At 36.9% G+C, this 71,498-nt stretch overlaps 8 protein-coding genes and 1 long non-coding RNA gene across 9 annotated transcripts; 1 reads left to right on the top strand and 8 right to left on the bottom strand.

The window, feature by feature from the left end:
* Positions 1 to 5,639: 5,639 nt before the first annotated feature.
* On the bottom strand, positions 5,640 to 9,514 carry LOC137737789 (Major facilitator superfamily protein). The gene is made up of 9 exons (XM_068477344.2): positions 9,184 to 9,514; positions 8,804 to 9,030; positions 8,422 to 8,486; positions 8,168 to 8,330; positions 7,381 to 7,529; positions 7,032 to 7,286; positions 6,731 to 6,899; positions 6,548 to 6,640; positions 5,640 to 6,193 (listed from the first exon to the last, which is right to left on the bottom strand). Exons 1-9 carry the CDS (start codon positions 9,455 to 9,457, stop codon positions 5,891 to 5,893), a joined length of 1,698 nt encoding a protein of 565 aa, XP_068333445.2. The 5' UTR covers positions 9,458 to 9,514; the 3' UTR covers positions 5,640 to 5,890.
* Positions 9,515 to 13,908: 4,394 nt separating this feature from the next.
* On the bottom strand, positions 13,909 to 16,970 carry LOC137737254 (FCS-Like Zinc finger 8). The gene is made up of 3 exons (XM_068476684.2): positions 16,235 to 16,970; positions 15,300 to 16,156; positions 13,909 to 14,343 (listed from the first exon to the last, which is right to left on the bottom strand). The coding sequence occupies exons 2-3, from the start codon at positions 16,091 to 16,093 to the stop codon at positions 14,262 to 14,264; spliced, it is 876 nt and encodes a 291-aa protein (XP_068332785.2). The 5' UTR covers positions 16,094 to 16,156; positions 16,235 to 16,970; the 3' UTR covers positions 13,909 to 14,261.
* Positions 16,971 to 34,905: 17,935 nt separating this feature from the next.
* On the bottom strand, positions 34,906 to 35,493 carry LOC137724938 (uncharacterized). The gene has a single exon (XM_068463574.2). The coding sequence runs from the start codon at positions 35,491 to 35,493 to the stop codon at positions 34,906 to 34,908; it is 588 nt and encodes a 195-aa protein (XP_068319675.2).
* Positions 35,494 to 39,694: 4,201 nt separating this feature from the next.
* Positions 39,695 to 40,392, bottom strand: LOC137736144 (uncharacterized). Its single transcript, XM_088683442.1, has 4 exons — positions 40,300 to 40,392; positions 40,150 to 40,245; positions 39,787 to 40,090; positions 39,695 to 39,699 (listed from the first exon to the last, which is right to left on the bottom strand). Exons 1-4 carry the CDS (start codon positions 40,390 to 40,392, stop codon positions 39,695 to 39,697), a joined length of 498 nt encoding a protein of 165 aa, XP_088539568.1.
* An 8,073-nt stretch (positions 40,393 to 48,465) lies between these two features.
* On the bottom strand, positions 48,466 to 49,205 carry LOC137738367 (uncharacterized). The gene has a single exon (XM_068478004.2). It carries the CDS (start codon positions 49,039 to 49,041, stop codon positions 48,526 to 48,528), a length of 516 nt encoding a protein of 171 aa, XP_068334105.2. The 5' UTR covers positions 49,042 to 49,205; the 3' UTR covers positions 48,466 to 48,525.
* Positions 49,206 to 49,354: 149 nt separating this feature from the next.
* LOC137736143 (uncharacterized) lies at positions 49,355 to 50,079 on the bottom strand. Its single transcript, XM_068475469.2, is given in 3 exon segments — positions 49,355 to 49,529; positions 49,531 to 49,672; positions 49,675 to 50,079. Coding segments are annotated over 3 exon segments (513 nt in total). The 5' UTR covers positions 50,015 to 50,079; the 3' UTR covers positions 49,355 to 49,498.
* A 2,184-nt stretch (positions 50,080 to 52,263) lies between these two features.
* LOC137738126 (uncharacterized) lies at positions 52,264 to 53,028 on the top strand. The gene has a single exon (XM_068477752.2). The coding sequence runs from the start codon at positions 52,326 to 52,328 to the stop codon at positions 52,884 to 52,886; it is 561 nt and encodes a 186-aa protein (XP_068333853.1). The 5' UTR covers positions 52,264 to 52,325; the 3' UTR covers positions 52,887 to 53,028.
* On the bottom strand, positions 52,950 to 56,912 carry LOC137738124 (isoflavone reductase homolog). The gene is made up of 4 exons (XM_068477751.2): positions 56,512 to 56,912; positions 54,173 to 54,413; positions 53,866 to 54,069; positions 52,950 to 53,417 (listed from the first exon to the last, which is right to left on the bottom strand). Exons 1-4 carry the CDS (start codon positions 56,839 to 56,841, stop codon positions 53,251 to 53,253), a joined length of 942 nt encoding a protein of 313 aa, XP_068333852.2. The 5' UTR covers positions 56,842 to 56,912; the 3' UTR covers positions 52,950 to 53,250.
* Positions 56,913 to 62,031: 5,119 nt separating this feature from the next.
* On the bottom strand, positions 62,032 to 64,945 carry LOC148691894 (uncharacterized). Its single transcript, XR_015954642.1, has 2 exons — positions 64,414 to 64,945; positions 62,032 to 64,342 (listed from the first exon to the last, which is right to left on the bottom strand). It is a non-coding gene; the product is annotated as an uncharacterized LOC148691894 (long non-coding RNA).
* Between the last annotated feature and the right edge of the window lie 6,553 nt (positions 64,946 to 71,498).

Below are 71,498 nucleotides of genomic sequence, written 5' to 3'. Positions count from 1 at the left end.
GAGTTTGGTTCAAGAAGTTAATTTGCTTCACATGGCATTCACATGCTTTATATCTAGAATTCTTGTCTTCCACTCAGCCAATGCCTAATCAAATCAATCATTTGGCAATTGCAACTATTTTTCTGGTAAGGGCACTTGCAGCTCTGGTTTTAGGCCAAACAACCTACTTCTTATCCTTCCATTTTATGGGAACAATCCAAATGCAGGCCATCCGTACATCTTCATACTTATCCATTATATAGTCATAATTATTTTTGAGTACATCGATATTTTTACACTAAGGAGAGGAGGAGTTCAGTTAAGCCATACAACGGATAACCAAATTTGGATGTATAACCTTGGCCTTGGATGTAGCACTTCACATGTATTTTTCTATAATTTAATAGCATTATATTTCCCTGCATTTTCCTATTTTATAAAACAAGATAATAAACAACGTACAATTCATAAGGATTAAAAGAGGACAAATTATGATCAATGATTGATTCATAAGGGAAAAAAAAATTGAGAAAGAAAACCCAGGAGCAATAACTGTGGGCTGAACATTGGTTATGAACCTGTGCGTCTTTTGCAGCACATTGTTTTATTTGGGCGAAAGAAATTTCATTAAGAATAAACCTGTTTCTTAGAATATTCATAAGACTATACATGTAAAAAAATATTACAATTTTACTGTAAACACGGAAATTTTTATAATCAATGAAATAAGAACACATATATAGAATAATATTTGTATTACATAAATGTTTAAGGTTACAATCTTTGTAGTTTATATTTTACAAGAATATTCCTCTAATCTCCGGTGTTTAGATTTAATCCAAGGGTGGCAAGCACTTAATCTTAAATCGGGAAGAGATTTATTCAAGGTCTGTCGATGCTTGATCTTGAACAAAATAGGACCATGAGCATTTTCACGTGGTGGGTGGTCTTCAATTTTAGTGTGGATGAACCAGCATGTGTATTAGTTGAGCTTGTTCATTCTCCACAAGATTGATGTAGAACACGAGTGTTTGGGCGTTTGGTGTTTGCTTTTGGCCAAAGAGCTTTCTGGTTTTCTCCAAAAGTTTGGACTTGCTTCCCTTTCTTTTGAAGTCAAATTTGATTCAAGGGTGGTGAACACTTGATCTTGAATAAGGCTTGTGATTTCTTCAAGAGTTGTCGAGGCTTGATCTTGAACAAATTGGGACCCCAAGTAGTATCACGTGATAGGTGATCTTCAACTTTGATGGTGGATGAATTGGCACGTGCGTATCCATCGTTTTCGGCTAGGATTACTGGGGTATCTAATCCCATTTGATCCCCTAGCTTTCGTCTCTCAGTGTCAATGTCAGCCCAACACATTCTATCAGGTTGGATGAGCCTGAGAGGGTTGTCAGAGGTGCATTTTCAGGTACGAAGTTAGCAAAATAGTGTTTCTCACACAATATGGTGTGCATGGTGGCACTATCAGCCAGACTTTATGCTTGTTGATTCTCCACTAGCGTGATAAAAATGCAAAGAGGCAAAGAGTTCTATCAAGTCATATGAGTTTGTCATGTGCCTTAGAGTTCACTTTTTTCTCTTGGAGCCTTGTATTTATAGGTCTTTCAATGATTCTTTTCACTGAATCAATTCATTTGTTGGGCCTTGATTTATTGAGTCTGTCTTCGTGAATCGTCTTGATTAAAGCTTGATTTGAATTTGATTTGGCATTATTTGAACTAAATCAATTAACTTGATAATTTGACCAAATAATTTAGTTGATAAAAGAACCAGAGCTTGACTTGGACTTGATTTGATATTTGATTTGAACCAAATCAAATAATTTGGCAAACCAAGTGAAAGAACTTGATTTGGTATTAGCTTGATTCGGACTTGATTGGTGTCCAATTTGATTTAATCAAGGGTTTTATCACAAATGGTCCTTAAAATTGACCCTCACCATCAAGATGGTCCCTGAAATTGAAAATCAATCAATGTAGTCCCTGAAAATAGGTGTCGCAAATCAATGTGGTCATTTTTGTTACAATTCTGTTAAAAATTATATTAAGTGCTGATATAGCACATAAATAGGCCCCCATAAGTCTTCTTTTTTTTTTTTTTTTCCTTTGTCCTTGAAATCGACCCACAGCATCAAAATGGTCCCTGAAATTGAAAATTGATCAATGTAGTACTTCTGTCACAATTTTGTCAAAAATTATGTTATATGCTAATGTGACACATAAATAGGTGACACAAGTCTAATTAAATTTAAAAAAAAATTAAAAATAGGCTTAATAATTTAATAGTTAATAAAAAAATTGTCAACCCAAAAACCCAGTCCTGCAATCACCTCTGATCCCAGTCCACATTTCTCTACCTCCTTCGCTCTCTATTCTCTAAAAAAAAATACCGATACACGCATCTTTACACACTTCAACACCCTTTACCGGATTGAACTTGGATCGAGATCACCTTTGGTGACGGCTTGGCGCATTGGCAAATGGGACATTACCGTTAACATTTAGGAGATCAACATCCTCACAACCTTAATCTTCGAGAGCTTGTTCGACGCCTCCCTGATGGTCTGGTGATGCAAAGAACGGCGAGGTCTGCCTTGGGATAATGAAGTTATAACCGAGGTGCGTCTATTGTTGGTTGAAAAATATTCCCACACCCCCTCTTAGGCTTTGGTTAAGCCTTGTGCCTTTGAGAATTTATGAAAGAGATCTCTCTTCGGAGCAGACCCTACTATAAGAAAAAAAAATTAATTGTGCAAAAAGGTATTTAGATAATTTTTTTATTATTAATTATTAAATCAACATCAGCACATAACAAATTTATTTGCAAAATAGTGGTGGAAAAATTATATTGATAGGCGACACCTATTTTCAAGGACTACATTGATTGATTTTCAATTTCAAGGACCATTTGTGAGAAAAACCTGTAAATCTTGTGAGGCCTATTTATGTGCCACATCATCACTTAACATAATTGTGATAAAAGGACCACATTGATTTACGACACCTATTTTCAGGGACTACATCGATTGATTTTTAATTTCAGGAATCATCTTGATGGTTAGGATCAATTTCAGGGACCATTTGTGATAAAAATCCTTTAATCAAATGACTTGATTAATCCTACGAATGGAAGAATTTGATATGAAGTCCAATTTGATTTAATCAAATAATTTAACCGACTAAATATTGTTAAATTAACCAAATAATTTAATTGACATGATTTATATCAAAGTCAATTTAAAAGATATTTCGCATTTGTTTCGACCATCAACGTAATCTGGTAATTGTTTTATATTACCAAACGTCGACGCATATCACTTTTGATGACTCGCTTGATATTGATGAATCGCATGCTATGTGTAAAAATTGCAACCCATGGACATGGTGCGTGCCACAAAAGCCTAGCAATTCAAAACATTAATTTGTTGACGAGTATTTGTTTCACCAAATTTTACAATGTCTACACCTACAATTACAAACACATAAAAAATAGAATATGATTCTTCAATCATGGAGGACCCTTAGTCCTAAACCCTAGTCACGAGGACTAAAACATTCCATGCTCAAGAGGCTCCATAAGGAAAAGACCTCACCAATCTCTGATGATTTCGCAATTATTGGCAAAGAAGTCATGCTATGAGTCCCTTCCAACAAATATCGAGTTTTTTTCTCATAGTTCTTTACCAAGCCCACAAGCCACAAACACCACGACCTCATATTTGGATAACAATTGCCTCTCTAGAATTCGAGATTGAACAAATCATGATCACGACCACAACTGCAAAATCTCTTCTTGACAAAGCAAGAAGGTGACCATAACCATAAGCTCTCCTTGATAAAGCGAAAGAGTGACTACAACCAAAAAGAAAAAATAGAAAAAAGAAGAGATCAACAAAAATTGCCGCCAACTCCAACTTTAAAAGCAAAGATGGACGGCTAGGTTTTTTTCTCGTGCTTTTATTTAGCTGCCCTGGGGGGGGGGGGGGGGAGGGGGGGGGGGGAATACATTAGTGTATATTCTGGTATTTCTGACTTTTTATGGTTAATGATTTAATCAGCCACAATTATTGAGAAACATAGAACTTAGTAAAAACTTTAAAAAATTAAAATAATTTTTGGCCATTTAATTAAATTTTAAAGGTCCGGATCACTTGATTCGTGAGTTTTGAAGGAAGACATCCATCATCATATATCTTTCCATTTGAAACCTCCAATCCATCATCATTACATTATTATGGTGGACGTGGTGTTTTTTTTTTAGTACATTAGTGTATATCCTGGTATTTCTGACCTTTTATGGTTAATGATTTAATCAGCCACAATCATTGAGAAACATAGAACTTAGTAAAAACTTTTAAAAGTTAAAATAATTTTTGACCGTTTAATCAAATTTTAATGATCCAAATCACTTAATCCGTGAGTTTTGAAGGAAGAGATCCATCATCATATCTCTTTCCATTTGAAACCTCCAATCCATCATCATATCTCTTTCATATGGAAGACTTTTTGGGATGCTGGCCAGGCTGTCTGATGATATGCATGAGCCGTGAAGAATCTCGAAACCAGTCACTTCCAAATATATGTGTATACGTGTTTGTATATATCTATGCTGTAAAATTAAAATAAAACAGCCCACACGTACCTATCTTCATATATGGAGACAACATAAAAAGCTAGTGTTTTCTAAACCAGGTTTGAAAAATGCAGACAGATCTATCATTATCCAATAAAATATTTGTTTTAAGTGTTATAATAAATCTGATAATATTGTGACTGTAGACCATTCAGACTTGAAATCATTGTAACCCATTATGATGGGTACAAATTTACACTAAATGAGTTCATCGTCATTACAGTGTCTAATAAATAATATATCACTATGTACTTTTCCTGCATGACCTTGTATTACTTAGAGGATTTGAACTCCTTGGTTGAATTCAATGAACCCATTCCACCAAGGTATTCTCATCATGATGGTTGTTTTAGAAGATACCAATAATGTACCTTTTAGAATAATGTTATGCTTAAGAGCACTGTTGTTATTTCACAGAACTTACTTCGTAGCAGCAAAAGAGAAACTCTCTTGAAACCAATAAATTGTTTTAATGGCATCACCGATGACATAGATGATTGTCATCTATAAATAGTAAACCATTCTTCCGTTATTGCCACGTGATGTCATCGATTGCAAGAGAAAATCTCCCGTGCAACAGAGCCTACACTATGGTGTTTGAGATTGCGTATTCACAATTGAGACTAACTCTAGTCTAGCCATATGAAATCTTACCCCTCCAGAAAAGAATTTGTCTGCTGTGATGTGTTGGTATGTTGTCCGATTTAATATGCTCAGGACTACCATTTATTAATATTTCCAGACATAAGACATGATATAGTCCAGTTTAATTAGTTCGAACCACTGCAGATCCACATGGCTTAAACTGCAGTATTAGTTGAGGACTAGATTAGCCAGATCTCAGGAACAGCCCAGTTTTCTGTTAGTTTTGCTGTGAATAATAGAAAAATGATTCATGATTAGGATAATATATTAGTTTAAATGGTTTTTGCATGCCATTTTTCTCCATTTTGCACACACCGGGCTTTTCATTCCCTCGATTCTTCTTTGATTTATTCAATCCAACGAGTCAATGACAGAAAAAAAAGGCCAAGGATGCTATCAGTTCATTTCATACACATAGCATATGATATTTACAAAACCCAATTGTTTTCTCTTGTTGATGTGTACGCTACGGTACGAGGCAAAAACTTACAAGTTAGCTTAGGGATCAAGGAGCACGTCAAAGGGGAATGCCCCAAAACTTCGTTGCCTGTGATCAAGGCAATCACAGTACATAACAAAACCACTGACTGGATGAGGTAGGGCCCCCACCGTAGGGCCAAACAACCATAACTCAACTAGATTTCATCTCAATATCTGATTCACTCTCCTCCGGGTTTGCATCAGGATGATCCCGCGGAAGGAGGCCAAGGAGTGGTAAAGGCAACAAGGAGCTGAGATTGCAGATGATGATCAAAAGGGACAAGTTATCATATTGGTCCTTGGTTACACCCAAGAGTTGGGTCAGACCAGCACCCATCAGCCCCCCAAGAACACTCCCAGCATTTGAAATGGACATGAGGGTTGCGAAAAGTGTTGCTTCCACTCCCTCCGGGCATAATCTAGCAGCCAGCACAAGAACAGGCATGAAAGAAGCCTGCAACGAAAAATTAGGATTTAGTTTTGCGGTACAGCCGTTCACAGAATCAGTTCTGTGCACAAGCAATAGATATATTTCCTGTCATGCATGTGGTACAATTAGATTCGAAATATCAAAAACGAAACATTGTTACGACAACAGAACCATGAATAGAAGTTGCGAGCTTAGTTTTTCGAACAGTAATTTCATCAGTTAAATTTATCGGTTTATCTATTTCTAAGAAAGGTTTGAAGCTGCATTTGATTAAATTTTCAAGGCACACTCAGAATGCATGCATCCAAGGAACTACATTCTTTTAACAAATTACAGGGTACAGCAACCAATAGTAATACACCTGTTTTAATAGAGTACCTGACTGAGAACTGTTATGACCAAAGAATCCCCGATTGAAAACCACTCATCGCTTATCCCGAATTTTCGGTTTAATCCAGTAACAAGGAGAACCTGAGACATAAGATCAATAATAATTACACATGAATTTCATTTGACACAGTTAAGTCAGGGAGCCTTAAGAAAATAACTCGTATCACAAACCTGAGTCAACCCAATAGCTGAACCAAAAACAGTCGTTACTACAAAAGTCTTCCGCAATGGAACAGTTTTCAAAAATCCATTATACAGTCCAACCCCAAGCAATGATGCCACAGAGGTAACAAGCTTGACACGTCCTAAGAACTCTGGGGTAAAACCAAGTTTATTTGTGCTGAAAACCAACGAAATAGAAAAGCCCTAGTTAAGATTGGAAACATTTACTGAAACAAATTGAAAGCAGCCATGTACACCTGTAGCTTTTACAAAGTAAAGGATAATGATCATGCTCATAAATTGCACATACGTGAAGTAAAACATTGCAGACTCTGAGTGAGGGGTTGCCTGCCACAGGAAAATAAATAACGTGGGAAAAAATACATTGGGTTGCCTAACAGCATCCCATAACTGAAGAACATTCTTTTTCCAGCTATCAAGCAAGTTATGACCAGCCAGAGGAAAATTTGGCCCCTTCGAGGCACCAATCACAGGCTGCTCATTCACAAGAATAGAAACTGCAGATGTCATCAGTGGCAGCAAAGCCGTGAGACCAAAAACAAACCTGAAACATCAACAATTTGAAAAACAAACAAAAGACCACATCAGATGATTATCAGCAATAGGACCCTACATTCTGAACAGCAAACTTTGTGTACCTTACACCGTAAGCATCCACCAAGGAGCCGCTAAAATAGGAACTCACGATTCCACCAAAAGCAGAAGATCCCCAACACAAAGACTGAAGAGAACCTGACATGCTTTGTGACTCACCACGAGCCCTCTCCACAACCATGGAATCTACAACCTAAAACATACTTAGTTTTGACATGGTTTACAAAGTATGTTACAGAACGAAGAAACTGAACAAAAAAGGAGGCAATTCATCATTTCATACCAGAGGATCTGGATTCTTAAGCTGAACCTTTCTAAATAATGCAAACAAGTAGGCTTAAGTTTTTCCCTAAAATTAAACCAGACACTCGTGAGTCTTGACTCTTTCTTCCTCTGGAATCATTTTAGGGCTTTTCCCCCCCAATTTTTCAATGTTCTCTTATTTGTAATCTCAAAAGGAGAGAACTGAGGATCAGAACTTCCTCATATAAACTCTCTTAGGGATCATTTTGATTTTCTATTTCATAATATCTCTGTATGTATTATGTATTTGATCTGATAAGTTCAAAATTAACTACTTAAGTAAACACATCTCATCGCTTGAATCATATACAATGTTGAGATACACTTTAATTCATAACAAATTTATTTTTTTAAGAGGATTTTCCATGTCGAAAACAATCTAAATAAATGATCTAAATCAAATTCTAGCTGAGAACCAAGTCAACTTCATATTCTGGCTGAAACCTAAGTTCGGTACATAATGTGACACGTAACAAGATATACCTTCCATAACATAACATTCAAACAGAATAACTAATAGATACTTACCACATCTGAAAAGGCAACAGATAGAGATCCAAGAATTATGCAGAAAGCAACACTGAATTTGTTATCAACAACAGTGGCCATCAAACTCCATGACACTGCACCAAGAAGCCCTGACAAAATCAAGTATGACCTTCTTCGGTAACCAAATAGTGGCACAGAATCGCTGCAAGGACCCAAAAAAACTGTTCACAAACAACAATAGCGGAATACAGTAACTGAGAGATACCAAATAGACATGGCAAATAGGCTCACACCTAACAAAACCGTATATAGGTTTGATCAGCCATGGCAACGCAGAAAAGCCGGTAATCACAGCTGTCTAGTCAAACACATATAAATTTGTCAGAAACCAAGACTACAAACACCAAAGACAAGCAATTCACAACTATCAAAGAAAAAACAATATGTGCCCTCACATTAGTAATTCAAAGCTAGAATCCCATTATCCGTAACCCTATTAACACCTTTTTCATACTATTCGGAATCCTCAAAGTAAAATTCTTTACCGATCAGTGCACAACAACATCAATTTAAGCTCACAGTTAATCAAGCATGCCACTTTTAACAACTACAGCTACGAAAATGTAAAGCAAACCAGTCCGGAAAAACAACGGAAAAATGTGAATGTAAATGTACCTCAGCCGGGTCGAGATGCAAATCGTCTTTTAAATAAAAACTGACAGCAAGCCTTGCAAGGCCTAGAACACCTTGTACAAAATACACCATGGCAACAGCCACATTGTCAGGGCACAATTCGACCCCAAAAAATTTCACAGTGCTCGTTCTATGTTTGGTCTTGCTTGGAGAAGGCATGCTTTCCTCTTTTTCCCTATCAGTTATCAACACATCCCTTTCTCCTGCACCTTATCGCATTGAACCAAAACTAAGTAAAGCTTCAATCTTTATCACATTTTGCTAAAACCCAATTGTAAAAACTTGCTTAGATATTCATAGTTACACTTTCACTGCTGAATAATTATTGTAACGTTGCAATAAACGGAAATAGAGAGACATACTAATCCTGGAATCGAGGAACGACTCGTGGTCCAAGTCGAGCCGGCGAGGGGACGATGGCATCGGGACGGCGACTGACATGTCGTTCTCGGGAGGAAGCTTCCGGCGGGCTCTGCGTCGGAGGCGAGTTCTTCTGTGGGCGCCGGATACGAGAGTGCACGGCTTCCGGCAGATCCGAGGGACGAAGAGTGGTGGAGGTGGAGCAAAGGAGGCCGAGGACAAAATTCGATTTCCCGAGGGCAAGATTGAGATTGCACAAAAAGTTGATGACCCCATTTGAAAATTATTTAATACCACAAGTGTACTTGCACGCTTTTTCTTCGGTGTGATGATTCTAAACATTTCTGTATCGGGACAAGGGAATGACGTAAGTACCCCTATCGTTTTTGGTGTTTCTGGCCAACAAATGGACACGTTCGGCTTTTGCTTTGCGCCATGAGTGCTTCAGTAGATCAGCCCATGGCCCAAACAAAGTGCCTTTGGGCCAACAATGATTAAAAGCACTGGATCCAGGCCCAATTTAATTTAGACAATTTTTACTTCAATCCCTGGACATAGGTAAAAACAGTGTTCTAAAAATTGGCCTAGGCGGCCCTTAGGCTCTAGGCAGTGAAGACCCACCGCTATTTAGTGCAAATCATTTCGAAAAATCGGTCTTGAGCTAGGCAAGCCTAGGCGGGCTAGGCGGTCCTAGGAGGTTTTTTTTTTTATTATTATTAATTGTGTGTTTTTTTTTTTTTGTTTGGTTTCATGGTAGTATACTTATGGAAATGGTGTGCCTAATTTGCAAATGATGGATTTACAAGTTCATCCAATAGTGAAACGAATTGGAGCACTTTTGAAGGGACAGATACAAAGAAAAGAAATAAACTAGATACAACAAGGTTAAATAATTTAGTCTATGTCCAATCCAATGCAAAGATTATGAATAAGAAGAATTTAGTCTATCATCCAAGAATCCTCCTCATTATGATTATATGCTTACTGTTTTTTAAATATTGAATTTTATGGATGTATATACTTTGTGTATTCTTCTACTTCTATTTTTGTATTTTATCAATCCTTTATTATCTATACAAGTATGGTTTTTTTAGGTGTAAATATGAACTTAGTTACAAGATATATAAAATTACGTAAATTTGCCTAGGCATTAGGCAACTACCTGTTGCTCAACTAGCGCCTAGTATTTTTTAGAACCTTGGGTAAAAACAATGTTCTGCCTCGTTTACATTTTTTAATGATTCATTTCTTTTATCATTTATTTTATTAATCTAAAATAAAAAATTCATTTTATTAATCTAAAATAAAAAATTCATTTTATCGATTAATAAAAAAAATAGAAATTCTCTTATCGCGTAGAAAAATTCTATTGTGTCACCGAATCTATATCCATTTATGTCTATAAGGAGATGTTGATGTCAATTGACTGGCTTATTAGGTCTTAAGGTTGCGAATCACAGCTAGCTCTGACATGTAGTTGATTCTAATTAGTTTTTCTTCATTTTAAATCTCATTTTCGGACAAAGATGATCATAGTAGAGTGTAAAATCACTATATGTTTGATTTTAGGTTCAACTGGAGCATGGCAGAGCCATGATTTTTTTCTTGGGTGGGTTAGCTGAAATTAGTACCATAAAACTATATGTTTATTTTTTTTAATCAATATAAAAGAACAACAAAAGAATATAAATAATTCTTGAAATCATAACCCTAATTGACAACTTCAAGGACCATATAAATAATTAACCTGCTAAATAAACCAAGAATAAATAAATAAAGTGATTAAGAACGTATCAAAGGTTGCATTCATTGGAAAATTGCAACGAAAAGTAAGAAATTGCGGAGATAGGAATTTAATTGTGAACTAAAAGAAAATTATTTTTCTTTTCTTGACTAAGAAGTACCGAGGCTAAATCTCATAGGGTAAATGATGTTTTTCTTTAACGAATAGGATAGAAGAGGGAGGGAAGATAGAACTAATTTATTACTTGTAGCATAAAAAGTATTATTTATTATCTATCATCTACTAAATATACATGAAATAATAACCTGTATTGGAATGAGTGGGCTATATAGGCTACATGCATTAACATAAATCGTTAAAGCATGAGTTTGAAAAAGGATGGTCAATTCACACACCGTTATTAATTTTTTTATCATTGATCATCATCAATTCATTCAATCCGAAGGTTGAAAACTGAGAGAGATGTGTGAGAAATAAAAATAAATGTGTAGATAGCACTACACTTATAAAAAACTTCCCTGGGCTACAATCCGCCTTAGCCTTGTGGGTGGCTGCCCATGATTGGAGGGTTTAAAGCCTTAGACGTAAGCGAGAAACTTGTGTTGGTCGAATCTGTCCTTGAGAGCTGGGCACCAAATGGATACTTTCATGTCATCAAAAAGAACGAATATGATAACAAACAGAATTAGTTATTATCAACAAGTCTAGGGTAGGTTAAAAAGTGAGCGAGATTAAGTTAATGCTTTTAGCATTATGATAGGCTTTAGGTTCAATTTCCTTTAAGGCTATAACGCAAAAATGAATATACCGACCTTCCTCACATAGTAAAAAATGTTGCAGGAAGGAAAGTATAGCACCCTTTACATGCAAGTTTCTATTTCTTATAAAGATAGGATGTGTAAGTTTCTATCTCTTCTTTTTTGAGAGTCGTTTGCTCTTAAGTCCATTGTCAATAACATGTTAATAAATTTTATTTTTGTGTGAAATGTCACTCTCGTTTTATCTGACTTATTATATAATGTATAAAGTATTGGTTCGAGTTGGAGATGTGATGACTGATGATGCAGGCAAAATTGGCTCCACTCTCGTTTTCAATATATAGCCAACATAGTCTTGGCTTCGCTTCTAGTTTTTCAAACAAGCAAAACATAAGAAATAATGAATTATCTTTATTTATTGTAAACTTGTTTTGGTAGAGAATCTCGAGATTAAAATATGGAATATAATACGCCCACATCCATATCCTACCTACTTCTATAAGAGAGACCACTTTAATAAGTTTGTAAAGAAATAAGATCATCTTTATTTCTTATTTCCCCCTTTATTTATTTTTAAATTCTTTTTCCTCATAGTAAACATGTCCAAGAGGACATATTTGTCCTCGTTGGATTTGAGGATTAAGCATTACGAGTTTATTTTTTGAGAATTTAAAGGATTGTTCAAAACAAAATTCTTAAACAACATAGTTTAAAATATAAACACGACCAAAGCGCTAAAAACACTAACACAGAATCATAAGCATTACTTAGTGCGTATATCGTGTGATGAAAGGATGTTTAAGATCGAAAGAGGATCCTCGCCAGATCTTCTTTGTGAGGATCCTCGCCAGATCTTCTTTGTGAGGATCCTAGGATCCTCAAATCATATCCGTTCATCGTACATCGTGCGGTCATAAATTATTGTAATTTTTTTTTTAAATTGAATATAAATAATACCTGACAAAAAATGGCCGTACGATGGACGATGAATGAATGTTATTGGAGGGTCCTTGAGATTCTCACAAAGAGAATCCAGCGAGGATACTCTCTATTTAAGATCTGCCATTTATAGGTGTGCTCTAGCTTTACTTAGTTTTAAACATTATTTGGCTTTCTGGCCAAACTGGTCCCTAAAATTGGCATACCTCCTCACTTTGGTCTCTGCAATTTAAAATCAATAAAAGTGGTCAATGAGATTGTCTACTGTCAATTATTTTGGTCATTCCATGAAAAATCTCCGCTAAATTGAGGGCAGGTTTATCAAGTCAACTCTTCAACTTGAACCTGTGGTTTTTTGTTCAACTTAAAGGAGATTTTTCATAAAATGACCAAAATGATTGGCAATGGACAATCTTAGACACCATTTTTATCGATTTTAAATACCAGAATCTTTTCGCTAAAAGCCAACATTATTTCTACTTTTAGGTTTATACAAATTAATGTTGTTTGTTAAGAAATGTGAAGCAATTGTCATGATTTGGACAACACAACTTCAATTTGATATGAAAAGTGGCTAAAATCAAGACTATTTTGCAAATAAATAAAAAAGTTTTACCAAGAACAGTGGTTGTCTGGTGTCGTATTGTTATGCTTTGAAATTTGGTACTTTAAATAAGTGAGTTTTACAGAGAATTATTCCCTTGAAATCAGTCACATAAACTTTTTCCTTAAAGTATGCACATTGCACTCTTCCATTAGTGGGCTAATCAAAGCTACCCCAATAATCTAATAATTTTTTTTTGAAAAAGATTAATAAAAAAAAAGAGGGAGTAAGTGACTTCGTGTAGAAATAAACACTGTTTATAGAAAAAAAGAACAGAGAAAAAAAGAATCAACTTCAACCGAAATCATTGACACTTTAGACACGGTAAACAGATATAATGTAGGCTTTAATTAGTCACACATCATGATCCTCACCTACACCAAGCATTGAAATCCAAAAACTGTAGATGAGATTGATAAGCATTTTTTTTGTACGCACTTTTATTCGCAAGCGTGTATAACAAAATGCTTTTGTATTCTTAAGCGTTGTCAATAAAAGCATTTTTGTTCAAGTCACAATAAAGTAGTCTCAAACGAGATTATAAAAGGTAACGCACTTGCATTTTTACTAAAAACACCTTCATCCATAGAGCTTTTAATGAAAGCGCTTTTATTTAAGACACAATGAAATGTTTATTAAAAATTCAAGTGCTTTTCGACAATCGGTGTTTAAACGAGCAACATTACAGAAAATCCAACAACAATTATATATTTAACAATCCAACAAAACTCAGCCTTTGATAATTTTCATTCCCTCTACAATTCTACAAGGAGGGGAGGCAGAAAGCAAATTGCAAAAAAGAAAAGAGATACATTCTCCCAGAAAATTCAACTGCTATATTGTCGTACATGTATCTTCAATTCATGGACTATATTCATGGCACAAATCACTCTCCTTCCTTCCCTATTATTTAGCTCCCAAAAAATAGAAAGAAAAAAAAAAAAGAAGGTACCCTCTCCCTCTCTCTCTGTTGAAGCTTTTTCAGTCAAGTGTCAGGAACAATTTCCATGGTCCATGCACGTTACAATCAGCTACTCAAGCTTCCAGTTTATCCACTCCCTCCTCCAACAACATCTCCTGGTAACGGCACTCTTGGCTGCAGAATGCCTTCTCACCCCTGCAAAACACAATTTCAATGAATGCTTAAATAACGCAAAACTCCGCGTAGCCAAGTTTGCTAATGCAGAGTGCTCCGTCTGCACCCAAGTTAGAGTAGGTTGTGTGTCTCTGAAACCAAATTTGAGCTACTTTTCTCGTAATTTAGATTAAAATATTGACTGTTATATTTAAGAACCATATTTTGCTGCTGAAAGAACATGAAATGCAGCTAGAAACCAATCACATATGTATAAATGTCCAGTGATACAATTTCAATTATTCAAACACACGTCTATTTGTTATTGGTTTTTCAGCAGCACTTGCTACTCTTTTTTCAACCGCAAAGAAAGACTTTTTTTCAATGGAATACCAAAATGAAATGCATTTGCATGATTGAAGTGAATATAAAATGGAGAAAATTGATTAGTTGGTTGAAAGGGAGTAGATGGGTTTTTTTTTTTTTTTTTATAGTAGAAGATACCCTGCATAATATGGATCTGTAATCCTCTCCTAGTATGAGTAGTAGTTACCTATCCATAATTGTATTATAATATGAATTAATGATTCGAGGTTAAGGTACAAGTCAGTATAATATAAGATTCTAATCATAAATAATTATACAAATAGCAACCATGATCCAAGAATTTATGTATATATATGGAGTTTCATGTAATTGGCAAGAAAATACTATTAACTCAACAAATATGAATCATTTGATAAACTCAAAAGAAAAAAAAATCGATTAAAAAATGATTAGAAATCAAATTCAAATTATGTTGAAGAATCAAAAATAAAATTGATAACGTATTCATCAAATATTAGCACCGGGGCGATTAAAGATTACAAACATGCTAATCATGCATCGGATAATGAACACCGATTATTACTGCGATTGAGATTTGAAAAATAATCGTTTTAACCCGGTTTCTCGATAGAGTGACAAAAAAATAACAAGGAACAAAAAATTGAACCAACCTGTACATAAAAATATCTTTGCCCTGGCCAAGATTCGTCTTGCAATTGTCACAGAAGCTGAGAAAACTCTCAGACAGAGAGCTTGACCCGTTTGACTTCCTGCCGGGAGAAAACTCCGGGACGCCATCGGAGCTATCCACGATGCAATTGTCGAAGATGTGCGTGGTTTTCGGGTTCGGCCTATGGGAAATCACACACGTGTAATCCTCAGAGAGCTCCATTTCACTGACAGAGAGACAGCTCGTGAAAACCCGGGTCGAATTCTTCGTCTCGAGCCCGGAGTACGCGGATTCGAACAGTGATTTCTTCTCCGGCGACTGAGACAAGACGGAGGAGAAAGAACCCAGATGGGAATTCTCCGTCTTGGTGCTGAAATCCGCCGAAGATTTCGGTGATCGGGAAGGGGAGAGAACAGAGGGTTTCAGGGGAGGTATTTGGATCTTGAGCTGCGACCCGAAAATCACCATTCGGGTTTTGGGATTTGACGGTTTCGGGTCGGATTCGTTGAGGGCGTCGACGATGGCGAGGCCGATGCCTTTGCAGTCCAATTTGTCCCAGTGGATGCGTCTGGATTCGGGTTCCGGGGTTCTGGGGGTGTTCGATTCGGACCAGAAGGGGTTTCGGAGGCCAAGAAACGGTTTCGTTTCGAGGATGGAGGTTGGGCTCATTACGGCGTCGGATTCAGAGACGGCTTTTGAGGTAAAGCTGGTGAACAATCTCGGATTCGAGAAGAAAGAGGAAGTGAGTTTTGTGTGTTTTTCTCTGGGAGAGAGAAGAGAGCCGTTTTCCGCCATTGGAGCTCGCTCGCTTGCTTGCTTGCTCTGGTTGTTGAAAAATCCTATAAAAATAAAATCCCTCTGCAAACAAGAAAAATAACTACTAAATGCACCCAAAATTAAAACTTGAATCTGATTTTGACCCAGTAAGTTACTCACAAGCTTTGAAGCTCTAGAAAATGGCAGAAAGTTGCAGACTTTTAAGCTCTGCGGTATTAGAGAATGGCAGATGAAAAAACCCAGAAACCAGAAATTGCGGAAACGATTCCATGAAACGATTCTCTCTCTCTCTGCTGCCACAACTCTGTGACCTCCATATCTCTAAGGACAAGACGTGCATGCATCACCTCATCAGAAAACAAAGAAAGCTTGTATTTTTGTTCCTTCTTTTGTTGGTGCTACTCAGCTTTTTATGTCTTTTTATATTTTTGTTGGTATTTTTGGTTCAGCTAAAGTGGTTTTTTCATCAGAAGAAATGATTCAGAATTTAGAAGCAAACGAGAAGCAAACCAGGATTAGAGATTAAAAAGACAGACGAATAAAACCCAGAATTATATGAAACAAAAGGAGTAGCTAGCTTGTCACATGAACTGTGATTTATGCGTCTTCTTTCTCTCTCTATATTTTTCTCTCTCCTCTCTTTATTTCCGCACTAAATCAGTTTCCCATCATCAGCCTGAAACATCGAAGTGGAGTTGCAGAGAGAAAGGGAAGTTAGAGAGAGAGAGAGAGAGCTCGTTGGATTTATGGGTTGGTGGGGGTGAATATAAAGAAGCGTGTGGTGTGCATGTGAATCAGTGGGTTTGCTAAAACCACAAACCGGGCTCTGTCCAGGTATGGATGGATCCATCAAATCGATGGCGTTTTTTTTTTTTTCAGCGTACAATTACTCATCACTCTCTCGCACTCTACAGTCCACTTCCTACATTATTGGTCTTTTTTACTAGTGGAATTTTGAGCATCAGCGACGCGACGCGCGTAGGATTGACCCACACTCACCAGCTCTTACTTTCCAGCTCCGCTCGGCTTACGTTGAGCTCCAACCGTACCTCACATGTCGTCAAGTGATATTACTATTTCACTTACATTTTTGTTATTAAAGTAAAAAATGATGAATACTTGGGTGGCATAAAGGAGAGAGTACATTCTTCTAACTAATTTAGCTAAGCACATGCTTGCATTTCACTTGTTCTTTGATAAATGTATCTGTTTACTAATGTTATGCTCTAAAATGAAGAATCAATTGTGTTTTAAAACATAACACTATGACATCATAACGCTCTTAAAATTGTGTTTTGAAAGAAACTAATCCAAGTACTGTGACAATTGGGTTACAATATTATGTTTTTTTTTATATATAATTAAATTCTAGTAGAGAAGAACGAAACACGCACAAGACCAACATGTAAGAATAAATATTTTTGACACGTGGCGTATCAGATTGTGCCAGGTAATAAGGAAAAATCTCTCGACTGTAATGGTGTGGGAAATTCATGGGCGGTTCTCTGGAGTTGCGAATGTATAATGAGAAGCCGAAGTGTCCCGACTCCTGAGCTAACCCAATGCAGGTCCCACTTAACTCCAATTAGAGAGTCTCGATTTCTGACTTGTCAAGGGACCCACGAATATGGGCCTACACCTCATCATGTATTATTTATTTTGCAATTTCTTAGTTTATGACTGTGTTAATAAATATTATTGACCATTAAAAATAAGCTCACTAAAAGAAAAATAAAAAAAGAAAAAAAATAGTTTTACCTTTACCTGCTACATTAAACGGGGGCATAACGAGGCCGGAGGGCCCCTTTGGAATGATGCTGCTTGGTTTAATGAGTACTTATCACTACGTGAAATTTTCTTCTAAATGAAAGGTATTGTTCTTAAAAAATAGAAGTTAATAGGTTTCTATATTTTTGACATTCAAAGTTAAGTGATTAATTTGGACAACCATAAAAGCAAATCCACCCCAGAGAAAACTTAGGATAATTGGGGCACAAACATTACTCAACAATTGCAAAATCCATCTCCAGTGCACACGAAAAAGTGCGGCAATTGCTTGTGCCGACACTTACGCAAACAACGGATCCTCATAACTTTTGTTCGGAATGTTGAAGAACGTCCTTGGAAGGGAAATTTCTCAAATTCGAGCAAGAAAAAATATGATATGTTTCATAATATCTAATACAAAATCAGCTTCACGACATGATGAAACGAAATAATTTCCTAACAAATAGAAAGTGAATGATCTCGACAAAGGGTAATGACACAAAAGACAACATTAAATTTCTCACCAATAATCGAGTACTAACATCTTTGAACCATTCATGATCTCATCAACACTTACGCCGCGTTTACATATGGGCCCCATACATGATTATTCATGCGTTTACCAACTCAAGTGGAATACATAGTACTGCGGGCCCCATAAAAAATCAGGATTTTAATTCCTAATATCGACGAAATTGGATTATTTGGACGAAGGTAGTATTTGGATTTTGAGGAGAAGCCTCCATCCAAAATCAAATATTTCTTCCCAAAGCACCTTTTCACCTTCACCTTCAGTACCCCTTTCTATCTTCTCATTGTCCTCTGACACCCTCTCCAACAACTCTCTGCTCCTCCACCAACTTCTCTTGCTCCACCACCTCAAAATTTTCCACTCTTTCCTCTATCAAATTCGGCGAATCGTCACAAGATGATCCGGAGGACTCGCTATCACTCACAATGCCTAGATCCCTCTTTGTAACCGTATGCATTACTGTGTCGAACAATTTCGATTTGGGGCTCGGCTTCCATTTGACCCAACAAACCCTACTTCTTGTGCCTTACCTCTATCGTATGCGCCTCACCTTTCACCTTGCGATGAAGCCATGCCTTACTCCCCTACCACTGCCTCACAAAAGCCAGCCACATTTCCCCCAAATTGGATTCAAGAATTTATCCCCCAAACCTTAGATAATAAACCCACATATCTAGTGAAGTAATCTCTCAAAACCCAAAAAATCTTGAAATTGAAATACTTGGCAGGGAGAAGGGGTGGTGGTTATGGGGTAGGGTGAGTAGGAAAGGTGCGAGAGGAAAAAGGGAGGGAGTAGTTATCATCTTCTGCTGGGGATGATAGATGAAGGCGTATGTAAATAATGACATTCTAACTCTTCACTTTAATCAAATTAATAAAAGTAACTAATTAAAATGTTAATAAAAATAAATAAGGGGATGAATAAAATAAAAAAGAATAAGGGCATTTTAGTGATCATATTGATTTCTATTCCGATTTAGGTGAATTAGTAAACAACTTATATGAATTATCTTTCAGTTTTACTCCGATTTCGGAACATTTAAGTAAACAGCTTCAACTTGAATCTAATTATGATTCATCCTCATTCCAATTCCTCTATTTTGATTATAGTTATGTAAACGAGCCATTAAACAAACGACCAACGGCGGAGCTAGCTAGAAGGCTAAACTGGGCACCAGGCTAGGGGAGTTTTATACTCTAAGACTAACTCCAACCCATGGCCTAAAACCTATAATTTCCCTTCTATCCCCCCTCCCAATCCATTCCAACCCTAGTTCTAATTTGTGCCTAAAACCTAAAACTTGAAGAAGAAAAAAAGCTAGAAACCGGCCAGGATTTAGCCTAGAAAATGGTGTGTGCCCCACCAACGCGAGTGAAACTCGGTGCTTGAGCACCAAACGCGCGCACGCGGGCGACGCGCCAAGGCAAAGATCAGCATGGCCCCACCCACGTGGGTATGTTACGGCTGAGCTCAACAGGCCGTTGGTTAATCTAACGGCCTACATTCAATATTTTTTTTTTAGTTTTATATTTATATATTTATTGAATCCAACGGCTGAGATTGAATATAATAAAATCTAACGGTAAAAAAAAAAAGATCTAACGGCCCAAATTTAAATTCAACACCTAAAATAATTAAAAATTTTATTTAACTCAAAATTCACCTAAAAACTCTATAAATACCTATGTATTTGTTCAAACATCCATACAAAACTCATTTTCTCCTACAATTCTTCCAATTTTTCTTTCTACCATTTCTTACAATTTTCAAATTTTTTAAGATGGCAAAAGAGTATATTAGAGGTTGTAATTGGACTTTTGAGGAAGATGTTGCTTTATGCTTGGCATGAGTTTCTATTAGCGAAGATGATGGTGTCGTTGGCACGAATCAAAATAAAAAGGTTTTGTGGGGTAAAATCGTTATAAAGTTCAATGAAAACTCAAACACCGGCCGAAGGGAAGGTGGTGGTGTTTACAATCGGTGGAAGGTTATCAGCAAAGCGTGCACTTTACGTAAGGGAAGCTTGGAAAGAGCCGTGGTTGACATGGTTAGTGGAAGGAGCGCCGCAAAAGTTGTGAGTTTCTTTGTTGATATTTTATTTGTCATGCACATAATATTATTTTGCAACTAATTGTTTTTATGTATTTCTTGCATAGGGTGACAAAGCAATGGCAATTTACAAGACAAGGACTACACCAAAAAATCAAGCTTTTAAATTGCATCATGCTTGGAACGTCCTCAAGGATTGTTCGAGGTGTGGACTCGATGCGGACTAACAATGGGGAAGATTATTTCATAGTGAAGCTACACAGACAATTGATGTCAATGAAGGTGTTGATTCATTGACCCCAACTTCTTCTTTTGCAAGGCCCCCGGGAAGAGATAAGTGTGGAGCCAAAAATAATCAAGAAAAATATGGAGGCGACACGTGGATTTTTGGGTAAAAAGATAAAATTATCCTTGAGGGACATCGGGATTTTTATGCACAATCAATGGGCAATCATCCCTCAATCAAGTCAAAAGTGCCCAAAATAGGTATTGATTTCAAACCTATTTCATCCACCCTCATCAAATCTTCTCCATAAGGTAACCCCCAAATCATTCCTTTTTAATTATATTAATTAGCTAATTAATTGGTTTATTATTCAATTAATTTATTAATTAGCTACAAATCATGAATCTCACCCAAAAAACCATCCAAGTGGCCGGTCCATCTCCTCCCAAAAGGGCTGGCCACACCCCTATATAAACACCCTCATTTTCTCCAAAACCCAAGTTCTACACTCTTACTAAATTCTCAAAATTCTCCAAACACTTCCCCCACCCCCCCACCCCCCCCCCCCCCCCCCCAAAAAATTTATCGTGGGCACGTAAGGCTCTTGGCCTTGACCTAAGGTGTTATTTGTATTGTAGGTGCAATTTTGTGGAAGAATAAGGAGGAAGAAATTTACATCCACAAATTGGTGCTTTCATTGGGAGTTGATTCACACACTCGTAGAAGACTCTCGCATCTAAGGTTTTTCATTTTCTTGTTCATTTGTAGATTTTTCGTACGTTCTTATTCTTAGAATTTTTATTTCTAAAAATTCTTTGGTAAAACGAAAAAGAAAAGTATAATGGCAAGGGATTTGGAAACCTCGACGAATGGAAATTCTAACATTCAAGAATTAGGATAGCGAAGATCTACAAGGCTCAACATAACAGTGAATGGAGAGGCACCACCCCCACGGGGCACCACCGTGGTAACCACCATGGTGGCCACCTTTGGCAAAACTCACGGTACCAAGGCCACAGCCTTAGCCTTGCCACTTCAACCTTCAAGGACCCAAGCCCTAGCCGAGCTGGCCCGTGTTGCCAAAACCCAACGTGTTGCCAAGCCGTGGCATAGACCCGTGTGCACCACATGCCAATCAGCCCACTCCCGTAGCCTAGCCTGCTTCTATGGTTTCCCAAGCAGCCCAAGTCAGCCTAAGATTAGCTCAACCATCCTGACTTCAAATTTCTAGGTCTACGATTGAACCAGGGGCATTGTCACCACATTTCTCCACGGATTAGACATTTCCCAACTCAAATATCATGCCTAGAGTCTACCATACTTCCACTGCTCAAGGAGACGCATTCATTCCAACCTAAATGGAGAACAACACTTGTCTCGACAAGTCATGGAATTGACGAGCACCCTCGCACAACAGACAACCTTGGTGAATCAGCTCTTGCAGGGCACCAAGATGCAACGTGCCCCAGATGAGGTGTCTTGAAGTAGGACAAGGGCAAACAAAGAACCTCTCCAGCAGTGTCCCAGAAAGTAGCCACCCAACCAGCTACGAACCGAGCATTCGAGTAGTGTACACTCTTGATTGGGCCCCTGAGATAGCGTAGACTCCCGTCTTAACGTGCGAAGGAGCGTGCACTCTTGACTAGGCCCACGGACAAGCATACATTCACAGTTGGGGCCACACTCCGATAGTCAACATGAGCAAGCTTTTAGGCGAAGTGTTCATTCGTGGTTAGGCCCGCAAGGAGCATCCTCCACCTTACATCAGAGTAGGAAGCATGAAGAACGGAGAGAAATAATCACTTAGTTCAGCTCAAGCTCAACCAACAACCTGCGAAGAATTCCTTCGCTAGTTAGGAATGAACCACATGCACCTCAATCGTGGCATAGACCTGGGGCAGCCGAGAGCTTCGTTAAAATCCCCCTTCCCCCTTCCCCCTTCTCCCTTCCCCCCTCCCAAACAAATGCAAATTCAGGAAGAAATAAAAAGGTTCATGACCGAGCGATTACACGATTTCCAATGCAACAAGGTCACTAACGAGCCATTACGATGAGACATAACTAACATAAGCAAGTCACCCTTCACAGGACGAGATTGAGTAGGCAGAGCCTCCATGCAAGTTCAACATGCCACATTTCACATCTTTCAAAGGAGATGGAGACCCAGAGAGACACCTAAAGCACTACCAAAGCGCAATGATCCTCTATCGAAACAACAACGATCTCATGTGCAAGATATTCGCCACCATTCTACAAGGCGAGGTGCAAGATTAGTTCTACATCCTACCGCAACAATCCATCTGGAGTTTCGACGAATTTTCTTTGGTTTTCACCAAAGAATATTCATCTTATCGCTCGATCAAGAAAAAGTCCTACCACTTGTTCAACATCAAGAAAAACCCAAATGAGTCACTTTGTGACTATGTGAAGAGGTTCAAAGCAGAGAAGGCAAAGATAGTCGGATGTAACGACTCGATAGCTAAAGCAGTTTTCCAAAAATGACTCGCAGACCACTCGCTATTCGGAGAATTAATCATGAAAGAAGATCAAACTCTGGCTGACTCTTTCGCTCTGGCAGAGAAGCATGCACTTTGGGACGAGTTTTGCCGATGCACATTCAAGACAAATCCGAGCGATCTTGAATATGAAGTCCCCCACTACTCTGAAAGAGAATCAAGGTCTGACTGGACGAGCAGCCACATCTAAAGTAGCAATAAGCTCTACCATTATACGAGAAAAGTTGGGGGCCCGACTACCTGTATTCCATATTTCAAAAGTTTTCCTCAATGTTACCAAAAATTCAAAAGCTAACTTTGGTAATAGTTGTTGCAATCCGGAAGCTCAAGTTTTACTTTCAGATACACACGGTTATCCACATGACGCACTATTTCGCCCAATCCAGACACGCGATGATAAAGGTGTAGACATTCGCGGATGCAAAGTTTTTAGACGAACACAATAACTCAGCCCAAAAGGCATGCCAATGGTAGACGGATACTGGAAGGAAACATTCGAAAGTAAGTTTTGTCCTCATCGCTCCAAAAGATTCTACATATGAGCAACATGTACTGGCAGTTCAACACCACCTCCTGCTACGTGTCACACGGCTCCAACCAGCCCTTACTCCATAATTCAACTCTAAAACGGCCCGATACCTGTAGTTGAGCATTTCCTTTTATGTGTAACATGGCCCCAACTCTATGGCTCCCTACCGCGTCTTCACGCCTAGCTTAGGTGACGCAACAAAGCGACCTAACAATACTCCGGAGGCAGCCGAGCATGCCTTAGCCACGCCTGCTTCGCTCGATGGAGACTTCTGGCATTTTCACGTCGACGGCGCATCCAACTACAAAGGCTCGAACGCAAGCATGGTCCTTGTCACCCTAAATGGTTCGATGCTCGAGCAGGTGATCACTCTAGGCTTCAAAGCATCCAACAACGAAGTAAAGTACTAGGCCCTACTAGCAGGCCTTCGAATGGCAAAAGACTTGGCAGTGAAAAAGCTCACAATTCATTCTAATTCCCAGTTAATCACTAGCCAGACTACTTGAGGCATTTTAGACTTACACCCTTACTCAAGTTCTGCAGGCAGACAAAGCTCTTGGCCTTGATCTAAGATGTTGTTTGTTTTGTAGGTGCAATTTTGTCCAAGAACAAGGAGGAAAAAATTTGCATCCATAATAAACAAAGGGAAGCAAAGAGAAAATGGAAGTTCCAAGATCCGATTAGTGCATAAATTGCTACCGGTTTGCAAGATTGATCGAAAGCCATAACTGATGCAGGACAGAACCAAGGGTATCAAGGAGAGTGGAATAGATAACTTGGGATTCGCTAACCAAGGGTATCGAGGAAAGTGGAATAGATAACCTGGGATTCGCTCAACCAGGGGCAACAGAGCTTGCTCACGCTGCTAATCGTGGATTCACTCACACGACCAAGCCAAATGCTTGATTTTAGAAGGAGAAACAACTCACTTCAAATGCACAAAGTAAATAATATTTTAATTCATTCAAGTCTTGCATTCAAGACTTCCTAGTACAATATTTATAAGGGTTTACAAATTAATTGACCTTAGGTTTCTACAACACCTTTACAACTTCCAAAATAGCTTAAAAAATTCCCAAATAATTAAAATACAAAACCTTCGTTATTCCAAAGCATATTAAGGTTTTCAAATTGTTTTCTTCAAGGCCTGCCTCCTGCATCAATAACTCTTGGGAGGAAAAAGCGGCCCAAATGCGTTTGGTCATTACGCACGAAGGGAATAGGAATCAAGAAAGGTTCAAAAGTAATTTCATGATGGAAGACCTTAACAAATACACTCCAGAGAGGAAGAAGTTCTTACATGATAAGCAAAAGGAAATTTTGTGAAGGCATGCCACAAGGAGTATATTTCAAGATGATGGTTCATCTTAAGGCTATATCCCAAGTCCACCACCAAGTTAAGATTGTGGATATCATTATTAAGTTTATGTAGCTTATGAATTATCGATTGTATTAAGTTTATGTGGTTTATGTGGTTTATTAATTGTCGTTTGTATTAAGTTTCATGTATCGATTTAGTGATTTTTCAATATTTATCGGAATTTAAATATTTTTAGGTTAAAATGTTTATAAAATTAATTTAGGATAGTCTACATAATTTTTTTAAAAAAGTTAATTTAAAAAAAAAAGCCTAAATTCATTCTTTAATAATCTGGGGCTAAAATTTTAGGCCTGAAGAATTAGAGCAGAAGAGCTGTTTCTAGGTTCAAACCTAAATTTTCAGGACTAAAAATTTTAGGTTTTAGGCCAATGGTTAGAGATGGTCTAATCCATTTTACCTCATGTAACTTTTCAGTTTTTGAAAGAACTATTTTTTTATTTTTTTTTTTTGAAATTAAAACTAAAAAAAACTAAATTAATTTAATCACCATTAGCCCACCCATGTTCACATTGAAAAGCTCAATGCCATTAATAATACAACAGACTTCCTTGAACCAGTTGAGTCCAATGTTATATATATATATTTGACCATCATAAGTTGGTCCAATACTATTAGTTTTTTTTGCCTTCTAAATTGCTTTCTGGTTCTTTTTCTTATTAATTGTACAACAATAATTTCTTGTTTGATCATTTAGTCTCTTTATGGAATTTAACTTATGCAATATAAATAAATAAAAAGCTTAGCCCACATAATAAAAGAATCCTAACTCCGTCCTTGCAAACGACGAATAGTTTTTGTTCGTAAAAATATCTAATTCGAAATCAGCTTCACGATACACATGTAAAATCAAATCACTACAAAATAAAATACTGAGAATAAGTAGTCTAAATTACACTTTCTTACTAGGTTTAGGCGAATGATCAAATCTTAAGATAAGATTATATATGCCAGAACATTGTTTAATGGTCAAATGTTAAGATAACATTATATAGGCAAATGATCAAATCTTCAAATTAGCCATAAATAAATCGAAGGCAAAGGCCAACCACATCTCTGAGTGAGTTTGTTAATGATAATAATGGTCCACAAGAAATGATTAATGGAAGATTATTTATATCATAACAGCACTTGTGGCAGTTCCTTAAGAACAGTTTTTTTATTTTATCATTCAGATTAGGAAGGATTTATTTGACTTTCACTTCAATAATACTATATATATATGTGAGGGTGTCAAGTGTCGATGTAAATTTTCGCTGTCTTCAGTCTTGACGAAAATGAATGCCAATTGATCTCCGATGCTTAAGTTAGTCTCCCTAAAAAGAGTGAGTGTTTAGGGTTTTTTGTGTATAGAAAGGCTCTCCCCTGTTTTTGGTGGAGGAATGAGGTATTTATAGGGAGTATGGCCGACCTTTAGGGTAGGATTTGGTGAGAATATTTCCAAGATGGTGTGTAAATAATATCTTGGAATAATTGTGAAGATATCCCAAATTAAATGTGATTGGGATTACTTACTTAAAAAAGTTTGTTTTCAATTAGGAATGCATTAAAAATAGGATTTAGTAATTAATCTTATCTTCAATGCCCTTGACTTTTTCTTGCCACGAGCAGGGAGCATTCAGCAGTCATAGTCTGTTGCCTGCACGTCCTAAGATGTTGAACTGCACATGGGATACCCTGCTCATTTAATAAGGCAATCTTGTCTTTCTAGGCTAAAAGTCCACGTGTCGCCTCCAGGATTTTTGGGATTATTTTTGGCTCTATGTGAAGGTTAAAGGGTTCCACATTGGTGAAAGGAGAAACACTGCAAAAGTTTATAAGTAAGTTGGGCGTCACAATATTGCCAATTAACTTTATGGTAGAACCTCAACTTCCTTCATTTGTAATAAAACGCACACACCGGTGCTTAATTAACAATACACTAAATTACAACGGTAATAATTGTACATATAAAGCAAGGTATAGACTTGATACAACGAAGGAATCAAAGATTGTCAATCATCACAAGGTGGCCTAGTGGTTGGGGACAAATTTTAGGCCCATATTTTACAAAACATGTTCTTGGATCGATTTCTGATGATAGTGAATCACACAATGGTGACCAGAAAATGTTGAAAAGCCTATATGAGTCTTATCGACCTCCAACAATAGATTACCGTGACGAAACCTCGAGCTGATCCTTTTTTCATAAAAGAAACAAAGAATCAAATATTGTATTATGTTTGGATTGATAAGGACATTTAAAGACATAAAAAACTTTTAAATTAATTGTTATAAATGTACTATAACAACAGTACTAATTAACTACCGATCAACTGCTAAAGCACTGCAAATGTTCTACAATAATACTTTCAATGGCATGCATCTAGGCTTAGTCTGTGTATGGAATAGATTATGGGATAGCACCTCTATGCGTTCTTTTGGTTGATATATCAACTCTAATGAACTCTCCTTAATCGTTTTGTCCTTTGTTATCACTCAAATGACCCACCAGTTCCTCATTTTGGTCTCTGAGTTTCAAAATTGATCAATGTAGTTCCCAACTTGTGTTGGAAATTATATATTATAATATAAAATATTGTAATATATAATTTTAATAATTGAATGAAAAATATTGTTAACCAATTTCTTAGAAAGGTTACGTTGTTTAGGTGTATTCCCTTAATGAGTGATGTATATTTATAAATGAAAAGTTACATCTCTTTAATAAGTAGACATTAGATTCTATATAAACCAATGAAAACATTGGTATTAAATATTAAAAAAATTAGAGTTAATTTTTATTCTTAATAGGGTTTCCTCACTTTGTTTCTCTCATGTTTCATGTGTCAAGTTCCGAGTCGTGTCTTGAGAATACGGAATATATAAAGTTCGCCAGAGTTTGAAGATTGAAGTGCTTTGACTTTGTATTATAGATTGTTGAATTCTGGGAGATGGACGCCTACCGAACTACAAACACAAGAGTAGGGGCGAAATTCTATCTTTGGAATATTGCATTTATGCAAGCCTCAATCTCCAAGTTTGTCAGTTATTCTAAATTTCTCTCTAGTTGTTTATATTAATCTCATATATAATTGATGTTGTGAATTTCTTTATGATTATTATCATTGAAATTATATTGTTATTTTTCATATTTTCTAATATTGCTTCAACAACTTGCACTGTTGCGCATCATTGTAATCCTTCCGTTTTGTAACTCCATGGACCAAAATGAGGATTTGGCTGGATCTCTCAATGACTGTTTCTTTTAAAAATATAGTTAATGGAGTTAATTTCTAACCGAGTAATAATCTACAAACCAAATCAGCAGTTTATATCATACAACTCAGTGCTAAATCTATGCTTAGTATTGGACATTTTAACTTACCTCTTTCTAAGAAAAAATTTCCCTTAAAAACCATATAAGCACTAAGAGCTTATGGTTAGAGAGAAAACGTACATACAATGTGAATATCACTTTTAGCATAGATTATACACGCACTCATATCCCTTATGAATTATTATGGTTAAGTAGTGGTATTACGTAGTGTAACCATCATAATTTATATCCCTTATGAATTATTATGGTTACACTAAAAGCCTATGGTTAGTTAAGTCATTCTCCCAGTGCTGCCCCTTCCTACCACAATAATTCATCCTCATATTGGTTATGCATACGTCGTCGACTTATTTCCTCTGTTGAATAGCAAGTTAGTATTATGTATTTCTGTCCACAACAGGATTAAGGTCCACTCGAACAATTGTAAAATGATAAATAAAAATTACTACGGAATATAGGAGTACGTACAAATAAAAATACAATCAAACATTTAAGTTCTTATCTTTCAAATGAGCAGTGCATGTATTAACTGATGATAACTTGTTATTCAAACAAACTTAAGCCTTCTAAGTAACAGAACATGTCAACTAGATTTTTTTAAATGAAAAACACGAGGATGATATCTTATAAATATTTAACAACGAAATTTATTGTTTTTTTTTTTTGTCAAACGAAATTTGTTGTTTTAAATAAAATTTTGCACATGACACCTGGAATTTTTTTTTTCTTTTGTGCGTTTACCACTCAAACTAGGAAAAGAAGAGTAAATTTAATATAAGTCGAATTTTGTAATTCATTATGTTTTATTTACTATGTTGGGTTATGTCCATTCATTGATTATCCACATAAATTTATTTTCATTAAATTGTGGTAAATGACATCTCTTATTTAATGGATTATTTAGGAACAATTAAGCTAAGGGGAGATGATGGACTTAGCCTCATAATGGGCTAGCAATTAATGTTGTTCAAATTCGCCTTTGGTGAAAATCGAACCTAAGACCTCTCACTTACAAGTACGTCTGGCAAACGGATCGTGTTTTCGGTGTTTCGTGTCGTTTTTGTATAAAACATGTTATCTTAACGGGTCGTGTTATGTCACAACCGTTATCTTAACGGGTTAGGTCACTTTACCCAACAGGTAAAATGACTCAACCCATTATGAACCGTTAAGAAAAACATTTTTTTTCTTCTTAAATTTGCAGATACCATATTACCGTATAAATATTATTTCAAAACATAAAAACACATTTGTCTTTAAATACTACATCTACACTCCAAAATAATAGCCTAATAAAAAAGCACCAATACACTAATAGTCTACTATAAAAATATCAAAAGTGCAAGGATACGCTAAATAAAAGAGAAGTTTACTGAAATAATTACGAAAATAAATAAAATAATAGTACTATACCATATTAAAATATATTACCTTATTTTCCAAACTTTTAAAAGGAAAACTAATGAAAATGACCTGAAAACTTTGAGTTTTAACGACAATGACAAAATAAAGGGTAAAGTGAATAGTACCAGGATTGACTTTTTAGTGCAAAAATGTGGTTTTTCATTAAATTAAACAGTACCAAGAACTTTTCATTAAAATTCCCATTTTTTGAATTTAGTTTAATATATACATATATATATATATATATATATAATTATATGTACATGATTGTATATATAATTAGGCTAAATAGCCAAAATGGTCATTGAGATTTGCATAACACATCAATTTGGTCCCTGAGATTGAAAATCAATAGAAATGGTCTCTAAGATTGTCCACCATCCATCATTTTGGTCATTCCGTTAAAAACTCCGTCAAGTGTCCTGGAGCTCCTGGCTGGAAGTTTGGGCAATTTTCAAAGCTTTGTAACTCAATCGTTTCTTAATCAAATTTGATCCATAATATATCAACATGAAGATATGAAAGTGTAGAATAAGATTATATCTATTTGGAAGGCTAATGGTTGCCAGAGATGGCCGAAAAATAGCCTCAAATGTGACTGGTCCGCTGGAAAACTGGAAAACTCGCCAAAAACTGGGTAAAATTTAAATGTTCATAACTTCTTCAATACTCAACAAAATCGAGTGATTTAAAAATAAAACTCATACTAATCGACGAGATGAAGAGAATGGTACCTTTCTTGACGGCTAATTCATCGTATTTTGGCTGGAAAACTGCTCGAAAGTGGCTAACTATTATCAAGTTAGCCACTTTCGAGCTGTTTTCCAGCCAAATCACTGATACTTTGCCATCGACAAAGATACCATTCTCTTCGTCTCGTCGAGAAGTATGATTTTTGTTTTGAATCACTTTATTTTGTTGAGTATTGAAGAAGTTATGAACGTTTAAAGTTTACCCAGTTTCCAACAAGTTTTCCAGTTTTCCCGCGGACCAATCAACTTTGAGGCTATTTTCTGGCCATCTTTGGCAACCATTGGGCTTCCAAATAGGTGTAATCTTGTTCTATACTTTCCTATCTTCATTTTAATATATAATGGGTTGAATTTGGTTAAGAAACGATTGAGTTTCGAAGCTTTGAAAATTGCCCAAACTTTCGGCCAAGAGCTCCGTGACACTTAACTGAATTTTTAACGGAATAACCAAAATAATGGATGGTGGACAATTCCAGGGACCATTTCTATTGATTTTCAATCTCAGGGACCAAAGTGATGTGTTATGCAAATCTTAGAGATTATGTTGGCTATTTAGCTATATTATAATAGTATTTGTGGGGGTACAAAATGATTAAATAAACATTTTGCTTATTGTGCATTACGTTACCCACATGTATACCTAGACCAACTCGTTATCTTAACAGGTGCTTATCGGGTTACCCGATAATTATCCGATTCGTTATCATGTCCACCCGATAACCTGTTACTTTTGTGTCGTTTTGTGTCGGATTAACGGGTTGTATCAGAAATTGTCAGGCCTACTTACAAGTGAAGAGGAATACCACTAGACTATAGTACTAATTGACAAAACTTTTTTTTAGTACATCGATATTTTTACACTATAAGGAGGAAGAGTTTGGCTAAGCCACACAATAGCAAGTGACGTCATGAATTTTTTTTATAATTATCTTTACGTTTACAAGTTTACCTTTCTATTATTGAAAAATAAGTCTCTATATTCTTATTTTTCTTTCGTCTACTTTTTCTTCTTGGTCATTTTTTTCTCATTTCCTTCTCCTTCATACCCGTGTCTCTCTTTCTCTCTCTCTCTCTCTCCTCCTCTTTCTTCATCATTTTCACTCTCTTTCTCTATCTCCTTCTTCCTACCTTTCTCTCTCACCTCATCCTTCTTCGTCTTTGCCTCTCCTATTTCTTCTTTATCCTTCTTTTTTTTTTTTTTTTTTTTGAAGAACTAGCATCCATTAAAACCAGGGCCGAAGCCACAATACAACAGATGCTCAACGAGAGCAAGCCACAAAGGACACCACAACCACAAGCAAAGGAGGAGGATCAACACAACTGACCCAGCCCAAAGGCACGGCCTCCCCCTCCCCAGCCAAAACAAAAATTAATGGGGACAAGGTAACCCATCCTTGTTAAGAACATGGACCAGCGAAGATAGAGGGAGATTTACCCAATTTACATCGCACATCTCCGGATTACTTCTCGACACCAACACATGCGCCGCCAAATTGGCCGATCTCGGAACCCAAGACCAGCGACAGTCCTGAAAGTTCCCCCCAAGACGCAAAGCCTTTGAAATATCGGGGATAGCCTCCCAGCTGCCCCGCGAATAACCCTGAGCTAAACTAAGGATATTCTCCTTTGAATCGGACTCCACTATGATGCATTCCAACTCCAACGTTTTTGCCAACTCACACCCAAGCAAAATCGCAGTAGCCACACTAGGCGCCCCAACCTGTCCACGTTTAGCAGCCACAAACTTCCCCTCGTGATCCCTGATCACCACTCCCGCAAACTCGCATTTAGAATTAGCCTCCCAACTCGCATCCACATTTACCTTCATGAAAGGACTGCACGGAGGACCCCAGCAGGCAGGAGGACTAGAGTGAGTTAGATCCCTCTGAGGGCGACCTGCAGAAACATCAGTCGCCTCCAAAAATCCATTCACCGATGTCAAAATAGCCAAGATAACTCGATTAGGATAAATACCCATGTGATAAAAAACAAAGCTACACCGGGTTTTCCATATGTGCCAGCAAGTAACAGCCACATACATCAAAATCCTAGCAATCTCTTCCTTTGAACCCAAGTTAGACCCAAAGAAAGACAAAACCCAGGCAGGAAAAGTCGATATATTTGCTCTATTCACCCGGTAATTCAACGGGCCACCAAACCAAATCGGCTCAACCCACGGGCACAGAAGGAGCATGTGTTCTACAGATTCATCCTGATCAAAGCAAATTGGGCAACACGGTGATGGAGAACAACGACGTTTGAACAAATTCTCCATCGTTGCCAACGCACGATTCAAAACCCTCCACATAAAGTTCCGGACCTTCGGAGGAGTCTTCAACTGCCAAATACTTCTCCAAACTTTGTTCGGGATTATAGAGGAAGACGAGGAGGCTCTGCCATTCATAGAGCTCGAGCTAGCATGCTTCCAATGATATCCAGATCTCACCGAGTACACCCCATTCCTGGTAGTCGGCCAAATTATCCTATCCTCCTGAAGCCTATCTCCTATGGATGTATCCAGAATGGCCTCGTAGTCCTCCAAAGATATAAAAGGCTTAATGGCCTCAATATTCCAAGTTCCGGACTCTTCATTAATCATTGTATTCACCCGCATATTCCGAGACACTCTCACATCTCCAATAGCCGTAGGTTTCCTAGCAATGATAGTCGGCAACCATCTATCTTGCCATAACCTGATACTTCTACCATTCATTATCTGCCAGTGAGCTCCACTCAGAAGAATCTCACGCCCAACCAGAAGGCTGGACCAACCCCAAGATGCTCTTCCCCCCAAAGTAGCTTCCAGGAAAGAGCAGTGAGGAAAATAACGGGCCTTAAGAAGCTGCGCCCATAGCGAGTTTGGATCATGAATCAATCTCCAACACTGTTTAGCAAGCAAAGCATCATTAAACTCTTGAAAATTCCGGAACCCCATACCTTCTTCCAGTTTCGGGTACCCCGAAAGACCCCGAGAAACCCAGTGGATGCTATTCTCCCCCCCTTTCTTCCCCCACCAAAACTTAGCAATTACGGCGTCAAAATCCGAACACAGAGTAGTAGGAAACTTAAAGAGATGCATGGGATAGGCAGGGATTGCTTGAATTACAGCCTTAATCATTATTTCTTTTCCTGCTTGTGAGAGGGTGCATTGTTTCCAGCCCTGAACTTTTTCCATAATTTTTTCCTTCATAAAAGTAAGCCCCTGCTTTTTTGATCTACCCCAAATATACGGGAGACCAAGGTACTTCCCCGGATCCATTGCCAAAGGCATGCCAACGCTATGACATAGCTCAACTGACAAGCTTCTAGGCACATTTGCTCCAAAGAAAATACACGACTTCTGATAATTCACCTGTTGACCAGAAGCATTACAATAAGCATCTAAGATCCTCATCAGACTATCACAGTTTTGTTTATCAGCGCGCATAAAAATCAGGGTATCATCCGCAAAAAACAAGTGAGAAATAGTCGGGCACCCATAGTTCAGCTGGATTCCCTTAAGCAGCCTCATTTCCACGGCCTGTTGAATAAGCATTGCCAAGACCTCACCAACAAGTATGAATAAATACGGAGATAGAGGGTCTCCCTGACGGATTCCCCTATATGGGATGAAATGCTTCCCTGGTTGCCCATTTAGGATTATAGCAAATTCCACTGTTTTGACACATCCCATAACCAGGTTCCTCCATTGTGGACAGAAACCCAACTTTTCCATGACTGCTTCAAGGAAATCCCATTCAACCCGATCGTAGGCCTTATGCATATCAAGCTTCACTCCCATCTCAAACTTACTCCTAGCCTTTTGGAGTTTCAGAAAATGGAACATCTCATGAGCAATCCCAATGTTATCTTGAATTTGTCTCCCCATCACGAAAGCGCTTTGCGTAGAGGAAATAATCTCCGACAGACGAGGCTTGAGATGATTCGCGAGAATTTTAGAGACAATCTTGTAGGAATAGTTGCACAAGCTAATAGGTCTGAATTGTCAGACCGAGTCCGGGTTTGTGATCTTCGGCACCAACACAATGTGTGTCGAATTAAGCCGTTGCGTATCCGAAACCCCCTGCATAAAATCCTGCACAATTCCATTCACATCATCCATAAGGGAGTTCCAGAATGAGTGGTAGAAAATCCCCTGGAACCCATCAGGACCCGGGGCTTTCATTCCTCTCATTTGTAATGCTGCCGTCTGGATTTCCTCCATTGTTACCGGTTTTATCAAGCCAGCGTTCATCTCATCACTTACCTTATGTTGTAAACAATCCAATATACTTCCCCACTCTCTAGGGCCAGATGTGGAGAAAAGACCTTTAAAGTGTTCTTCAATATACTTCTGAACCTCGCACTGATTATCAATCTAATCTTCATTCCCATCTTTAATCTTTACTACCTTATTTCTCCTTCTCCGTTGAAGCGTAGATTGATGGAAAAAGGCCGTATTCGCATCACCCTCCTTGAGCCACTTCACTCTCGATCGCTGTTGCCAAAATTGCTCCTCAATCTCCCCCAATTTGTCAATTCGCGCCGAAACCATCTTGATTTCCTCCCAATTTTTGCGCCAATTATGTTGAAGAACCCCCAGCCTGTTGATAAGGCCATCAAGATCTCGCCATCTCGATTTAAATTCCTGCTGGCTCCACTTGATTAACTTTACTCGACAATCATTCAATTTTTTCTGCCATCTCATAATTCCATCATGACTGCATTGTTGCCTCCAACAGCGATCCACTATTTCCTTACACCTTTCTTCTTTGGCCCAGTAAGCTTCAAAGCGAAAGAGCTTCTTCGTTTTCTTAACCCGAGGTTGATATTGAATAATTAGAGGGCAGTGGTCCGACCCAATAATAGTTTCATGAATAACCATAGTATTTGGCCAACTGTCTTGCCACTGCCTGTTAGCCAAACCCCTGTCCAACCGCTCCTCGACAAGTTGCCCATTTCTCATTCCTCTCTAAGTAAAGCAAGGCCTATTATGGTCCAGGTCCATAAGTTCCGTGCCATTTAAGAATTCCTCCAGGTACCGAGGTCGGTTATAGTTCAAACTTGCTCCTCCTGATTTCTCATAATCCCAGAGGATCTCATTGAAATCTCCTCCGCAAAGCCACAGAATATTGGTCGGTTTAAACCATTCTTTCATCCACCGCCAAAATTCCAATTTTTCATTCCTATATGCAGTACCATATACCCAAGTAACCCGAGCCTGTCGATCCGAGTCCACATAATTGATATTAGCATCAATAATGTGTTTGGAAGTATGACCAATCGTTACTTCTACAGAATCATCCCACCACATACTAAGACCCCCAGCTCTCTCAATGGGGGAAACATGAAACCCCTTTCGATACCCCATTCGCCGTCTTACTCCATCTACTCTATTATCTCTCATCTTTGTTTCAGCGAGAAAAATCATAGCAGGCCTATGCTTTCTAATGAGCCCATGAAGAGCCCGAACTACCGTGTCCGACCCTAGACCACGGCAGTTCCATACGAGGTGTGTCATAGCTCTCTTGTGGCTGTTGAGGGCCAACCGCCACCACCCTGTGTTCCTGTGAGCTCCCATTGTGTTGTTGACTCAAGTAACATCGTCTCAGCATGTTCTTCAATAATATCCCACTTCTCTTCTGACGGACTCGCCTCAGTTGTCGTTTCCCTGGATAAAGGTAATTCCAAATTTTTTCCTTTAGCACTTCCTTCCCCTAGTTTATTTCTTTTGAAAGAATAGTGATTTGTCTCCAGACTGCCCCTCTTTGCTCCGCTGCTCCACCCTCTATCCGATCTCCAGTGTTGCCCACTAATCTCAATCCTCGGCAAGGCCCCTCTCGATCGCAGTTTATGCCTAGAAGACGATGCCGTTGTCTCTGATTCATATGAGTTTCCCAAATTTGAAACACCTTCATTAATTTTGATAGTATGTCCACCTGTTCCCTTGATTTGGCCTTGAATAGCTTCTCCCATCTCCTGTAGCTCTTGGTCTCGGGCTGCCTGGGTAAGAAAATGTGGGTTAGGTATATTAAATATTGTAGTGGATTGAGGGCCCAAACACCCAATTCCCATAAACACTTGCTGGGCCATCTGGGCCATGTTTCCATCTATCACCCACTTTTGAGAGAACCCATCCTGACCCTCCTTTCTATTTTTCATCCTGTGCCACGTTTTCTGACTTCTCCTTGGACTGTGTGTCTCCGCCTGGTTTGTTGTCCCTCTCACTGGCCCTTCCACTTCCAGACGCTCAGTAGCCTCCGTGGGCACGACGCGCCGATGCATATTGATCTGGTCCCCTCTTCTGATGGCTCCAGCAGGTCTCCTCTCTCCCAAATTAACCACCAGCTGTTTTGGCTTAACTATTTCCTCTCTAATAGGACCCGTTTTCGTCCATTCACCATACCCCGCTGTGGAGCTCTGCCCAATCTCAAAAGAACACTCGTTATTTGCATGTCCTATCCTCCCACATTTGTAGCAGAAATCCTGAAGTCTTTCGTATCGAAATTCAATCCACGAATCCGTGTTACTCTCCCGCGGTATCCAGCATCCTTTAGCTAAAGGATTTTTTGTATTAATGATCACCCGCACCCTGAGGAAGCCCCGAGCCTTTGCATGATCCTCAATCTCCATTAACTCTCCAATCTCTTTGGCCAGTCGTCTTACATTGGTTTCTGTACACAAACATAGAGGCACCCCCCGGATTTGAACCCAGAAAGGAACCAGCTCCATGGGGATTTCCTCTATCGCTAGCTCTGGTGGCCACCGTTGAATAGAAAAATTTTGCTTCGTAACCGCCCACGGTACCTGACTCAAAATCCGCTCAGCCGAGCTTTCATCCTGCACTGTGATTATAAAAGTGTTTCCATGAGCCCATTTGACTTCGAATTCCCCCATTTCCTTCCACGCAGCTCTCAGGATGTTTCTGACTCCTCATTTATTTAACACTTTGTTGGTTAGGGCAGTCCCCACCAGCTTTATCCCTCGTTCCATAGTCGTTATCTCCATTGACTTCTCCAGGTGGACCACCAGTTCTTCCACCTCTTGATTCGCCATTATCCAGATGCTTTCTCTGTCTCCTTTTTCCTGGCGATCAGCTCTTCTACAGTTTGCTTTTGTATACTCAGAAATCCCCCTGGACCACCAATTGTTATTTCTTACCTTTGGTGTGTTGCTTGTTTGCCTTTTTTCTATCTGAATAGCTAGAAGAAAAACCACAGAGAGGATTGTGACTTTTGGGTCTCCGTGCCTTCCCACAGGATTTTTACTCCTGCGCCAGAGATCAGATTTGGCAGTAGGAGGTCTGCCTTTAATTTCATTAACTTTGTTAGGTGACATCCTATAATAAATACCCCCAACCCCCTCCACCAAGGATGGGTTGAAGATCCACATCACCCCTCACCCACTCCCCAAATCACCAAATAACTGGATAGCCAAACCCCAACCAACAGGAAAACTCCCAACCCCTCCTGGTTAAAACTCCAGTCACCCCACCATAGACAACGCAAAGAACGGATAAGAACTGAAAACAATAAACCAGCACACTCCCACACGGAGAGAAGGGACACTCACCACGGAGGGCTCTCACAACGGAGAGAAAAAACTAGACTTATTAAAATCTGAGTAGGATCCTTTATCCTTCTTTCTCCCTTCTCTTTTTCTTCTTCATATTGTCCACTAGATTTATGAGTTTTATTAGAACAATTGAGATTTTAGATTTTTATTTTTATTTTGTATTTTTTTTAAATGTTTGATTGATTTGAATGTATGAATTTTGAAACTGATCTTGCATAACTGCTGAAAATTTTGAAATTGATCTTGCATAAATGCTGGAATTGTGAAATTAATCTTGTAGAAGTGCTGGAACTTTGACACTGATCCAGCAGAAGTGCTGAAATTTTGAAATTGATCACGCAGAAGTGCAAAAAAATTGAAATTGATCTTACAGAAGTGTTGGAATTTTGAAACTGAACTTACAGAAGTGCATGAATTATGAAACTGATATTGCATAAAATGTTGAAATTGATCTTGCAAAAATTCATTTATACCGATCTAAAATTAGTTTGAAGTTTTTATAGATGATGTCGGTTTGTAGTTTTGTCTTGGTTAAGTAATAAGTCTACTGGATCTTCTCTCTCCTTGAAATGATTCAAAACTAATGAAGTTCTATGAAATGTATTTTGTGTTTTTGTATTTATTGGTAAAGCTCCCTATCATAATTTTACTATTAAAGATATGAATTAAATTATTTCTCATTCATAACTCTTTCTGCACCCCGTGTGTTGAGGGGTATGAATTATGATATGGGCTTTTACTGCTTGGTGTCTGCATGTCATAAATTTACGATGTACCTTGTGCACCTTAAATGAGCAAAAATGTACAGGTTCATTGTGTTAAATAATCAATGTTGTAGGAAATACACACACACACACACACATAAATATACACAGACTAGTATGAGTTTTGTAAATGTATGAGATTAAATGTCTTTGAACTATTTTCACGGTTGATAGTTAGATTGAGTTTTATTTATTTTTTCTGTATATTCTATCTCTACCACATGTTGAATGTATTTAATCAAATTATGGTGTAGGTATCATATATGATGACTTCAAAATTTTTATTAACTATTTTTTTAGGAAAGTGGCTAGATCTTCATATTTAAATATTTAAATTAAAAATATGAATAAAGATGCATAAATCCAAAAGTTTAATTAAATTAGATAAATAAAACATTGGACAAAATCCAATATCAGTTCAAATTTAAGACCTAAATCAAAATACCCCTTATGAAAGTTTGACGACGCGTGTTGCATGATATAACATTTTGTAGTCAATCTCATCAATTCACAAGCAGAACGAAAGTGAAAAACAACAATCAACTCATCACTCATTTAAATCATGTTTATCACATACAATTGGATTTGTTGATTAGGGGTTTTTTATTTTTTTTATTTTTTAATTTCTTTCAAAGATTAGGGTTGTTCAATAATTAACGGTACACAAACAAAAACGTAAAACCATTAAGTTGTTTAACTTTAAGTTTTTGTTTCATACATTCTCTTAATTTCTCCCTCATCCCTCCCTTTACCCACTTTCATCCTTTTTTTCCTTAATATAAACTTGCCTTCTATCTCTAGTTCAAAAAATTGAAGAAGAAATGATTTTCACTCTGAAATTCGTGAAATACTTAGGTTGAACAGTGTGATAAGTCAAAACAAAAATGCCATTAACATTAACCAAAGTTGAGGTGATTTACCTTCTGCCAGGTTATTGAAGAGGGGTGAACGCCTAAGAACTGTAATGTCATTTTGGGATCTAGGGACTCTAAAGAAAGTATGCCAAATCCATGTGTTATACGAGGCAACCGCCTCTAACACAATAGTTGGCTTTCTCGACCTTCCGCTAAAGCCTCTTTGCCATCCGGTGGGACAGTTCTTCCAATTCCAATGCATCCAGTCTAATGGCCTTACCATGCCTGGAAACCCACGGTCTTCAGCTTTGAGAATGAGACGATCCAGATCTTCTTGATTTGGCTCGCGGAGGTACTTCGCTTTGTAAAGCTGAACAATTGTGTTACAAAATTCAACAAGAGTATCAAGGTATGTAGACTCAGACATACCAAGGGTTTCATCATTGAATCAGTTGGAGAACCATAGGCCATCATTCTAACCTTCTGATGAGGTGAGAAACCAGGGTGACCTGCTCTGTCCAGATCCTATTGAAAGTATGGATTGACATGTTGGACATCATGAAGTAAACGCTCAAAGACATGACGTCTCATCCGGAAACGACGTCTGAAATCATCTTTTGTGTATATCGAGTTGGCATTGAAGTAGTTGTTCATCAGATTGGCATGCGTCATCGCTCTATTTCGTGGTTTGTAAGAGCGATTAGCAACAGAGCCACCCTATTAAGGTTGTTCCTTAGTTGGCTGAAACACCATGGCCGCAGCTATGGCTGCCACATATTGTGTGTTGTGATGCTTCATTTTCTTCATCAGACTCCTCATCTTCTTGTCTCATATGCGCCTATTTTTCTTCCAATTCGGAATTAGATGAGGACCGCCAGTTGGAATTCGAAGAGGATCCAAAGTTGGAATCCATTGTAAACTTGAATTGAAAGAGATTGAATTCAAAGGTGTGTGAATTATAGCCCAATATCCACCCTATTTATAGCCAAGAAAAATTCAAATCGTCAGCTTCCATTGGATTTGAATTTGAATTTTTTTTGGGCCAAAATTTAAAAAAAATATTAAAAAATTCTCAATTTTTTCCTATAAATTTAAGTCATTGTAGTTTTTAAATTTAAGTTGTAGTTTTTAAATTTAAATAATAAATTATGTTTGGCCCTATGGCCCTAGGTTGGAGACGATTTTTTGTGACAGGGCTAAAACGAGCCTTATGGCCATTTGGCCCTCGGTTGGAGATGGTAAGAAACATGGCCCTGCACTGTTCATTAAAATATTAATTTCTTGGAGGGCTAGAGGGCTAAAATGAGCCCTCTAGCGCACCTTCAGTTGGGGATAGTCTAATGGTGGAACTATCGTGTCCCACTCAACAAGGTTCAATGTATATTTGTGAGTAAAGAGGAACTTATATGACACATATATTGTTATTGTGTTGTATTGTGTCAATAAGTCAATAATACAACAAGGATAATGCTTCTGTCCCCCCATAAGAGACCTTACTTGTCCTCTCCTCTTAAGATTAACGAACTTTTATTGTTGGAACATCATAATTGGAAATGTTTATTCTCTTTATCAAAACATCATCTCATGCAATAGATAATTCAATTTGGAGATTGTTTAGTCATCCATATGTATTAAACTAATCAACAGTTTTATTAACAAGTAGCATTCTCATGATGAATCATCTATTTTGTTTTATACATATGAATGACTAAAAAATTTCCAAATTGAATAATGTTTTGTATATTGTTGTTTTAAGGTCAATCTATTCACTTGTCTAGATAATATTTTTCCTTGTTCGCTAATAAATCGACTGATTAAACTCATGTTTCTATAATCAATTCGATCCACCGATTGGATCGAAGGCAAACGCTTACAAAAAGTAATCTTTAAATGATCATGTTGAAAATGAATAATGTTCGGACAATAAAAGTTTGTTAATCGTTAGTAAGAGGACAAGTATGTCCCCTCGTAGGGAAACACAATCATTGTCCATACAGAAATATGTGTAAACTTTCTTTCACATAACATTAACATACAAAGTCGTAATAATAGAGTCCTGGTGTTATAGAACTCATTAGTATTAGTACGTAAGAAGTGCACTGCTAGCTCTTGAGTCCTGAATGTATATGATCGTCCGTAGAGTGGAGTGGATTGTGTAATAATTATTCAACGAAGTGACCCACATCGATTTAGTCCCCTATTGTTTGTATTCACCTCAGCATCTTTGTGGACGATTTAATTTCATGAAATGATGACATATAGAGGGCCACCTAGCGCAGGGGGTCCATATATATCATCCCATGGAAAAAGGTTAATTTGATAAGGTGAAGATAAGACACCACTCAGGAAAATTTCCGAGTAAGTGATCAAAGCAGGGAATTAAATCAGTGGATTAGCCCCAGTTGAAATTAGTATTACTACTAAATGTCAAAGATTTGCGATTGAGATGTTCAGATAATTACTGATAAGACACAAGAAGCTAATCAGAGAAAAAATAAAGAAAGATAATGTGAATACATAATTGACCTCTACATATAGAAATGAAAAAAGGACAGAGATATTATATTACGTGGGTACATTATGTATACGATATAATGGCGGAGCCAGAATTTCAAATAATGGGGTAATGATTTCGACCAAAAAAACTTTAATGGACTATTAACAGCTTACCAACATCTGCTGAAGGCTTATGCCAATATATGTCAACAACTGCTATGATACATATGTCGAGACTTGTCAAAGATGACCACATGAAATTGAAAAGTAATGTGGAAGACTACCAATGCTTGTCAACTAAGGCATTTCATCAAGTACTTGATGTGCACAATAGAGTTGCAAACAAGAAGAGAGAAAGGAAGACATGATGATATAAAAAATAGAAGAAGAATTAGGAGAATGAGGTAGTTTAGTTTGCTGAAGCTGTTAATAGGGTCAAATACAATACACAAACAAATGTACATAGAATTTTTTTAAGTTATTAGATTGTAGACAATCAATGATTTCATGCTGACTCCCCTACTGATACAACAATAATTAATGTACATATCTGCAGAGGAATCGCACGATCAACTCAACTCCTAGGGTTTTATCCCCCTTTCCCTTTCTCTTTGGAAAAGACTCGTTTGGAAAAGAGCAAAAAATAATGTCCTCGTCTCGCATGTTTCTACCAAAAAACGATAAAATCTAAAATCATGCATGTTTCTACCAAAACAAAATAAAATAAAATGATTCATTTTTGGTTTTCCAGTCCAAAATATTTTTTCTTATGGTTTCTAATTTTATTTGCATGCGTAATGCATTACCCATATGGGTCTGAAGATATAGACAGATTCCTTTACTGAAACCCTAGAATCAAATGAGTAGAAGCAGTTGGTGGCACAGCTTCAATGCCACGTGGAAAATCAACCAATTGGGGGCCCACCCTCTCCACTAACGCCTCGTTTGGTGGGTCGTATAAAGGATCATATATGACTATACTAATATGGACCCGGTCGTTTGGTGTCCTTACGTATTAAATAGTTACCAGATTAATTTAGTCAGTGTGCCTATTTAGTAGGGTATACATCTGCATAATAAACCTTTTCAAAAGGAGTGGATTATTAGTCTGGTTTCCTTGCCTCTCTCTCACACTTCGTTCTCCACGACACCTCATCTCGCCATCATCGTTCTTGCCGGCACCATCAATGCCTACAATTGCCACATCTTCCTCTGCTACAAGAGCCCCAAGGCCTGGCCATTGCGCGTCGAAGGCTCTAAGTCCAATCTGCTCGCTAAGTTCGCATACGCTCTCAAAGCTCGCATGCGCTCTCAAAGCTCGCAAGAACGACGATGTTGTATTTGACTCCGTTACTCACTTTGTTTCTTTGGAGTTCTGAGCTTCTTCTGCAACTGGGTCTTGCAAAGAAACATGGTGTATTTGCAGAGATGTTCGTGATTGAAATTGCAGTGAAGGAAAACTAAGTCTATGGGTGTTAATTGCAAAGCTTCGGAGTCGGAAATCAGTTGGGGAAGAAGAAGAAGGGAGAGAGAGGGAGGGAGTTTGGGGATGCGGCGGAGAGATATGGGGAACAAAAGAGATGTTTTCAATTTTTTTTAAGTTTGATTTAAATAAAGGAAGATTTTGTTCTTTTTTTAATTTGACCCATTTGGTGGTCATGAATGTGTAATTTTTTTTTTCCCATTAATCATCAATTTTTATCTTAAAAGTAATAATACTTTGAATTCCTTCTGTCTGGTATAGTACTAAACACACTATAAATAATACGATCATTAATTCAATACTATACCAAACGCTCGACTAATTTAGTCAATACTATCCGGTGGCTAATTATCCTATTCGACATAAATAGTCAGTACAGTCTGATCTGCCAAACGAGGCCTAAGTATCATGTCCTTTCTGATTGGTCCACCATTTTTTTCTTAGTTGTTTGTGTAATCAAACCCAATTGCTTGTTAGACCATCTTTAACTCTTAAGTTAAAACTTAAAATTTTTAGACCAGAAAATTTAGGTTTTAACACAGAAACAAATTTTTTGCTCCAACTCTTCTGGGTTACAATTTTAGCACCAAATTATTAAAAAATGAATTTAAACTAATTTTTTTTCTTAAAGTAACTTTTTTAAAAGAAAAGGTTATGTAGAGTATCCTAATTTAACTTTATGAACATTTTAACCTAAAAATATTTAGATTCCGACAAATATTGAAAAATCACTAACCGATACCATGAAACTCGTGAAATACTATGAAAGAATATGAAACACATAAAAGATTTTTTTTTTTTTTTTTAACTATTGGATTTCATCCATTTAGATCTTAACGATTGGATTCAATGGATTTATAAATATAAAACTAAAAAAATATACATATATGGTGGACCAACCCCACTAACCCAAAGAATACTCCTGGGCTAAATTTGGCCTATAAATGAGTTTTAAGTTTTAACTCATATTTGCCCCAAGAGTTGAAATTTGAGTTTTACTACAAGGGTTATAGTAGATCTTAGGGTTTGATGGACTTTGAGAAATCTATTGACTCTATAATTTATATGGATGATTTCGAAAAACAGAAAAAAACTATATGGATAATTAACGATCTATGTAGATGGGTTATCTATATATATACATACATAATTTCAATTTTAGATCGGGTTTGGACGATAATTGTAAGATCTGAGTATTAACCGACTTACATTGTGCAGGGCGTGACTTCAATGTTACGTAGCATTTACTGTAACAGTTGTTTTAATTGTTAAATTTGGAAAAAAAATTTAGATTTTATATTTTCAAACCCAATTATTCATTTTCGTATTATTTAATGCTATGTAGTATTGAAAAAAAAAAATTCACATATTGAAGAAAACCTTTCATTTAATTCTACTTCTCTTATAATTATTGCTGGAAGCATTATTAACACTCAAGCTAAGCTTCATGCATTATGAGGGCATCTTCAATGAGGAAATGAAAATTTAAGATCCAAAAATCATGTTTACATTCCATTTCATATTTCTAGTAGATGTAAGTGAAAGTTCTACTCCAATAGTCCAATAGGAGGTTTGTAAATTTGATATCCAATTTAATTTTCTCTAATTACTTAGTGAGATTGATCACCAAAAGATGTAAAAATAAATACATATTTAAGATTTATTTACGTCTTCCGATAAAGATGGATAATTACATTTCACTATTGAGGAATTTTGCAGCAAGAAAAGATATAAAATGCCCATTTCATAGTATTTTGCATCTCGTATTAGAGAAAATCCATCCCACTAAGGCATAATTACCCCATCAATTGGGTAAGGCAATTATTGCCTTAGTGAATGTTCAAGTGCATCTCCATCCCAAATAGTAAATTTCCCCGACAATTAGTATTAAAATTTATTTAAAAAATAAAAAAAATACTAAATGTATCTTCTTTTCTAAAGATCCTCCTCTCTCTAGAAACCTCCCAAGTGTCTCACTCTCTCCCCCTTTCTATCCCCTCGTCTTCTTTGCCCCTCCTTTTCTCCCTCACCTTTGTTTTCCCACACCACACCAACCACATAAATTTTAGTCACCCAATACATCCAAGAGACGCCTTGATCCCAATCTACGACTCGTTAGAGAGTAAAGATTTGCTCAAGATCGTTGTGTTGAGTAGGAGGAATCTTCCAACAACTCGTCTTCAGTTGGAAAGAACAACAACTCGTTTGATGGGTCATCAGAGGGGGAGGAATCCGGCATCGTATTTGAGTTTCCAGAGCTTGGTTCATCTGAAGGATTGTCTTCAGTTGGAAGGAACATCGCCCTAATTGATGGGTCATCAGAGGGGGAGGAATCTAGCGTCGAAAAAAATATATATAACATGACTGATGTCAACTTAACGCTAAATGCATTGAGGCGCTAAGGCGGGATGAAATGGCCCGAGTGCTTGGTCCGTGGGTGTTGAGCCCACTGGATAGCCACTGATATGTATAGGCTAGAGCTCATTTTGTTGGTTTTAGTGGTTTGAATTATCCAATCCTCCTTACAACTGGATGGGGTGAAAATGCTCTTAATGGGCTCATAATTAAAATTTAGAAATGGTTCAAATTAGTTTTACCTAAGGAAGTAAATTTATCATCTCCGAGTTTCTTTTAATTATTTTTCACGAATAATACACGTATTTTGTGCATATTTAACAATGGTACTTGTATTATTAGCTTATCTTATCCATCCGTGTCCTATTGGAAAAGCCTCCATATAGAATAATTAACTAATATTGGAATATTTACGTACATGGACTAATTATTCACCGTATTTTTATAAATATTCGACGATACACAATTTTTTCCCGTGATAGACTCATATGTTTTAGCACTCCTTTTTTATCTACAACTACAAGGTCGCATTTGAAATTAAGTAGACTTGTCCAAGATGCAACATTAAACCCAACAAACCCATAAATAAATAAATAGTAAAATGTAATGCATTTTGGCAAAGATTAAGATGATTTCATGATGAAAAGAAAGAAAAACCAACTTAATTCTGAACTAAAAGCTTCCAACCTAATTTCGGATTTGTGCCTTGAAGGATTCCAACTTAATAATTATGTGTCCGATGGCTACATAAAGCTTAATACATGCGGATAAAATTCATTCCAATAAAAGAAGAAATTGAGTAGATAAAGAAAAAGAAAAGCAGAATGGGGAAGGGGAAGATGCGCGTAAACTTGTAATAAGAAGGAAAGATGGAGAAAAGATTTTACTTTTATCAAATGTTTTTGGTTCCTTTGAAAAAAGAAAAGGGAAAAGAGAGAAATTATTAGGCAAACAAGAACATCTTTGGTGACAAAAGATTGATAGGGACCCTAAGATGACTTAAACAATGGGCATCCTTGAAATTCCGAGGAGATGTGGACCATCTCAATCCCTTATGCATTTACTTTCTTTTATGCTGTTTGGGGGTTTGTTTTGTAACAAAAATACGGTGTGGGGCGCAATATATAGTATCCCATACTATCAAGTTGTGTTTTCCTACAATTCTATCACGTGCATTGGGTATAAGTATCAGAGTATTAAATGCTTATCTCGACTCAAATTTTCAAGTTCTTCTAACCCTTGTTTCTGTATAGTTATTCAATTATTTCAGCGCATTATTTGCATGATTTATTTCATATATTTCTGATACGAATTTATAGCAATATTACACTTATTTTTCCAACAATCTTGGTACGATATTAGTGTGTTGTACTGGTATATTTACTCAAGCTTTGTAACTGTGTTGTATTGCTATAACGTTACTTATAATTATTAAAACTCGTATTTAGAGCATCGTCGTTCAGATGCAAGTTGGGGACCATATTTTCCCCGGCCAAGTCAGACCAAAACCACTTATCATGGCCTTCCGCAATGGATCAACCAATCTCTTGGCATATGTTGCGGGCATCGATCAGCATCAGGATTCAAGACAAATATCGTAAAAGGAAAGGCAATAATTGATGACCTAAGTGGTACCACATCCACATGGGAGATCATAGACACAACAATTTCATTTGAATCAGACTTCATTAGCATCTGATTGATGTTATCATCCTGAAAACTTACATTTGGTCATCCGTTGGGCTTAACAAAATGATATGACTCGCCTTCTTCAAATGGGGATCTAAGCCCAGTAATAATAGGCCGTACTATGCTGCATATGAATTGGGATGATAACTTCAATATTCAGTCTTGTAAAAAGATACATTAATATCTCAAGTAAATTAGTCGTATGTTAAGGTCTGAATGAAATGCTATGTCTCACTCAGTGGAACGGGTTTCATGCAATATATAACCATTGCAAGTATCTATTACATCACTATATATAAAATATAATCGTCGATATTTCAGAACACTCAGTCGTACGTACCATATGAAAGAAATCAAAGCATCTCCTTTAACTTATAAAATTACATTAACACTTCATTTATTCCCTCGCCAAATATAAATTTCACGATAATAATAGATTTAACAAATATGTATTATACAACTACAACTGATATTGAGAGATGGATGATTTGAACAAAGGACCTTGGGTGCTAAGGTGAAAATTGTTAACCACTCGAGCCTTTTTTTTCTTTTTTCTTTTTTTTTTTTTTTTTTTAACTAAAAACGGGTATGGTTGGTCATTTATCACTACACTTAATATGGGTTGATTCAGCTCGTTGGTTGTTCTTTTTCAGGAGGTTTGATTCAGTTATTAGTTTAACTCATCACAATAAATGCAGGAAGATTCTTAATGCAACACAATGTTCCTCAAAGTAAGAAACCAAACCATTAAGAGATGTTCTAAGAAATTTTGAACAGATGAATCACATAATCTTGTCAGCTGATAAGAAGCTGTAGATAAACATGTCTCTAATCTCACCTTTACAATAACCATACTTCCTTAACAAACCTTCTTTCACAAACCCAACTTTCTCTAAAACCATTTGGGAACCCTTATTCTCAACCTCCACCAAAGCCTCAACCCTCACCAAACATGGGAACTCTTTGAACACTCTAGACATGGCCATCCTCAGTGCCTGTTTGGCAATCCCTTGTCCCCAGTATTCTGCAGACACGGCATAGCTAACATGGGCTCTACACTTGTCATCGCCCGCTTCGGGCCTGACCGAAACATATCCAATCGAATGGTCATCCAGACATATGGACTGGCGCCATGGGTGTGGTATAGCAACCTTCTCAATGTATGTCAAGGCTTCTTCCCTAGAGGTTATGGTGTTCCATCTCAAATAGCGCGTCACTTTGTCATCACTCGCCCATTTCAAGAAGTCATCAGCATCGGAGACTCTGAAAGGACGCAGTGAAATTCTTGAGGACTCCATAACTTTGAGGAAGTTTGAGATGGTTCCAAGCTCAATTGGGAAATATAAATAGGGGGTATAAAGTAGTCAGTCATACAATCATGTGTGATCCAAAATCTGTTCAAATAATAGATTTGGATTCAATGAACTTGCCTAGTAGTACTACTAGTAGACAAATTGGTCACTAACATCACAATCTGCAACTAGTCAATTATTAGATAATACCTAGTGATATGTGTTACTGTGACAAAAACAGCTGACCGGTTAAAACATAACATGTGCAGAGAATTTAAATTAATAAAAAATAATAAAAAATGGTAAGAGTAACACATGCTTATGTTTTAACTAAATGATACTTATTATTAAACCTATCATGTAATAGGAAAGTTCCCACTTAATAAATTGCCTAGCAATAAATATAGTAAAAGCATTTTTTAACTGGTTTAAATCCAGATTTACAGAAATAAAATGGTCAGGTTCATGGCATAAGATCAGTGGATAGAAGACTACATGAAAACATCTTTAACTGTACCTTTGTGAATGGTATACTCCCTCAAGAGACCTTCCATGTGGAAACCAAGTTTCTCCAAGACTATCTGAGAGGCCTTGTTCTCTATCAAAACCAAAGCTTGCATTCTAACGAAATCAGTGACCCTTCAGTGATGGCCATCTTCACAGCTCTGATTACTATGCCTTGTCCCCAGTACTCGGCTGCTAACGCATACCCGATATCCGCTCGACACTTGTCATCACCATCTTGTGGCTTGACGAAGACCATTCCGATCGAACAGTCATTGATGCAGATGGATCTGCAATAAGGGTGAGGAATACAAACGTCCTTGATGTAGGAAAGTGCTTCCCCCTTGGATTTGAATGTGTTCCAACGAGTGAATTGTGTTACCGTTTCAACCCCAGTATACTTCGAGAAGTCCTCAGCGTCTGAGAGCCTATAAGGACGTAGTGTGATTTCCAAAGATTTGTTTTCCATTTCCATTTGTGATGGTTACAAGAGATGGTACTAAAAATAATCAATTGTGATGAGTTTTATAGATAAATTTTTTTTTTTTTTTTTTTAAAATTTTATAGGTTTCGGTATTTGGATGTTGACAACAAAAGAAAGTGTGAAATGTTCACTGATGGTAGGTAAACCAACCATTCACAAATTGTGACATGCTATTCTTTGAATTCAAAACAAGAGATGCTTTACTAACCAGTACTATAGTTTAATAGTATTATTTTTTATTTGTAGGTAAAAGTTTCAGTTCAACGCACATGGATGCATGAAGATAACGTATAATAATTGTATTGAGTCCTGTACTTAATTATGATTGACTTATTGTGTGACTTAGCTTAATTTACATCTCATAGAGTAAAATACCGTTGTACATATATAAAACAAATAAAATGCTTAGTACCCAACGTTCTTATCAAACTCCTCTGAACATCAACCTTTCCATTCTGCAAGTCATATAACCACCACTACTAGTATGGTAAGACTGTTATTGTCTCTTAACATTGCATTTCACTCAGCAAAAGTTTGGACAATCTCATCTCAAATTAAGAGAAAGGCTGGAGTTCGGTTTTTAGTCGATGTTAAAATTATTTTCATGTTGCAGATGTTAATTATTATGGGCAAGGGCGGATCCACATAGGGACCTGGGGAGGTCCTAGGATTCGTCGGCGATCCTAAATCACTGCTATAAATTTTTCGAGGACCCCTCGTACTCGAGCATGAGGTTTGTGCAGGTTGTAGGTTGCAGGTTGCAGTGGCTATCTTCTTCTCGGAGAAGATGACGGCGCACGGACAAGAAAGAAAATAGGGACCCTTCTTGCCTCTCTCCTCCTTGCTTCTGCCATGGTCTCATCCGTCGGTGTCACCCACTTCTCCTCCAACCTTTCTCTATCGTCTGGCAGGGGCAATACATAAGCCCAAATTTCCCCAAATTATTTCAACCATCTTAGTAATTTTTCTTATGGTCGTAATAGACGCTTGAATTATGATTTTATAATTTGTAATATTGTTTTGCATATGATTTTTGAATGAAGTGTATTATATTTAAATTTTCAATGTTATTTTTGTCTATAAATTTTTTGACCTTTATAATTGGGACCCCTCGAGTTTAAAATCTTGGATCCGCCACTGATTATGGGTAGTGTCATCCATATCTCATACATCCATTTTTACTTTTTACACACTTCTATCAATTTTTGGCAAAACAGATCAAATAAATTGAAGAAGATTAATAACAAAAAATTAATAAAAATATGTAAAAAATAAAAATAAATGTGTGAATAGCAATATCCATTACTATTCGACTAGTTCCTTAAGAGATTGTGTCTCTCTTACACCCAAACTTCAAACGCAGTTGTACCAAACATGCTAACGTAGTCATACAGTTGACAGTTCTTTCACACAAGAAACATAACCAATTAGTCCAGTTGCACAAAGGCGACGTAATAAAAAATGTAATTAAGTTAGTTCCTCAATAGATGAGGAAGAATTCCTTCTTGATAGATGAGGAGGAGTTCCTCCTCAATTCACTATGTAACCGATTTATGGAACTTCATTTTTATGATTAGAATGTTCATATTATAAAGCATTTTGTAAAAATCATCTGTGTAAAAAATTGATAAAATTTGAGATTATTTAGTTATTGAACTATGTAACAATTGTTGGACGGATTTGGTAAAAGCATTAAGAACCATTAATATCTATTTACTACAATGGAATTACTAAACAATCTTAGTTGTAATTTATTTTATGTAGAGATGATATTTTACAAAAAGATTAATAATATGAACGGCCTCAATTATAAACACGAAGTTCAAATCGATCACTAAGTGAAATAAAGTCACTTTCTCAAACATTCCTTCCAAAAATTTACATTTTTGTTCAACACATTAAGCAATCAAAGATCGAAGGGAAGCAGAGATCGAAGGGAAGCAGAGCATCCATTTGTGAATCCCTTTTTTTTTTTTCCTGAGTTTTTTTATTCCCATGGAAACTTCCTAGTGGTGCCTTGCCAGTTGGTCAAACAAGGCGGCCAAATGCTCCCATACTATTTGTGGCAGTTTTTCTAATTCTTGTTGATCACTCATATCCATTTACTTCTTTCTTCACCTCCAAGTAATTGACCGACGCAAGGAACCCATTTGGACCCAACTCAATTATAATTCAACCTTCTAGGCAAGTTCTTGTGCCTTCACTTTTCGCGCATATATATATAAACTTCAAAGGCCGTTACAACTTCAAACAATGGTATATTTTCATATATTCAAAAGTGAAAATATTGAGAATCGTTCATATGGTGGGAAGTTCTGCTATGTCAAATGGAAGAGAACGCAGCGAGATTGACTTGTCCAAGATCACCCTGAGGCCGTTGGATCTCGATGATATTGATGATTTCATGGTGTGGGCCACAGATGAGAAAGTCCCAGTTTTCTGCACTTGGGAACCTTATGCTTCCAAAGAAGAGGGCCTAAACTACATCAAGGATGTTGTCATCCCACACCCTTGGTTAAGGGCAATCTGCCTTGATAACATGCCAATCGGTTCCATTTCTGTGACCCCTTTCTCGGGCAATGATCGGTGCAGAGGTGAACTTGGATACGTTTTGGGGTCCAAGTACTGGGGCAAGGGAATTGCAACCCAGGCTGTGAAATTGGTGGCTGATGCTATATTCAAAGAGTGGCCACATTTGGATAGACTTGAAGCTCTTGTTGACGTGGACAACGTGGGATCACAGAGGGTGCTTGAGAAGGTAGGGTTTCAGAGAGAAGGTGTGTTGAGAAAGTATTTTATCTTGAAAGGAAGAAGTAGGGACATGGTGATTTTTAGTCTTCTTTCTACAGATTGGCAAACTTGATGTATTTGTACCCAATAAAAGTAATAGGACAAATAATGCAACTAATGTTCTATCTGATATATATTACTGAAATGTTTGTAATATTTGATATATTATGGCTTTGGTGCAACAATACAACACTGGCTATTGCCTTTCGATTTCTCACTCAGCCCTCACTCTATTACATATAACACACACACACACACACACACACACACACACACACACACACACATATAGTAAGGTTCCTTATCACTAGCAGTATATATGCCACGCTCGTATTGATTGAACATACACTACTACTACACGCTCAAAAGTGCATAGATGGATTACAGTACAACATATAATTTTAGGAGAAACTGTTATTAAATACATTGAAATGATTTCATGCATATAATTTTAAGTATTCATCCATGCGTGTATATTTCACTTCTGGGTAAAGCTTTGAAGCTTCTTCTACTCCTTCTCCCTCGATTTCAAAGTTTGTCAGATCGCCTTCATAGAAAATGTGGTAAAAATGCCCCACTCCTACCTGGCCTGCATAGTCCATACCTGAAGTATAATATTTCAGATCGAGATCAAAATCAAACTAGATAAGATGTGTAACTCTCTAATGCTGACTAACCACAAGTAGCTATATATGAATGTTGATTGATCCCCGTAGCAACAGATTAACATCCTATAATTTGAGAACTGAAAGTACCCCACTTTAATTTATTTCTATCATTTTTGTAAGTTTTCTATATGTTATCTTACATGGTTGCCTACTTTAAGGTGTGAAATTTAAGTTTAAAGCTTATGTTAGATTTTAAACAATGGATTCTTAGCACTAATTGGTGTCAGTTAATCCTTAATTGATCGACAAGGAGTTGATTGATCGACAGGATTAACCACATATATATAAATGCAGTTAACTGGGGGTAACCTAGAGCCATTAATTTACTAATGAATATATGTTTGTAATTTTCTTGAACACCATTGATTTCAAATGATTAAATACCTTTCATAGAAGCAAGAAAGTCTTGTTTAGAAATAGTGATCTTTTCTAGTTTCTTTCCGAGAAGGTTCTCCCACATTTCGACCAATTGCTTCTGAGAGAGTACGTTTTCAGGTGGACGAAGGTACAATGGTTTGTTCAATGTTCGTGGATCATCTATCGTCTTGATCGTGTATGTTGCGATGTCATCTTCATCCATAAGAGTGACTTCACAAAACATGGAGATCATCAACAAAGACAATTAGTTCTACGCGTGTAGTTTAAATTAAACCAAACAAATATAGTAATTAATGTAGAAACATATGTGTACCTTTAGAGTTACCATCTCCATATATAAGCACTTTCTCCCTTGGAGGAAGGACAGTCCCCATCTGCGAAAGGTTACCCGCAAAATAACCCCCAAAGGCAGCACCACATACATAAGTGAAGGGGATTTTAGCATCTTGTATTGCCTTTCTCACTACCATTTTCTCGTCAAATGTGACTCTTCCCGGTTCAAGTGCATGTCCCATACGTGCTGGGTCTAGACCGAACTCCGATGGCAAGAAACGCTGCACAGAAAATCAAGGGAAGGAAGAGAAAAGTACATAATTCAACACCCCTACAATAACAATATGATTTTTTTTTAATGATATTTTACACTTATCTATACAGAGCAGAGGGTTTTGATTCTGACGCAGTGAGTTGAAATGAGAGACCCTAATCATCAGGGTAACCCACCATTTGCATTATCAATATGGTTTATGATATTAGAGAAATGCTAAGGAGACTCCTGGGACTCTTCGCCACCTCATGTTTTTAAAATAATATTTTATAATATTGACACAAGATTGTGCCAAAATATGAGGTGGCGTAGAATACCTTGAGAGTTCCACTTTTTGAAAAACTCTCCTTAACATTCCTCATTATAATAAACAAAGAGTAACACCATATTCCATAAGGAAAACTAATGAAAATGACTTGAAAATTTTGAGTTTTAACAATAAGAACAAAATAAAGGGTAAAATGAATAGTTAGAATTGACTCTTTAGTATAAAAATATGATTTTTCGTTAAAATGAATAGTACGGAAATTTTTTCGTTAAAGTTTCCTATTTCATATCATCACTATTAAACAATAAATAACCGGCTACAGGACATTGATCTTTTGCCCAATTCCACCTAACACCAAAAAGCTCATTAAAAGCTTTTTCTTCATGAAAATAAATGGGTTCTCCTTAAACCTGGTAATTTTTTACATGGTTCGTTAATACATGTAAAAAATACGAAAATAATGAGTTTCAGATCAACACGATAACTAATCGGATTGTTATCGGGTTACACGATAACAACCCGTTAATAACGGATTCTTAACAGGTTTATATGAGGGTGACACGTGAGTAACCCACACATTAAAAAAAAATTATTTTGATGATTTTAATTTTTAAACTACTAAAATAACTTATATATGTATTATTGTAATATTATTCTATATAAATTTTAAAATTTTAAAATTTATTTATTTTTATAGTATACTATAGGCAAAGAGTGAGATTAAAAAAAATTACAAAACACATTAAAAATAAAATTATCAAGTAAAGCGTGCTGCCCACCTTTCAGGCGGCAAGTGCTTGGTAGGCCAATAGCCCACCGAACACAGTAAAAAAATTCATAATAATTAATTTACAATTGCGAAAAATGTGAAAAAAAATATATGCAAAAGCTCATGAATAGTATTTTTAAAAGAGTTTAAAATAAATTAAATCTATAATCATTAATGTACAAGTCTAAAAAATGTGAAAGGCAATTTTTTTTTTTTAATGTTTTGAAATATTTATGTAACAATATGGTATGCATATACTAATTTAGCATTATGTTTTCCAATTTTTGGGTCAAATCATGTTTTTCATTTTCATTATTTATTGATAAAAAATATTTTTTCTTTAATGAGTCAGGTCATATTACCTAATAATATTAACGGGTTAATTTTGAGTTGGGTCATATTACCCGTTTACTTTAACGCGTGTTACACGACACGATCCCTTAAGATATCAGATATGTCACGAAAATGACACGAACACGGAAAACACAACACGAATGTCAGGTCTAATTATCCTCGGTAAGGAAGGACCTTTATTAAAGGGAAAGAACATGGGTGTGATATCCACATCCCCTATTTATTTCTCACACTCTTCTTATTTTCGACCGTCGGATTGGATGAATTAAAGAATATCCAATGACATAATTTAACAAGAGATGCGTGAGCAGTAAAACGAGATGCGTGTGAATAGCACACCCCAAGAACAAAAAGCTGTTGATCTAAAATTGTGAATTTCTTCGTTCACCATTCATGTTGAACACAGCACGCACAACCTGTGTGGTTTTACTCTAGACTTGTAACTCCTGCATGCTGTGTGATGTGTGCTATAAAACATCCAATCAAAACCTACATTTTTAGATCCAAACTTCTGGTGCGGTGATTTGTTCATATATAGTTGTGTTTGTTCTGAACTTCTATTTGTTAATTTCAAAAATATGAGGTCATACATCGTAGTTACCATGTCATTTGATAATTAAGGTTACACTGTTCCTTTTTATACAAAGTGGACAAATAAATACTACTACTTCAGTAACTAATTGATGACTGAAGATGGAAATAATATACACATACCTTAATATTTCCGGCTTCTTTGATTGCTTGAACAAGCTTGAGCTGCAACAAAATGTTGTGACTCCTAAAATGCACCCCGGACATGGTACAAATGACAACATCGACAAGCTTGACAGCACGAACAAGGCTTTGGAAATCAGAAAAGGAGCCCTCCACAAGGTGAGCCCCTTGCTTCTTGAAGGACAAGAGCATCTGCAGCTTCTCAATATCAAGACCAATCTCTGGCCTTTGAAGGACATAGGTTGGGTGACCTAGGGCTAGGCTTGCCTTAACAATCCTTCGTCCTACGTACCCAGTACCACCTACCACCAGAACCTTGCTCATTTCCATGTCTACCAAATGTTATTGGGATGCTTCTTTTTGCCTCTTGGTTTGTTTGTTTGTTTGTTTGTCTTGAAGGCAAGACTAGCTCTATATATAATAGTAGTTGAGAACCCCTGCAGGTTGCAGGTATACTTTTACATTTCCTTCCCGCATACAATAGTTGACGTGCAAGCTAGCTCCATATATAATAGTAGTTGAGCCCTAGACTTCCGCGTTGTTGTAAAAGTCACTCCATATCATTTCATTAGTTGGTGGGGATCTGGCAAAGACAGAACAATAAAAATTGACAAAAATACAGACCTCATTTCAAACTGGGTCGGCCAAAGCAATATAAATCCTAATTGATTAAGAATTATAAGTGGTTGTGTTATAGATCATGAAACCTCCAGGTTTTTTTTTATTTTAAAAATTTACCTTCGCTAGTACTATAAATAAAAACACAATGAGGTGAGAAAAAAAATCCACCTTAAAGTAACATAAACTCTCTCCTCTCTCTTGTCACCGCACCTCCTCTCTCTCTGCTCTTTAGTTGTTTAGTTAAATAGGCCTACAACACGTTACCAACATACTCTAACCTGACACTAAGGAACTGAAGGTTCGTGGAGGTTATTTTAAAAATTCAAAGGCTCAATTGGTTTTTAGGAAAATTAATAAAAAGGACTTGAAAACTTTGAGTTTTAACAATAAGGACAAAATAAAAGGTAAAGTGAATAGTACTAGGTTTGACTTTTTAGTGTAAAAATGTGGTTTTTCGTTAAAGTGAACAGTATCGTGGGCTTTTCGTTAAAACTCCCTTGTTTTTTCCTAAAATCCCTGTTTGATATTTTCAACGACCATGATGCATGAACTCCCTACATTTATTTTTACCTTCCTAAATATATATATATATATATATATATATAGTATATTTGATATATTTGTCAATATATTTATGTTCATGCATAACGTAATTATAAATTTGCCATGTGGAATTTGAGTCAAAGAAACAAAAGAAAATAGAAGCAATTTTGGTTTTTTTCTAACCCTAGAATTGAAAAAAAAATAAAAAAGATCTGGGAAATTCGCGTCGAAGCTGCGGCTCGAAGCCGTGCCGAGCCACGCTGGCTAGCCTACAGCCCAGCCGCGTTGAGCTAACGACTGGAAGACGTCGGTTTGACGTCTAATGAAGGCAGCTGCTCTCTAGGCTCTTGCTGCACGCGAAACGACCATGCCCGAGGCCTGGGTTCTGATCTCGTTGGGCTTGAAGCTCACCAATCTTTGTCCTAAGCCTCGGCCCGCTACTCTGCTGCATGTGCCTGAGAACCCAAGGCTTGCAACTTTGATGTAGGGTCGTGTACCGGCAGTCGGAAAATCCTTGTCGGACTGCGATATCTTTCAACCCAAATGCCAATTTTTGGTACACTCGCTTATCAGCCACACCCAAATATTTTTGGGGTGCTTTAGGTTAAAGTCATACTAAACCATATTTTCGTAATTGCTTGGCCCGAAGAAACCTTAGCTACTATGACTTGAACGTCATTATTTTTCTTCCACGATCAAATCCGATATTGGATTAATTAAAGTGACCAATAGTCCATTAATTCGACAATAATATAAAATTATTGGCCTGAAGTTCACTTTTTTGCATTAACGATTCATTATTTTATTTCTTTTCTTTGCACCGTTGATATCCTTCCGTAGTCCCGAAGTTACTCACACTTTGGTTTCTAAAGCAAACCCCAAATTCACTATGCTTTAGTTATATATCGTATTCTGTGTTCTTGCAGGTACCCCTACATTCCTAACGAAATTACAACTGAAGCAGGCTATTGTTTTTTTAAGTTTTGTTGACAGGATTAATTTGGTCTTTCCTCTTTGGATTGGAAAAGAGAGTTTGCTAATATATAGTTGGGAAGTTTTATTTGAACTCATATAACCTCACTCTACACCCAACTTAAATTTAAAATGTGAATTGTCAGTTTTACTCTATTGTATAATTATCATCAAATACATGATGAAATCAAGAATCAAACTAAAATTTATCAATTAACCCACTAATAATATACCCACTGCCGTTTCCAATGACAACTCAGGCATGAGTTAATTATTATTATTGGTGTACGTGTATATATAAAATGATTTTGAATCCTATAATTCTTGCAGATTTGAATTACTGTGGCTAAAACCCAAGTGATCCCTAAGAATATGGATTTACAGATTACAATTCCACCACCCAAGACACCTAATCCTAAAACAGAGGTAAAAACTTGAGATTAAAGCATTTGCAAAACGCTAACGCATTTGTTTATCAAGCGGCAATGGGATAAAAACAATGGGAATGCAATTCAGATAAAGCACACAAGGATTAAAACCAACTCGATTTCTATTGTAAGAGAAATAAGCATATTGGTTTAACATTTCAATCTCAAATAAGCACAATAAGACCATAACATATGAGTTAATTGTTAACAAAGCTTACAGAGAGACTTTAGAGAGAGAAGTAGAGAGGAAAGTTTAGAGAGAAACTGATTGTAATATTTCACTTCATTAACTATCTGAATATTACATCTCTTGTTTATATATAAATAATTTTCCACACATAACTAACTCACCTAATACACTTGTGACACATGGCACACATCTAATACATAACACTTGGCATAATCCTATGCTAATCTCTACAGCCTAACATTCCCCCCCCCCCAAGCTTATGTAGGTGGGAACCGAGCATAAGATTGGAGCAATGCACATGGAACTCTGAAGAACACAACCCTTTTGTAAGAACATCGGCACACTGTTCTGCAGAAGACACAAACTACAACAAAATGGTGCCTTGTTGAACTCGTTCTCTCACAAAGTGATAGTCAATTTCAATATGCTTTGCTTTAGAGTGTAAAACAGGATTAGTGGACAGTGCCACTGCAGAAATATTATCACAATGTAGAAGTGGAATAGATGAATTAGAAATGTGAAGATCCTTGAGAAGTTGTTGAAGCCACACAACCTCGGCAATAGTAGTAGCTATGGCTCGATATTCCGCCTCTGTAGAAGATCGACTCACTATATGTTGCTTCTTAGAACTCCACGATATGGGATTAGAGCCAAAAAACACAACAAAACCAGTAGTTGAACGCCGATCATTAGGATCACCAACCCAATCAGCATCTTATATGCCTTAATATCCATGGAACCAGGTCTAAAACAGATACCATGTCCAGTTGTGCCTCGAACGTACCTCAAGATCCTTTTAACAGCAACAAAGTGATCTTCAAGAGGTGAATGCATGAACTGACACACTTAGTTAATTGAATACGCAATATTAGGCCTTGTGAAGGTGAGATACTGTAAAGCCCTAACAATGCTTCTATAGAGACTGGGATCTGCAACAGAGGAACTACCATGATTTAACAGCTTTCGATTAGGATGACAAGGAGTGATGAAAGGTTTGTAATGAAGCATATCAGTTTTATGAAGAAGATTGTAATATACTTGGACTGATGAACAAAAATACCTTGAGATTGATATTCAATTTGTAAGCCAAGAAAGTAGTGCAACAAACCAAGATCCTTCATATCAAATTTTTTTGGTCAATTGACTGATTACAGCTTGAACATGACTCTCAACATTCCCAGTAAGAATGATATCGTCAACATATAAAAGAAGAACCACAAGACAGTGACCATTTGATTTCATAAATAACGAAGGATCAACATAAGATGAAGTAAATCCCAAACCTGGTAAAGTGCTCATTCCAAGCTCTCGGAGTTTGTTTTAAACCGTAAAGAGACCTTTGAAGTTTGCAAACATACTCAGGATGATTAACATCCACAAATCCCTGTGGTTAAGCCATAAAACTTCTTCTTCGAGAAACCCATGCAAGAAAGCATTTTTGACATCTAGTTGTTTCAGTTTCCACTCATGTGAAGTAGCTAGAGACAACAAAAGCCTCACAGTATTAGGTTTAACTACTGGACTAAACGTCTCATAGTAATCACGACCAGCTTCCTGAGAGAACCCCTTAGCCACTAATCGAGCTTTGTAACGAGCAACTGAACCATAATGATTCTTTTTAACACAATATATCCATTTACACCTGATCACATTTTTATTGGGAGGAAGAGGAACTAAATTCCAAGTTTGCTGTTGAATCAAAGCATTCATCTCCTCTTGTATAGCAGCATGCCAGTGAGTAATTTTGGAAGCTGCAGAATAAGACTGAGGTTCCTTGACAAAAGAATCATCCTGAACATGAGCACTAAAAACTTTCTTTTTCTTTATCATACCAGACTTTGACCTAGTTTGCATAGGATGAATATTAGCTGAAGACAAAGACACTAGTTTGCATATGATGAATATTAGCTGAAGACAAAGACACTTGTTTTAATTTTGTAGCTTGTGACATAGCAACATTGGGATGCAACTCAGAGTGAGCCACTTGTAGAGAAATAGAATCTGGAACTGACTGTGAAGCTCGATCAGTAGAAACAATATCACTGTTTGACAAATTGCATGGCTGAGAAACATGTGATGATGTAAAGGATTCTGAAAAAACTTGGGGAAAAGGAATAGGCACTAGTGATGGATGATTAAATGTATTGGGATGCATCACCAAAGGTGGCATAGATGACTTAGGTTTAGATGTCTCAGAAGAAGAGAGTGAATGAAGTTGAGGAAACACAGTTTCATCAAACAAAACATGCTGAGGTACAATGAGGTTATGATCCTTAAGAGCATAACAAATAAACCCCTTGTACTGTGCTGCATACCCCAAAAAAATACAAGTAGTAGTTTTTGGATTAAGCTTATTATTTCGATATGGTTGCAAAGAGGGATAACATGCACAGCCAAACACCCTTAAATGATCTAACTTGGGTGCGAAATGATACAATACCTCAAAATGAGACTTCATCGACAATACTGAGGTTGGCATCCTATTTATGAGATATATAGTTGTGGCACAAGCATGATATCAAAACTGAGAAGATAAACTGGCCTGTTGAAGTAGAGTTATGGTAGTTTCAACAATATGTCAATTTTTTCTTTCAGCGATGCCATTCTGTGCAGGAGTATAAGGACAAGATCTTTGATGTTGAATACCTTTATCCCTAAGAAAAGCTTGAAATTGAGCACTCACATGCTTACCACCACCATCACTCTGTAAAACTTTGATATTTGCAATAAAAGAAGTCTGAATAAAAGCTTGAAACTGAACAAAAGTTTCAAAAATCACAACTTTATTCATTAATGGGAATATTCATGTATATCTTGTACATTCATCAATATAGGACACATAGTATCTATATCCCTCGATAGACATACTAGGGGTTAGTCCCCATACATCAGAATGAATGACTTCAAAGGGAACAACAAACTTGGAAGCCATTACAGGAAATGGTAGTCTAGTAAACTTGTCATGCAAGCAATACACGTATGAGGAGTATCATTACAAGAAACATGAATGTTTGCTTGACTAAGGGCTACCTTAGTAACTGAATTTGAAGGATGACTCAATCTGCAATGCCAAAGTGCGAAGTTTATTTTTTGTCCTATAAATGCTGCTGGAGAAGGTTTTGAAGACTTAAGCACAGGAAGTGGATATACGGCATTATCACTGAGTCCGTGATAGAGTATTTTCTGAGTGGCCTTGTCCTGTATGCACACACAGAATTCATCAACAATACACCTACAGTTATTGTCTTTGGAACATGTTGAGACAGCTTTGGAACATGTAAAAGGGACTTTAGTTGAAAACTATGTGATGGAAGTGAAAGATTTGATTTGCCAATATGAGCAATATGCAAACCTTCACCATTAGCCCATGTGACTGTGTCGGACGATGGATATAGAGTAGCCATTTGCAGGTTGGACAAATCAGAAGTCATGTGATTTGTAGCACCTGAATCCAGCAACCAATACTCATGTGAACGAGCAGAGGGATAAGCATTTGTTCTGGCAGTCATTGCAATAGAAGGCACAGAGTGAGACACCATCATAGCAGGATTATAAGAAGAATAAGCCATCATGTGAGAATTCTGTCCATTAAAAGGTGTTGTAGAGGATGGAGACTGAAACTGCTGAGAATAAGGTGGAAAAGCATGTGGTACAGGCATAGATTGACTGGGAGAATTCGTTTTGTCAAAATAGGTTGCTGCAGTATGGCCAACTCTGTGACATATCTGACATCATTTTTGAAAACAAGTAAGAGCAGTATGACCTTTTCTGTTGCATATTTGACAGAATTGAAAAGGTTGATATGCTTGTCTTGGTAAAGACTGATGTGATGACTGAGAACCAGTGACTGAAGGTTGCTGAAAAGATGGTTGAGAACTAGAATAAAACTTCTTCCCTTTGCCTTTTGATTTGAAATTAGGACCCCTGAAATTGTCCTTTGCCTTTTGTCCACTCATCTGTGAAAATGGCATTGGTGAGATTTGTTGACTCTGAGAAAATGACATTTGTGGAACTGATGACATTTGTTGCAATGCAGGCATTGGATGAAATGAAGAAGCCTGCTGAGGACTACCTTGAGAATAGTATTTTAATCCAGAAAAGTTACCATCATCAAAACCAGAATTGAGAGAATTAGCAAACATGGCAGTCTTCACAAAAGCTTGCTTAACCACCTCTTCCCCTAATAGACTCTTCAGCTTTTAGTTGAGATCGGAGTTCTTTAATAGTGACAAGATTTTCTCTTCCCCTAATAACAGCTTTGATAGTATTATACTCAAATGGAAGACCTCAAAGAGCCACAATAACAATATCTTCATCTGAAATCAGCACTCCCATAACAGCAAGTTGATCTCTACAATCTTTAATGGGCTGCAGATACACATCAATAGATTCTGGTCCGTTCTTGATATTCTGTAAGTCAATCTTCATTTGAACAATACTAGTTCTTGTCATATTAAAAAACCTTTCTTTGAGATTAGTCCCCATTTCACGAGAACTTTAACAGCCAATGACACAGGATAAAGCAGCAGTGGATAAGGTAGCAGTTATAAGAGTCATTGAAGCTTTGTCATGAATCTTCCACACCTTATATGCATCATTAAGCACTCGTGGATTGTCAACAGTTTCATCTTCAGAATCAGAATCTACATATTTGTTTGGACAGGGAATAGACCCAGTAACAAACCCAAGAATCCCATTTCCATCTAACAATAGTTCCATTTGAAAATTCCAAGTGACATAGTTGGAATCATCAAGCTTTATAGTCACAGTGTTGCCAACACTAGGAATTAACGAAGAAATTGGTGACTGAGGGAAAGCTAACTGAGTAACCGTAACCATTGTATAGTAGCACAACAAATCAATAGAGTCAACAAATATACGAAATACACAGAGATTTCCAAAGCATAAAGATGAAGAAATGTGCCAAAATCAAGAACACACCGACAGTTGAATGTGATTGAATCAAGAATCATTCAACAAGCACAACACAAATCCTTCAAATAGCAACACGATCTTCTCCAAAGAAAACAAGAATCAAGAAGTTAATCACCGACTTCCTGCACCGACATAGCATCGACTGCACACCGACATAGCTTCAATGAGCAAACACCGAAAGACAGAGAAGTATACAAAAGCACCACCACTTACCAATACGAGCGGAAGCACAGGTGCAGAAATCGTTGTCAACGAATGGAGTTACCAGTCACCAGCGAAGATACCATGTTAACAAAGCTTACAGAGAGACTTTAGAGAGAGAAGTAGAAAGGAAAGTTTAGAGAGAGAAACTGATTGTAATATTTCACTTCATAGCTATCTGAATATTACATCTCTTGTTTATATATAAATAATTTTCCACACATAACTAACTCACCTAATACACTTGTGACACATAACACACATCTAATACATAACACTTGGCATAATCCTATGCTAATCTCTACAATCTAACATTAATTACCTCATCTAATCTTGTCTTCCCGATTCTAGATTGCTTGTTTGACCAATTCATCAAACACGACTCCATAGATGCATGGACATTACACTCTCAATCAACGAGTTGTGGAAAACAAGTTGTAGAACACTGATTTTGAGTTTTTAATTTCAAAATGAGTGTAAAGATAAATTTACATATTAAATTAAGTTTGTGAGAGTAGTTTAGGTAATAAAATTGGGTTTAAAGAAAAATATTAGGCCAACTAAATATACGTATACTGTCCTATGATAGGCCACAAGTTTAAAATAAATGTATGATACTGTCCCTAGATATATTAAATTATGACATAACTATTGCTCCAGAATCGGATCGGTATGAATTTAGCGACTTTATTTCAGTTAAATTGCTAGTTAGCTAGCGATCGTAATTCTATATGATCGCTATCTTACTAGCAACTCTCTTCAAGGACAATAGGAAGAAAAGTACCGATCGTAGCATTTTTACCCCTCCTTTTTTTCTTTTTCTTTTTTCATTGAATTTCTTTTCCATTGAATTTTTTTTCGTAAAACTATTTTTTATTGATTTTTAAAGTTGAAAATATGAGAATATCTTTAAATTTAGGTTTTAAATCATTAATTTCAATTGTTTAAATATTAATTATAATAGATTTAGCATGGGAAAATATATTTTGAAGAACATGAATATGATAGTTTGTAGTTATGGTAAGAGAAATAAAAAAAATAAAAAAATTGAAAAGAGGGGGATCGGTATGAAATTAGCGACTTTATTTCAGTTAAATTGCTAGTTAGCTAGCGATCGTAATTCCATAGGATCGCTATCTTATTAGCAACTCTTTCCAAGGACAATAGGAAGAAAAATACCAATCGTAACATTTTTCCCCCTCCTTTTTTTCTTTTTCTTTTTTCGTTGAATTTCTTTTCCATTGAATTTTTTTTCCTAAAACTAGTGTTTATTGATTTTTAAAGTTGAAAATATGAGAATATCTTTAAATTTAGGTTTTAAATCATTCATTTCAATTGTTTAAATATTAATTATAATAGATTTAGCATGGGAAAATATATTTTGAAGAAAATAAATATGATAGTTTGTAGTTATGGTAAGAGAAATAAAAAAAAAAAAAATTGACAAGAGGGGGATCGGTATGAAATTAGCGACTTTATTTCACTTAAATTGCTAGTTAGCTAGCGATCGTAATTCCATATGATGGCTAGCTTACTAGCAACTCCCTTCAAGGACAATAGGAAGAAAAGTACCGATCGTAACATTTTTACTCCTCCTTTTTTTCTTTTTCTTTTTTGATTGAATTTTTTTTCCTAAAACTATTTTTTATTGATTTTTAAAGTTGAAAATATGAGAATATCTTTAAATTTAGGTTTTAAATCATTAATTTCAACTGTTTAAATATTAATTATAATAGATTTAGCATGGGAAAATATATTTTGAAGAACATGAATATGATAGTTTGTAGTTATGGTAAGAGAAAAAAAATAAATAAAAAAATTAAAAAGAAAGGGATCGGTACGAAACTAGCGACTTCGTTTCACTTAAATTGCTAGTTAGCTAGCGACCTTGTTTCCATACGATCGCTATCTTACTAGCAACTCCCCTCAAAGACAATAGGAAGAAAAGTACCGATCGTAACATTTTTACTCCTCCTTTTTTTCTTTTTCTTTTTTGATTGAATTTTTTTTCCTAAAACTATTTTTTATTGATTTTTAAAGTTGAAAATATGAGAATATCTTTAAATTTAGGTTTTAAATCATTAATTTCAACTGTTTAAATATTAATTATAATAGATTTAGCATGGGAAAATATATTTTGAAGAACATTAATATGATAGTTTGGAGTTATGGTAAGAGAAAATAAACAAATAAAAAAATTAAAAAGAGGGGGATCGGTATGATATTAGCGACTTTATTTACTTAAATTGCTAGTTAGCTAGCGATAGTAATTCCCTAGGATCGCTATCTTACTAGCAACTCTCTTCAAGGACAATAGGAAGAAAAGTACCGATCGTAACATTTTTCCCCCTCCTTTTTTTCTTTTACTTTTTTCATTGAATTTTTTTTCCTAAAACTAGTTTTTATTGATTTTTAAAGTTGAAAATATGAGAATATCTTTAAATTTAGGTTTTAAATCATTCATTTCAATTGTTTAAATATTAATTATAATAGATTTAGCATGGGAAAATATATTTTGAAGAACATGAATATGATAGTTTGTAGTTATGGTAAGAGAAATAAAAAAAATAAAAAAATTGAAAAGAGGGGGATCGGTATCAAATTAGCGACTTTGTTTCATTTAAATTGCTAGCTAACTACCGATCGTGATTCTATATGATCGCTAGCTTAGTAGCAACTCCCTTCAAGGACAATAGGAAGAGTACCGATCGTAACATTTGTACTCCTCCCTTTTTTCTTTTTCTTTTTCCATTGATTTTTTTTGCCTAAAACTATTTTTTATTGATTTTTAAAGTTGAAAATATGAGAATATCTTTAAATTTAGGTTTTAAATCATTCATTTCAATTGTTTAAATATTAATTATAATAGATTTAGCATGGGAAAATATATTTTGAAGAACATGAATATGATAGTTTGTAGTTATGGTAAGAGAAAAAAAATAAATAAAAAAAATTAAAAAGAAAGGGATCGGTACGAAAGTAGCGACGTTTTTTCACTTAAATTGCTAGCTAGCTAGCGACCTTTTTTCCATATGATCGCTAGCTTACTAGCAACTCCCCTCAAAGACAATAGGAAGAAAAGTACCGATCGTAACATTTTTACTCCTCCTTTTTTTCTTTTTCTTTTTTGATTGAATTTTTTTTCCTAAAACTATTTTTTATTGATTTTTAAAGTTGAAAATATGAGAATATCTTTAAATTTAGGTTTTAAATCATTAATTTCAACTGTTTAAATATTAATTATAATAGATTTAGCATGGGAAAATATATTTTGAAGAACATTAATATGATAGTTTGTAGTTATGGTAAGAGAAAATAAATAAATAAAAAAAAATTAAAAAGAGGGGGATCGGTATGATATTAGCGACTTTATTTAACTTAAATTGCTAGTTAGCTAGCGATAGTAATTCCCTAGGATCGCTATCTTACTAGCAACTCTCTTCAAGGACAATAGGAAGAAAAGTACCGATCGTAACTGTGAACACGAAAAATTCCTTGAAAACAAGAAACCAGAATAACGTGTACAAAATAATATTTTTGTGTTTATGATTTTGGGGTTACGATCTCTCTCAAATTTGGTCCTCTGATTCTATCTTCGTAGGGTGTAGGTTTGTGGATGAGTTGTTGATCCAAAGGGTCGTCGGGGCTTGATCTAAGGATGAACAGTTGATGAACGGATCTTCAAGGGGCGTTGGGCTTGATCTTGAAGAATGGGTGTATGGATTTCTTCAAGGGCTTTTGGGCTTGATCTTGAAGGTTGATGGATGAGCAGATCTTCAAGGGCTTTTGGGCTTAGTCTTGAAGAACGATTGGATGTGTGGATTTGTTTGTGCTGTTGATCCAAGGGGCCGTTGGGGCTTGATCTTAGGATGAACGATGAACACTTTCTTCAAGGGCCGTCGGGGCTTGATCTTGAATAATGGTTGTGTGGATTTCTTCAAGGGCTTTTGGGCTTGATCTTGAAGGTTGATGGATGAGCGGATCTTCAAGGGCTTTTGGGCTTAATCTTGAAGAACGATTGGATGTGTGGATTTGTTGAGGTTGTTGATCCAAAGGGCCGTTGGGGGCTTATGCTTAGGATGAACGGATTAACACTTTCTTCAAGGGCCGTCGGGGCTTGATCTTGAAAGAGGATTGTGTGGATTTGTTTGTGCTCTTGATCCAAGGGGCCGTTGGGGCTTGATCTTAGGATGAACGATGAACACTTTCTTCAAGGGCAGTCGGGGCTTGATCTTGAAAGAGGATTTAACAAAGAAACGAAGAGAGCTTTCTTGATCCTTCGGGATTTGCTTGAAAGCTTTAGAGTTTCAAAGCTTCAAGGATTTGGGGAATTCTCTTCCAATTTGGGAGTAGAGAAATGTATTTGTGAATTCCTTGATGCTTGATACCTTGATGGAGAAGCCTATTTATAGGCTTTGAGAATGAATCACCACCACAAAATATTTTTTTCCTTTCCAAGCACCATTGCCTAATTTTCCCACTTAATGCAATATTGAAATTGAAGTGGTGTAACTTATGGCCTAATTTCCCACTTAATACCATTTTAAACTTGAAGTGGTCTAACTTATGGCCTAATTTCCCACTTAACACCATTTTAAACTTGAAATGTGTATGCTTTGTCATTGCCCAAAATGAGAAGAACTTGCTTTGATCCGTAATGGATTGAAGTGTGCTTGCCTTGTCATTGCCCAACATAAGAAGAAAAACTTGTTTTGATCCTCAATGGATTGAAATGTACTTGCCTTGTCATTGCCCAAAATGAGAAGAAAAACTTGGTTAGTCCTTCAAGGGTATTTCTTCCTATTTTGTTGAGTCACACGCCATGTGTACAATTTGTACAACACGTGGCGTATGCCATGTATGCCTTGACACGTCAAAACTTTAATGCATTGGTGAACATTTGTTTTACTGAAATTTCGATGTCTACAAATGCCCCCACTTCAAGGCGCGTCGTAGACATGTGGTTGTCACGTGTAGAAGATGCGTTTTGAAGTCCCTTAATGTAGATGTCAACCCAAGGGCCGTCGAGGCTTGATCTTGAATTGGGCTAGAAATTTCTTCAAGGGCCATTGAGGCTTGATCTTGAGTTCGACTGGAAGATTTTCTGGTTTCCTCCAATCGTTGATTTTCCACAGGCTTAGTCTTGAACTGGGCTGGAGGATTCTTTTGGTCTCCCCCGAAGGTCTGAACTTACTCCTTTTATCTGGAGTTGAATTTGATTCAAGGGTGGAGAACACTTGATTTTGAATCGGGCTTGTGATTTCTTCAAGGGCCATCGAGGCTTGATCTTGAGTTCGACTGGAAGATTTTCTGGTTTCCACCAATCGTTGATTTTCCTTTGTGCTACTCTTGAACTGGGCAGCAGGCTTCTTTTGGTCTCCCCCGAAGGTCTGAGCTTTACTCATTTTTTCTATTTCTTTGTTCAATCTCTCCAATTCGTATTGAAGAGGGTTAGAGGATAGCTCAGCATATGCAGTTGTTGCTTGTCTCCACATGCTTTAATGTATCATTTTCACTTGCCTTACTTGCTCCCCTTTGCAGAAGTGGTCCCTTCTCTGGAAGTGTATCAACCGTTGAAGATGACTACTCGAGAGCAACGCTAGGTAAGCAACCAGGGAATAGATTCCAGGCAGTCGGTTCCAGATCGGAAGACTGACTCCAAGTGCCCGCTGATTGCTTATTTCACTTTGCCATGCGAGTAAGAACAAGGACAAAGAAAAAAACAGGGAAAGAGCATGATATGAGATACTTTTGCTTTTGACCTTGATGATATGAGATACCTTTGCTTTTGAAGAAGCGGCGAATGGATCAGCACATGTATTTGTTGTGCTTGTCTCCACATGCTTCAATCTACCGTTTCCTCCTGGGTCATCTGTACTCCAGGCATCTGGTATCTTCTTTGGGGAAGAAGAAAAAATTGAGTATTTCCAGAGGCTTTGCTGGGAGTGCGCCCTCAGAGGTGAGGAAGAGTTGGGCATTTTTTTTTTTTTGCAAGTCTGCCTTGCCATAAAAGATGAAGGTTGACATATATAGGGATTTCCCAATAGCAAGTGGTGGTACTGTTCCTTTACCATTGTCGACAACTGTTGGGTAATTGAACAGTAAGATTCACGCGTTCTCAACTCTGTCAGAAATCTTTGACAAAGTTGCCCGTGATTTCTGCAAAGCTGGGGTTGCATATGAAGGGTGATGACAAATCTGGAAGAGCCCAGCTTTTGAAATTCAGAGAGTGATGACTCTTCGATCCTTGAATAAACGGCCCAGCTTTTGAGGTTCGGAGGGTGTTACCTCTTTGATTTCTGAACAAACGCTTCTTCGATTTTTGAGCAAGCGTCTCTTCGATTTCTGAACAAATGCTTCTTCGATTTTTGAGCAAGCGCCTCTTTGATTTCTGAATGGCAAATAGTAGTGCGGATGCGGCTTTGTCAGAGATCTTTTGACAAAGTTGCACGCGTTTTCTGAAAAGCCGAGAGAGCGTCGCCTTTCCTTTTAATAGAGGTATCGATCACCTCCAACATGCACACTTTGAAGGTTGCTCATTCCTGAAAATCATCTCCAGTGTATTTTGTTTTAACAGCCCCTTGAGATTTTTCTCCATCCGACCCTTCTCTTTTAACACCTTTGAAAAATGGCCAACCCATCTAACATTTGCTTAGATTTGAGTCTCAGCAGTGCGCCGCGTCAGGGTAAGGTATGGTGTCCGTCTTTTTTATCTTCTAATGGCCCTCTTACAGGTGAAGACTTCATGATGACGGATGCAACAACAGCTACGATAGTAGCTAGGAACCTCCTTACTCCCAAAGATAGTAGGTTGCTTTCAGGACGGTCCGATGAGTTGGCCATTCAAGAGTCCCTCGCTCTCAGTGTTCAGTGTGTGGGCTCTGTGTCCAACATGGGCCAACGCTTGCTTGCTCGATCCCGTCAAGTGGAATCATTGATGGCAGAGGTGGAAAATCTTAAGCAAGAGATCAAACAGCTTAAGTACGAGAATAGAAGTTTGCATGTGCTTGCAAATAACTATTCGACGGGCATGAAGAGGAAGCTTGATGAGCTGCAAGAATCTGAAGGTCGAATTCAAAGTGACCGTCAAAGGCTTG

Source organism: Pyrus communis, chromosome 13 (assembly GCF_041283825.1).
Source record: "Pyrus communis isolate YQ-2024b chromosome 13, ASM4128382v1, whole genome shotgun sequence".
In the NCBI taxonomy this organism is placed as follows: Eukaryota; Viridiplantae; Streptophyta; class Magnoliopsida; order Rosales; family Rosaceae; genus Pyrus; species Pyrus communis.
Note: the sequence above shows the minus strand (reverse complement) of the source record. Positions and strands in the feature narration are given on the sequence as shown.

Excerpts from the sequence above, each read along its gene's own strand:
- LOC137737789 (XM_068477344.2), bottom strand. The coding sequence starts at position 9,457 with ATGGGGTCATCAACTTTTTGTGCAATCTCAATCTTGCCCTCGGGAAAT. Across the intron at positions 9,031-9,183 it reads GTTCCTCGATTCCAGGATTA|GTGCAGGAGAAAGGGATGTG; the intron begins GTATGTCTCTCT and ends CAATGCGATAAG. Across the intron at positions 8,331-8,421 it reads CCTATATACGGTTTTGTTAG|CGATTCTGTGCCACTATTTG; the intron begins GTGTGAGCCTAT and ends GGGTCCTTGCAG.
- LOC137737254 (XM_068476684.2), bottom strand. The coding sequence starts at position 16,093 with ATGGCGGAAAACGGCTCTCTTCTCTCTCCCAGAGAAAAACACACAAAA. Across the intron at positions 14,344-15,299 it reads AAAGATATTTTTATGTACAG|GGGTGAGAAGGCATTCTGCA; the intron begins GTTGGTTCAATT and ends TGTGTTTTGCAG.
- LOC137724938 (XM_068463574.2), bottom strand. The coding sequence starts at position 35,493 with ATGAGAAATGGGCAACTTGTCGAGGAGCGGTTGGACAGGGGTTTGGCT.
- LOC137736144 (XM_088683442.1), bottom strand. The coding sequence starts at position 40,392 with ATGACGCATGCCAATCTGATGAACAACTACTTCAATGCCAACTCGATA. Across the intron at positions 40,246-40,299 it reads GTTTCCGGATGAGACGTCAT|GATCTGGACAGAGCAGGTCA; the intron begins GTCTTTGAGCGT and ends TACTTTCAATAG. Across the intron at positions 40,091-40,149 it reads ATTCAATGATGAAACCCTTG|CTTTACAAAGCGAAGTACCT; the intron begins GTATGTCTGAGT and ends ACAATTGTTCAG.
- LOC137738367 (XM_068478004.2), bottom strand. The coding sequence starts at position 49,041 with ATGGAGTCCTCAAGAATTTCACTGCGTCCTTTCAGAGTCTCCGATGCT.
- LOC137738126 (XM_068477752.2), top strand. The coding sequence starts at position 52,326 with ATGGTGGGAAGTTCTGCTATGTCAAATGGAAGAGAACGCAGCGAGATT.
- LOC137738124 (XM_068477751.2), bottom strand. The coding sequence starts at position 56,841 with ATGGAAATGAGCAAGGTTCTGGTGGTAGGTGGTACTGGGTACGTAGGA. Across the intron at positions 54,070-54,172 it reads TGGAGATGGTAACTCTAAAG|TCACTCTTATGGATGAAGAT; the intron begins GTACACATATGT and ends TGTTTTGTGAAG. Across the intron at positions 53,418-53,865 it reads CTTTCTTGCTTCTATGAAAG|GTATGGACTATGCAGGCCAG; the intron begins GTATTTAATCAT and ends ATTATACTTCAG.